The sequence below is a fragment of the Rhinopithecus bieti genome, unplaced genomic scaffold (assembly GCF_001698545.2).
Source record: "Rhinopithecus bieti isolate Rb0 unplaced genomic scaffold, ASM169854v2 scaffold_115, whole genome shotgun sequence".
Classification (NCBI taxonomy): domain Eukaryota; kingdom Metazoa; phylum Chordata; class Mammalia; order Primates; family Cercopithecidae; genus Rhinopithecus; species Rhinopithecus bieti.
Window position 1 is genome coordinate 2,358,919 of NW_016803181.1, and position 66,659 is coordinate 2,425,577.

At 39.3% G+C, this 66,659-nt stretch overlaps 1 protein-coding gene across 2 annotated transcripts; it reads right to left on the reverse strand.

Annotated features, from left to right (window-relative positions):
- Nucleotides 1-24,609: 24,609 nt before the first annotated feature.
- On the reverse strand, nt 24,610-59,499 carry TMCO5A (transmembrane and coiled-coil domains 5A). Of its 2 annotated transcripts, none has more exons than XM_017867840.1 (12): nt 59,407-59,499; nt 58,746-58,837; nt 57,637-57,786; nt 57,106-57,229; nt 56,681-56,731; nt 55,856-55,927; nt 53,037-53,093; nt 52,515-52,574; nt 51,988-52,052; nt 50,832-50,889; nt 46,217-46,257; nt 24,610-25,725 (listed from the first exon to the last, which is right to left on the reverse strand). In XM_017867840.1, the coding sequence occupies exons 3-12, from the start codon at nt 57,774-57,776 to the stop codon at nt 25,707-25,709; spliced, it is 687 nt and encodes a 228-aa protein (XP_017723329.1). In that variant the 5' UTR covers nt 57,777-57,786; nt 58,746-58,837; nt 59,407-59,499; the 3' UTR covers nt 24,610-25,706. The 2 variants fall into 2 exon arrangements, with proteins under 2 accessions (XP_017723329.1, XP_017723323.1); XM_017867834.1 differs by lacking the exon at nt 24,610-25,725 and adding an exon at nt 42,495-42,881.
- Between the last annotated feature and the right edge of the window lie 7,160 nt (nt 59,500-66,659).

A 66,659-nucleotide genomic window follows, 5' to 3' on the forward strand; every position in this document is an offset into this window, starting at 1 on the left:
ATATACTATGGAGTACTATTCAGCCATTAAAAGAATGAGATCTTGTCATTTTTAACAACATGGGTGAAACTCAAAGACATTAAGTGAAATAAGACAAACAGAGAAAGACAACAACATTTTCACTTATTTGGGGAGTTAAAAATTAAAACAATCGAACTTATGGGAATAAAACCTTTTACTTTTAAAGAGAAGCCCTAAATCTGGGCTTTAAATGACATTTTCAGAATTTAAAATATTTGCAACAACTGCACATCAAAACAAAAAACCCAGTGTGAGCTGAAGTGAGTGCGTCTGTAAATTTTTTTGAACACGTGAACATCATTTTATGTCTGATCTGTGATAAATAGAAAAATCCTTTCAAACTCATTGTTGCCATCTCCCAGGTCATTTTTCTCCCAGAACTTATGACTGTCAAACTGTTTGTTCTTTGTTGACATTTAGTTCTCCTACATGCCATCTCCTCACGTTCTACCTCCTTGTTATTCTGATAAATGAGCGAATCTAATGAACTCATTCATCCTAATGAGAAGTTTTTCCTTCAGTCGTTTCTTCCTTCTCAGTTAGAATGTATACTTTACAATAGAAGTTATAGAAATAATATTCTTAGCAGCTGGTCTAAAGTTGGAGGGTTTAAACATGTAAAAGCGTCAAAAGTACACGGCAGGCCAGAGGGGGATGTTTGGGTGTAACGGTAAGTGGTGCCTTGTGCTAGTTCCCAAACCACAGGCGTCATCAAGCTGCCATGTCCAGGGCCAGGTCTGAAGATATTTTGGACCCATATCACTGCTCCTGGCTATCATTGTTATTAGTATCAACTTCAGGTAAGGGCTTACTTGGAGCCATTGAAGAGCTTCAGTTGGTTCTCCCTTTCTAAAGTTGAGAGTCCTTTTTGGTTTTGACAGTTTTCAGACTTTTAAAAATTGTCTGTTTATACACCTGGTAATTGGTTCCATTTGGCATCTTAATGTTACCTAAACACTACTTAGCATGCTTAACAAGATTACCCTGAGCTTTTAAAACATTTAAGTGAAAGATTTAAATTCCATAAAAAGGAGAGGCAGCTGGTGAAACTTGGTCATTAGACAGGTGGAGAGCATAATTTTGAGTTGAGACGCCCAAAACAGACTTCCTAGTTTTCTTTGCCCATTAGCCTGGAAGGCGCCCACGTTGAATCCACTTTTTTCATTCAGTGACCCCAGTGAAATGTCTGGTGCTCCCATCTTCTTTCATTCCCAGCAGCACTTATTAGAACCCAATGAGGAGCCTTAGACTGCTGGTTGACTAGCGCTCCCCCACACACTCCCAAGTCACTCAGCTCCCTCTGAGGCATAGTAAGGGTCTGTGCCAAGATTGCACACATCCAAAAGCCCAGCATGAATCACTCTTACGCCCCAGGGTTGCTAAAATGATTGAATCAGTGAGTTGAAAAGAAGAGTGATTTTATTCCGTTTTATCTCCCTGGGAAGTGGGCTGAGGAAGGGGATTAGGATGAACCCATCTATTTTAGGTGCTTACTTACAGAATTAACGTCCCCCTAGAAAAGTGATGCCTTGGCTACAGTGTACAGCTTTGCCATTAATGAGAGGAAAGTGGAACTGTTTTCATTGTGCTTGCAAGACTGAGAAGGGCAATTTTTTTGAGGCTAGCACCATCGTGTGGATTAAGTGAATACAGGTCCTTTTTTCTTTTTTGGAGGGGATTACATAACAGGCCACTATAATATACCTCTGGAAACACAATTTTGTTATCTTCTCATCTATGTCTTATATATTTTCTGAGTCATCACAGAGCAGCCAGAGATAAAAATAATTTTTGCAGCAGTGCCATATACTGCTGGGATCCTAAGGATCATGTGCTTCTACAAAATGACTGACTGAACTGCAGGAACATGACAGTGGGAAATTCACAGAGCAGTTTTGGATCAGACAGAGCATAAATTAGAGAGCACATTTGGGATGAGCCACTGGGCTCTTCGGTGGAAGTTACCAATTTGGACTTTGTGAGAAATGCCAAGGCTTGTTACTGAGGCAACTGTCTAACCATTATTGTCCAGGAAACGAAAGCTAAATCGGAGGAAGAGAGGAGAAATCGAAATCTGATTGCAGGATGCAAAAGAATTTTACCAAACTGCACGGTTCATCTCCTGTGGAGTGAGAAAGTGAGGTGGAGTTTCTCTGATTATTTTGGAATCCGAATGAAAAGGGAAAAAGAACAATGTGGAGAAGCTCTGTTGACTTGTGGCTTTAAGTCTTAAGAGCATGATGGGGGAGTGGATGGCAAAGTTAGGAGAAAGATTTTTTTTTTTTTTAACTCTGTAGTGGCCTTTCCTTTGTAGCTGGCACCAAGGTCCCTAAAGAGGGACTGACTCTGCTTCTCCTCTTTTGTAGTGTTTTTTCTCATTTCCAGATTGGCTGGTATGTGGGCGTAGGGAGGGCACAAATAGGTGGAGGTAGGGAGAGCTGTTGCTTATAAAGATGTAGCACCATTTAACACCTAACAAATCACTCTTCCAGTATTATTCTTTCCTTTGCACAGTTCCCTAGCCCCAAGGGAAAAGGTTTTACCAGGACTTAAAACAAGAATCTGTAATTGTAGAAATTTGGGGTAGTCAAAACCAAATCAAGAAGTGCTGACGTTTGCCGTCTTTGATGAGCTACTAAAGTGATAGGAACATGTACAGAACAGCCCTCCCCACCCACCACTCACTCTTGTCTTCACCCATTCCCTTCCTTCCTTCCTTCCCAGAACTGGGCTGGCTTGTACAGCTGTAGATATTAATATATCCGGAGTTTCAGATTGAAAGACCTTCTTGTGATTGAATACGGGCTGATGACGATCTGGAGGGAGTTTTTAGGCACATGTGAAGCTTTCCTCTGTAGGCAGCCATTTATGGAACTGAAGTGTGACAGCAAGCTGTGTGGACCGGCTGACACGGTAAGTGCAGATGTAGGATCCCAGAGATTATCAAGCAGCTGGAATGAGAGGTTGAATCAAGAGCGCAACTAATTGCAATGACTATCAAGTCGTATATTTAGTATCCTTTTAGCATAATCTTTTAAAACTCTTTCCTTACATCCATATCTGAGGGTAGGGGCACCAGGTAAAAAGTCATGAGAACAGTGAGACTCCAACTCAGGGAATATTTGAGCCTTGTTTCCTGCTAGCCACTGGAAAATCTTGTCATGCTTCTCCTTCTCTAGCTCCTTACTCCCTTAGCCGGGTCTTGCATTGTCCTTTTTAACTGAATACTGCTTTAATTTGGAAGCCTGCAAATGGTGGCCTGTGATCCTCTTGGGCTCTTTTCTCTGGGGTCACTACTCTTTCACTGTAGACTTCTCCTTCTCTGTCACTGTATTACTTCCCTCACCTTCCAACTGGGCCACAGGGACACCAACAGTGGATCCTCTGCTCTGCAGAGGAAGACTCGATGGAGGAGAGGTTTAAATTCTTTTTTTGGGTTAGGGTTGGTTCCCCAGTTTTATAAAACTGGATTATGTTGAGGATTCTGGGAAGATGGTAAGGCAGGAAGCACCAGGAATCTGTCTTCCTACCCAGACAACAACTGCACTGGCAAAACCTATCTGATCTAACTTTTGGAACTTTAGAATCTATTTGAAGGCTTACAACTTCCAGGGGAAGGTTTGGATGACAAACTGTGGGTAAGTTCAGCTTTTAGCAGAGAAGCAGCTACCCATCTCCCACGCTCCACCCCAAGGGCAGGCAACACCTCCATACCCATTGTGGGAGCCAGGTAAGCCTCAAAGCCCTGTCCTTCATAAATTGGGGATCTATGATCTGATCCATGATTGCTATTTTCGATCTTGGAGATGCAGACACATACGTAGGCAGCCATTGTTACACCCTGCCCACTCCATTGCAAGGCTCTCCCCCAAAGATGAATCAACTTTCAGAGGATTTAAAGGGTCAGCACTCTTTTGATATTCTACCCTCAATGTGCTATCTCTTCATTGTAATCTGGGTTGGGGAGCCAGATATTTAAAATCTTAGACATTCAAAAGTAACCACATATACAGAGAAATTCAGAGAGTTACTGTCATGCCTAGGGACAGGTGCAGGCTCAAAAGACCTGAGAAAATGCTAACACCTCAGGCTCATCCCTCGCAGACGGTCTATAACAATCAAAAATAAAATAAAATAAAATAAAATAAACCGAAATTAGCAAACCCTGGGAAAGGAGGAGAAACTTCTTTTCAGAATTACTTCATTATAATCCAGATGTTCATTTTTCAACAAGAAACATCACCAAGCATATTAAAAAATGGGAAAATGTGGCTCCTATTTAAAAAAAAAAAAAAAAAAAAAAACCCCGAGAAAATCCAGATGGTGAACTTGCTAGACAAATACTTTAAAGCAACTCTGACAAAGATGCTCAAGGACTTAAAAGAAGATCTAGGAAAAGTAAACACAACAATGTATGAACAGAATGAAAATATTGATAAATAGAAAATGTAAAAAAAAAAACTAAAAAATTTTGGAGCTAAAAAGTATCATAACTGAAATGAAAATACTTTAATTTTTAAAAAACTTCTATTTTAGGTTCAGGGGCACATGTACAATTTGTTATATAGGTAAATTCGTGTCATTGGGGTTTGTTGTACAGATTATTTTTTCACCCAGGTAATAAACCTAGTACAAAATAGTTATTTTTTTCTGCTCCTCTCCCTTTTCCCATCCTCCACTCTCAGGTAGTCCCCAGTGTCTGATGTTCCCCTCTTTTGTGTCTATCTGTTCTCATAATTTAGCTCCCACTTATAAGTGAGAACATGCAGTATTTGGGTTTCTGTTCTTATGTTAGTTTGCCAAGGATAATGGCCTCTAACTCCATCCATGTTCCTCCGAAGAACATGACCTAGTTCTTTTTTATGGCTGCATAATATTCCACAGTGTTTATATACCACATCTTAAAAATCTAATCTCCCATTGATAGGCATTTAGATTGATTCCATGTCTTTGCTATTGTGAATAGTACTGCAGTGAACGTATACGTGCATGTGTCCTTATGATAGAATGATTTATATTTCTTTGGGTATATACCCAGTAATGGGATTTCTGGGTCAAATGGTAGTTCTGTTTTTAGTTCTTTGGGGAATCACCACTCTGCTTTCCACAATGGCTGAACGAATTTACACTCCCACCACTAGTGTATAAGTTTCTTTTCCTTTACAACCTCTGCAGCATCTGTTATTTTTTGACTTTTAATAATAACCATTCTGACTGGTGTGAGATGGTACCTTACTGTGGTTTTGATTTGCATTTCTCTAATGATCAGTGATAATGAACTTTTAAAAAATATACTTGTTGGCCCCAGGTATGTCTTCTTTAAAAAAAGTATCTGTTCATGTCCTTTGCCCACTTTTTAATGAGGTTTTTTTATTCTTGTAAATTTGTTTAAGTTCTTTATAGATGCTGGATATTAGACCTTTGTCAGATGCATAGTTTGCAAATAATTTCTCGCATTCTGTAGGCTGTCTGTTTATCGATAGTTTCTTTTGATGTGCAGAAACTCTTTGCTTAAATCCCATTTGTCAAGTTTTGGTTTTGCTGCAATTGCTTTTGGAGTCTTCATAATGAAATCTTTGCCAGTTCCTATGGCAAAAATACTATTGCCTAGGTTGTTTTCCAGGTTTTTTTTTTTTTTTTTTTTAATATTTGGGTTTTACATTTAAGTCTTTAATCCATCTTAAGTTGGTTTTTGTACATGGCGTAAGCAAGGGGTTCAGTTTCAATCTTCTGCATATGGCTAGCCCAAAGTTATCCCAGCACCATTTATTGAATAGGGAGTCTTTTCCCCATTGCTTGTTTTTTGTCAGGTTTGTCAAAGATTGGATGAAATAAAAAATGTATTGAAGGGATTCAAAAACAGATTTGAGCAAGCCTAGTATGTACATTTCTACAAGTATGTACATTTCTACATTCATTTAATTTCTATTTGTTGAATGTTCACTATGTGCAAGCCTCTCTTTAAAAATGTATTTGAGAGACTGAACTGCCCTTCAAAATCTCATAAACCCAAGTTTTTCAGATACTGTGTGTTCTGCCTTCTATTACTAGTTATCTGTGTAACCCAAGGTGAGTCACTTAACTTCTCTAGAACTCAATTGTCTCAGTTGTTTTTTCTAGTTCCAAAATTCTACAGATTTTCAAAGCATAAGGATGATAATGGCATATTACTTTCTTCACTGGACCATTTATTTCTTGAGTGGAAAGGTTCCAACCAAGATATTAACTCTACGGAGAATATGGTACAAGTTCATTTAAAAAAAGCTAATATGAAAAAAAGCTAATATGAATTAGTAAGAAATTGAGTTTCAGAATTTTTAAAAAATAAATACAATCTCAAGAACATAACTTGATTTTAGAAAAGATAATAGAGTGTTTTCAATTAACAGCTAGGAATGACCAAGGCAAAACTTCCATCTACTTGCATCAGAATGGAGATGCAGATGCAGACGATGAATTAAAGTGACTCAAGGAAGGTCACTATTCTGCCTTGAATTTGTTTTCATGGTTCTCCGAGAAGTGTCTAGAGGTGAGAAAGTCAATTTAACTGATTATTTTCTAAAAATAGAATAAACAGAAATTTTGTTTAAAAAATATTTTCTTAGCATAGTGAAGTACAACATTTTCTATAGTTATCCACAGTACTTTAAGAAATTTACAATGTGCTGCTAGAACTTTGAGTGAAACTTAGGAATTTTATGTGCTTCGGATGAAAGATGACAGCAAAAAATTATACAATTTTAGTTCATTTGCATTAAAATATTCTTACAACAGAGCATGGAATCCAATAATAAAACCCAGGGAAAATCATTCTAATTTGAGAAGAAAAATTAACACCTACCTACCCTACAACCTCACAATTAAAATCTGGTGGAATTCTATAACCTTCCAAATGGTTTGCCTCTTGTGTGGTGGGAAAGTTACTGACTCCTCTGAGAGAATGAAGAGGAAAGAAGACAACACTGTTGAAGAATCTTCTATAATCTAGTTGTCAGCAGAAGCCACCCCCTCTTTGATTCTAAGATTGCCTTTCTTCATCCCCCTTCTGTGTTCTGTTCTGTTGGGTTTTTTTTCCCCGAAAATTTCTACAAATAATTTCTCCTAGTATTTATTGAATACTTCATTCTGTAACTAATGGCTATTTAGTTTATCTCTGATCCAGCGTTGACCTAAAGTTCAGACATAACTCTTTCTTTCTTCCAAAATTCACTTGTAAGAGTATCTTAGTCGATTTCTCCTGCTATAACAAAATACCATAGACAGGGTAAGTTATGAACAACAGAAATGTCTCACAGTTCTGAAGGGTGGGGAGTCCAAGATCAATGTGCTGGCAGATTTGATGTCTGGTGAGAGCTGCTTTCTGCTTCCAAGAGGGTACCTTGTTGCTGTGTCCTCACAAGGTGGAAGAGCAGAAAGGCAAAAAAAAGAAAAAGAAAAAAAAAAAAGACAAGTGTTCTCTGCAGCCTCTTTTTTAAGGATATGAATCACCTCCCAAAGGCCCTGCCTTCTAATTCCGTTGTCTTGGTGTTAGGTTTCAATATATGAAATTTGAAAGTACACATGCATTCAAACCATAACAACGAGACAACAAGAAGCAACTTGCACAAGCAAATATCTACAACTATGTGTGACAGATTTTACTGGATATTGAAGTAATCATGTGCTCATGTTGCAGCGCTGTTTAGAAAATATTCTAACTTAAATACCAGCTTTTCTGGTCCTCTGAAAGTCCCTTCTCCATTTCCACCAACCTAGATTTCAGAGTCTCATGACATTGTTCAGCTTTCTCTCCTGCTGCTTCTCTGTCTCCCAGTTGTGATAAAAAAAAAAAAAAATCCTGATATTATTATGAAGAGCATTTTAGCTCTAGCTCTTACCACCTCCTCCCTCATTCACACTTTACACAGCTTAAGATTTATTAATGTGCTCTGCTAAAAAAAGCTTCATGTATTTCAAGTGTTATCCTTTCTTCTCTACCCTGCCCCCCTTACTTTCTCCAGAAGCAGGGAGAGGAATATGAAGTTTTATTTCCCCAGAGGCAACATTTAGAATACATAAGACTTAGAAGACTTAGATGAGCAACATGTATCCTCTCATGACCTCAGAAGACATAAGTGTAGTTGACAATCCCAGGACTTTGGGAGACCAAGGTGGGCAGATCACCTGAGGTCAGGAGTTCGAGACCAGCCTGACCAACATGGTGAAACCCTGTCTCTACTAAAAATACAAAAATTAGCTGGGTGTGGTGGCGCATGCCTGTAATCCCAGCTACTTGGGAGGCTGAGGCAGGAGAATCGCTTGTACCTGGGAAGCGGAAGTTGCAGTGAGCCAAGATCATGCCATTGCACTCCAGCCTGGCAACAAGAGCGAAACTCTGTCTCAAAAAAAAAAGAAAAGAAAAGAAAAAAAGGACTCACAAGACTGGATTCTTATTCTAGTTCTGTCACTAATTAATTGTGTTATCTTGGGAAAGTACCTCATGGTACCTGAGAAACATTCTCTGAATTTATTGCCAATTCCATGAGTCTGTGATCTGAGAGTCCCTCTGGTACCTAGTTCTTCTATAAATGTAGTCAACGTTGGGATTTCTCCCTTCACAGGTAGGTGAACTTTCGCCTACCCTGGGCTGTGCCCCAAGCATCTCCCTCGCTAGCCATCTGCTCAATGCCTGTTGTTAGAAGCAATAGAGGTTTTACAGACAGGCCAAGCTTTGGGGCCAGACACAGGCATATATCCTATTTTTTTCAACTCAGAACCTAGGTTGTGCTGTTTACTCTTAGAAGCTGTCTTATTTGTGAACTGAAACTGAGCATAATGATATCTACCTTAGAAGATTGTATAAAACAATGATGCACATGAAGCACTAAAGTGAAGTGCCTAGCACATGGTAAGTGCCCATAAATGGATCATTATCATGTCTATATAAGGGGGAGAGGTGAATGTCATGGCAAGCACATGACATGCTCTTTCTGGGTCTGCCGACACACTTGCATGTACATGGTAGAATGAACTCAGCTTACTGTACAGCTAGCTCCCAAACTTTAGTTTTACTCAGTAGAAAACATAAGTTAAGAGAGAGAGCTAAATGGTTCTAGGCAGCAGTTTTTTTCTAGGCTGTGATGAGGAAGGGAAAGGTAGATTGATTAAAGAGATGGGAAGAGAAAGGACTATGAATAGAAAAAATAAACATGTCCAAGGGGATGATTCAGTTTCTGCAGTATGATGACTGACAGGCATCCTTTGCCTTTGTCTCCATGAGTCATATATATATACACTCACATATATGTGAAATATAATATCTATTATATGTGTCTGTTATATAATATAACTCAATATATTTATATATTATATATTTATTTATTAGTTATATATCATATTATATATTATAGACATTTATATAAATTATAAATATATATTTTATATCATTAAATATGGTGTTAATAAATTATATCTGATATATAATATATCATCTACTATATATCTATATTATATATCAGATATGTAATTATTTTATATTATATAATAGTATATATAATATATAATACATAAAATATCTATTGTATCATGGGTGTCATATATATGTATATAATTGTAATATATAAGATATAGAATTGTAAGGACATAAGATTATTGTAACCTAATATATGTGACATTGTGGAGTGAGAGCTATCTCTGGCACTTGTCAAAGTGTGAAGTCCTGCTTCAATGTGGGCATAGGTATAAGGACAGATACTTCGTAAAGAAATTCACTCAGGATGCATACTCTGAAGATTTAAGGTGGATTAAAATTGTAGGCAGTGACTCAGCCCTTGGGATTGATACTCAAATACTTTATCATCCACATCTGTGTTTTCCACACCTATTCTCTTGATGCTCAAATCTGGCAAGAGCTTATGAGCCTGTGAAAAATGGGACAAGTTTGCTGTTATCTTGGACCTTGGTCCATCTGTTCCGCATCTAGCAGGAATATAATTTACTTACATGAATGACTAGCTGCTGAGAGATCCTGCGTGTGTCATGGAATAGTGGCCTCTACTGTTCATGAGGGAAACAGGCTACCGTGGTCAAATCGTAAGGGAATACACTGCTTCAAAGGCCAATACAGGCTGCTCAGGTGTCTGTAATGATTAGGACACTGTTGGGAAGGCCAGCTGCTGGCATCTATAGCCAGTCTCTGCTGTAAATATTTATCAGGAGAAGCAAGCTAGCCAGCCAACAGCTGTTTATCTCCCCTACAATAGTTTCTAGTCAGGCTGTGACCTCATGCTACATAAAAATGTTACCTTCCCAGATCTGCACTGTGAACACAGAAAAGCAGCTATTAGTTTTGCTTCTTATCAGAAATGTATTTTGTTTTTTATATTTTCAGAGACAGGGTGCTGCCATGCTTCCCTGGCTAGCCTTGACTCCTGGGCTCAAGTGATCCTCCCACCCCAGTCTCCTGAGTAGCTGAGACTACATGCGCTTGTGACTGTGCCCAGCTCGAAAGGTATTTTTAAAGCAATGATTTTAACCATTGGGTGTTGCCTTTAAGACCTGAGTTTCTGAGTATTATAAAATCAAAAACTTTAAATCATTTTAAGGAAGCACAGTTAATAGGTGCAGTAAAATAAAAGCACATAAAGTGGCAGCTGTTCATTGTCAAAAGTTTATACTGGCAAGGAATCTTTCTCTCCTCCTTTCTTCCTTTCTTATCTTTTAAAATAAAACCATTTAAAATACCAGTGAATCTCCTTCTACAGTAATACTGTTACATGGCAAAACTATTTTGCTGGCTTGCTCCGCCTTCTGGGACCAGTTTTTTTTTTTTTTTCCTGCTGGCTTTCTTTACCTTCTGAGCAGACATTTGTACATTGTATTCTCACCCTCAGCCACTATATTCTGGGGATGATTCCAAAGAATGCAGTCAACATTTACCTTTACTTTAAACAACAAAAGGGAAAATTTTGTAGATTTTAAGCTGCCAGTGGAGATTTGAATCCTCTACAATAACTTTTGAACTGTTTTCTCAGCACTATTCTGCTTAGCTACAGCAGAGAAAATAGAGTGATGAATAATGAAATATTCATGAAAGAAAAATTTAAAAAAAAGTTTTCTTAAAATAAATAGATTCTAAAACCACAATGTGTGAAAGTACTTTTTTATGATGCCAACTTTCAGATTCATGGGTTTAGAGGGTGTGGATTTGTTGCACTATCATGTGGTGGGGTGCTGGTAAATGCGAGCCTACCACATTTTGCCAAGAATGAAGTCCAGTTTGATGTAGCATTGGCCACCCAGTGGGAACAAACTGCCAGGTCCCACTGAATCTTAGAGTTCCACTGCCATTCAGTGTAGAAAGAAACTAGAATTTTTTTTTTTTTTTTTTTTTTTGCCAAGATGGCCGACTAGAAGCAGCTGGTGTGCGCCACTCTCACAGAGAAGAGAAAGAGTGGCGAATAAACATTAGCTCTTCAACTGGATCATCCAGGTGGACAAGTTGGGATTCATCGGGGAAGCAACACAACTTGTGGAGAAGGGAGAAGAGAGAGACCGGACAGCTACCCACACCCCACCCCCTCCGCCCCAGGATCGGCACGGAGCCAGGAGAGGCTCCCCACTGCCGGGAACGGGCCTCCAGACTGACATGAAGAGCTGCTTAGAGGCTGGGCAGAGCCACCACTCAGGCGCACATGGCTTCCTGAGGACCTTAGACCCCTGGGCACCCTGGCACCAGCTATTGCAGCTCTGGCAATGGGGGAAGCAAGACTCCTTCACACGTCTGTGGGGTAGAGGCTGAATCGACAGGGCTGAGGAGTGGACGGACTGCAGGCCTTACCTCCACTGTACCCCACCCTCCTAGGCCCACTGGCCTAGGACCCTAGTGCAGCCCCCAGTACCGCGTGAGCTCTCTGGCTTCTGCACTTCCCTGGGATGGAGCTCCCAGTGGTGGCAGGCAGGCCGCTTAGTTTTCCTGCTCTGCAGCTCCCAGCTCCCGCTGCCCTCAGGCTCAGGAGGCAGCAAAGCGATTAAAGACTAACACAGCCCCCAGCAGAGTGCAGCTGTCTTACGAAAAAGGGGCCAGACTGTTTTCCATGTGGGTCACTGCCCCCACTTACCCTCAGTGGGCAGGGCCTCCCAACATGGGACCCCAGCCACCTCACCCCTCCTGGGGTGCTGGTAGCAGCTCTGCACGGCTCTGCGATGGAGCTCCCAGTGGTGGCAGACAGGCCTGCCATTTTTGCTGCTCTGGAGCGCCTGTCCTTGCTGTCCTCAGGCTTGGGAGACAGTGAAAAGATGAAGGACTAATGCAGCCCTCCACCGAGCATAGCCCCCTTAAAGAAAAGTGGCCACTCTGTTTTCTTCATGGTTCTCTGTCCCTGCTACTCTTATTGGGCAGGGCCTCATAACCTGGGTCCCCACCCACCCCACCCCTACTTGGGTGCTCGGGCAGGTTCTAAACCCACAATGTGTGAAAGTACTTTTTTATGATGCCAATTTTCAGATTCATGGGCTTAGAGGGTGTGGATTTCTTGATCCATTGTGTGGCAGGGTGCTGGTAAATGGGAGCCTACCACATTCTGCCAAGAATGACGTCCACTTTCATGTAGCATTGGCAGCCCTGCACTGCCCTGGGACAGAACTCCCAGCGAGAGTGGGCAGACCTGCTCTTTTTGTTCTCTACAGCTCCTGCTCCTGCTGCCCTCAGGCTTCGGAGGGAGCAAAAAGACTCAAGACTAAGGACTAAGAAGGACCTCCAACACAGCACCGCTGCCTTATGGAAAAGCAACTGGACTGTGTTCCGGGCAGGTCCTGTTCCTCCTCACTGGGCGGGGCCTTTGACATAGTTAGGATCTGTGTCCCTGCCCAAATCTTATGTTAAATTATAATCCCCAGTATTGGAGGTGGGGCCTGGTGGGAGGAGATTGCATCATGGGGGTGGATTTCCCCGTTGGTACTCTGTCATGATAGTGAGTTCTCACTAGATCTGGTTTTTAAAAAGTGTGTGGCACTGTCCCCCCACCCACCTTGGTCTTGCTCCTGCCGTTAAGATGCCTGCTCCTGCTTTGCTTTCCACAGTGAGTCAAAGCTCCCTGAAGCATCCCCAGAAGCAGACGCTGCCATGCTTCCTGTACGGCCGGCAGAATCGTGACCCAGTTAAACCTCTTTTCTTTCTAAATTACCCAATCTCAGGTATTTCTTTATAGCAGTACAAGAATAGACTAATACAGCCTCTCAAACAGGTCACCCAGCACAACCACCTTGCCTCTGCCTGAACACGTCAGCCGGTGGTGGCTCTGCATTTCCCTGGAAAGGAAATCCCAGCGACAACCCTCAGACCCTCTCGCATTGCGGCTGCAGTGGTACCACCCTTACTAGGCAAGGGGTGGAGGAACAAAGGGCCTGGTCACATTGCTGGCACCTCCAGCATGTCACAGCCACCCTATGGAGAGGAGCTCAGTTTCTCTTTCCTGTGAGCCCCCACCCCCTAGTCTTCACCAGGCAGGGTCCTCGGCTGGGGACCACAGAGCAGCTGCCCCATCCCCGACTGAGTGCTCCCACTGGTAGTGGCTCTGTGTTTCCCTAGGATCCAGCTCAAAGTGGCAACTGACTATCTCTCTGCCATTGCCATTGCAGCAGTTTTGCCCGTGTTCCTCTTGGACTGGGGAAGGAACAAAGAGTCTGAGGGCTTTATTTGTGCCCCAGCATGCGACACTTACCATAAGGAAAGGAGCTCATTCTCTCTTCCCTGTGAGCCCTGACACCCTGCTCTTTATCAAGGAGGGCCCCTGGCTCAGGCCCACAGTATAGTTGTCCCAACCCCTGGCTTAACATTCTCGTTGGCAGTGGCTGTTCTCTGGGGTAGAACTCCCAGAGGCAACTGAGAGCACCTCTGCTACTGCTACTGCCACTGTAGGGGTACTGCCCTCGCTGACTTCAGACTGAGAAGGAACAAAGACCCTGAGTGCCTTATACCTCTAGCATGCTGCAGCTGCCATAAGGAGACGAGGCCAGTCTGTCTACCCCATGAGCTCCCTGCCCCGACTATTTGTTGCCAGACGGGGCCTCCAGTTTGAGCCCACACAACTGCCCCACTCCAGGCCAATCGCCCAGATTGGTAAGGGCCCTGCATTTCTCTGAAGGTAGAGCCGTAAGAGACAAGTGAAAGATCCTTTGCCATTGCCACTGCTGAGATCCCTGCCCCCAAGCCAGGCAGGCAACATAAAGGCTGAGCTTGCCCCAGGGCTGTGGTGTGCAACCCAGGAGTGCCAAACTGAGATCTGTAGTCAACACTTGAGGGGGAGAGGAGCCCACACTCTCAAAGCACTGAGATGGAGCATGGCTGCAAACACAAGGAAATACAGAGGAGCCACGTGGATGAGCAAGAACCTATCTACTGGCCATTACACTTAAGTGCTGTTTACCAACCCAAAACTTCAACACCAAAAATACTTTGCTAATATACACCCCATGAAACCAAGGACAAGAATTCAGCTACGAGAGACCCTGCACGAAGCCTCGGCCTGCTGAAAATGTCCAGAAATGAAGACAACAGACTATACTCAGATTACACCACAGTTAAAGGAACATTATCCCACACAAATAAGAACCAGCACAAGAACTCTGGCAGCTGAAAATTCCAGAGTATCTTCTTACCTCCAAACAACTGCACTCATTCCCCAACAATGGTTCTTCACCAGGTTGAAATGGCTGAAATGACAGAAATAGAATTCAGAATATGGATAGGAACAAAGATCATCAATATTCAGGAGAAAGTTGAAACCCAATCCAAGGAATCTAAGGAATACAATGAAATGATAGAGGAGATAAAAGGCAAAATGGCAATTTTAAGAAAGAACCAGGCTGGATGAAGTGGCTCATGCCTGTAAGCCCAGCACTTTGGGAGGCCAAGGTGGGCAGGTCACTTTAAGACAGGGGTCTGAGACCAGCCTGGTCAACATGGTGAAACCCTGTTTCTATTAAAAATGTGCAAGGTGGTAGGCACTGTAATCCTAGCTACTCGAGAGGCTGAGGCAGAAGAATCATTTGAACCTCGGAGGCGGAGGTTGTAATGTGCCGAGATTGTGCCATTGCCTGGGTGACAGAGTAAGACTCTGTCAAAAAAAAAAAAAAAAAAAAAAAAAAAAAAAAAAGAAAGAACCAAACTGATCTGATAGAGCTGAAAAACTCACTTCAAGAATTTCATAGTACAATTACAAGTATTAACAGCAGAATCAACCAAGCTGAGGAAAGAATCTCAGAGCTCCAAAACCAGTTCTCTGAAGTAACTCAATTAGACAAAAGTAAAGAAGAAACAAAAAAGAATTGACAAAACTTCTGAGATACGTGGGATTATGAAAAGAGACCAAATCTATGACTCATTGGCTAGCCTGAAAGAGAAGGAGAGAAAGCAAGCAACTTGGGAAACACAGTTACGGACATCATCCACAAAAATTTCCCTAACCTTGTTAGAGAGGCCAACATTCAAATTCAAGAAATGCAGAGAACCCCTGTGAGATACGGTACAAGATGACTATCCCCAAGACACACAGTAATCAGATTTCCAAGTCTGAAATGAAAAACAAAATGTTAAAGGCATCTAGAAAGAAGGAGCAGATCACTAAAAAGGGAATTGCACCAGACTAATGTGAAGGAAAAATAAGATTTTTTTTTTTAAACCAAGATGGAGTCTTGCTCTGTCACCCAGGCTGGAGTGCAGTGGTGCGATCTCAGCTCACCGCAACTTCCACCTCCCAGGTTCAAGCGATTCTCCTGCCTCAGCCTCCTGAGTAGCTGGGATTACAGGCGTGTGCCACCATGCCTGGCTAAGTTTTGTATTATTGATAGACACAGGATTTCACCATGTTGGCCAAGCTAGTCTCAAACTCCTGACCTCAGGTGATCCACCCACCTCGGTCTCCCAAAGTGCTGGGATTACAGGCGTAAGCCCCCACGCCTGACCAAGATCTTTTTCAGACAAGCAAATGCTAAGGGAATTCTTACCAGTAGACTGTCTTACAAGAGGTCCTTAAGGGAGTGCTAAATATGGAAAGGAAAGACTAATATTGGCCACCACAAAAACACACTTAAGTACATAGACCTTTAACACTATAAAGCAATCAAGCCATCAAATCTGAATAATAACCAGCTAACAACATGATGACAAAATCAAACCTCAACTGATCAATATTAACCTTGAATGTAAATTGGCTAAATGTTCCAATTAAAAGGCAAAGAATGGCAGGTGGAATAAAGAAAGCAAGACCCAACTCTATGCTGTCTTCAAGAGAATCATCTGACATGTAATGACACCCATAGACTTAAAGTAAAGGGATGGAGAAAAATCTACCAAGTAAATGGAAAACAGGAAAAAGCAGGGGTTGCTGTTCTAATTTCAGACAAAACAGACTTTAAACCAATGGTAATCAAAAAAGACACAGAAGGACATTATATAATGGCAAAGATTTTAATTCAACAAGAAGATCTGACTGTCCTAAATATATATGCATGCAACATAGGAACACCCAGATTTATAAAGAAATTTCTTAAAAACATACAAAGAGACTTAGATAACCAAACAGTAATAGTGGGAGACTTCAACACCCCACTGACAGTATTAGATAATTGAGGCAGAAAACTAATAAAGATATTTGGGACCTGAACTCAACATTTGACAAAATGGACCTAATATACACCTACAGAACTCTCTATCCAAAAACAACAGAATATACATTTTCCTCCTTTGCGTGGGCACATACACCAAAATTGACCACACAATTGGCTATAAAATAATCCTCAGCAAATTAAAAAAACCCAAATTATACCAAACACATTCTTGGATCACAGTACAATAAAAATAGAAATCAATACTAAGAAAACTGCTCAAAAGCACACAGTTACATGGAAATTAAACAACCTGCTCCTAAGTAACTTTTGCATAAACAATGAAACTAAGGTAGACATCAAGAAATACTTTGAAACTAATGAGAACAAAGATAAAACATACCAGAATATCTGGGACACAGCTATAGCTGTGTTAAGAGAAAAATTTACAGCATTAAATGCCCACATCAAATAGAAAGATCTTAAATTAGCAACTAACATATCACCTAGAGGAACTAGAGAAACAAGAGCAAACCAACCCCAGAGCTAGCAGAAGACAAGAAATAACCAAAATCAGAGGTAAGCTCAAGGAAATTGAGATGTGAAAAACCATACAAAAGATCAACACATCAGGAGTTGGTTTTTTGAAAGAATAAATAAGATGAGTAGATCACTAGCTAGACAAATAAAGAAAAAAAGAGAGAAGATCCAAATAAACACAATCAGAAATAACAAAGAGGGCATTACCACCAATCCACAGAAATAAAAAAAAATGCTCAGAGACTACTACTAATACCTTTAAGCACAAAAAGACTAGAAAACCTAGAATAAATGGATAAATTCTTGGAAACCTACACCTCCTAAGATTGAACCAGGAAGAAATGGAATCCCTGAACAAACCAATAATGAGTTCTGAAATTGAATCAGTAATCAAAAGTCTACCAATCATAAAAAGCCCAGGATCAGATGAAGTCACAACTAAATTCTATCACATGTATAAAGGAAAACTGGTACCATCCCTATTGAAACTATTTCAAAAAATTGAGGAGGAGGGACTCCTCCCTAACTCATTCTATGAGTCCAGTATCTTCCTGATACCAAAACCTGGCACAGACAGAACAAAAGGAAAGCCTCAGGACAATATTCTTGATAAATATAGATGCAAAATTCCTCAACGAAATACCAGCAAACAAAATCCAGCAAGACATCAAAAAATTAATCCACCACAATCCACTCACAAGTAGGATTTATCTCTGGGATGCAAGGTTTGTTCAACATACATGAATCAATAAATATGATTCATCACATAAACAGAACTAAAACCAAAACCACATGATCATCTCAATAGACACAGAAAAGGCCTTTGATAAAATGCAAAATCTTTTCATGTTAAAAACCCTTGATACACTAGGCAATGAAGGAACATACCTCAAAATAATCAGAGCCATGTGTAACAAACCCACGCCAACATCATACTGAATGGGCAAAAACTTGAAACATTTGAGAACTGGAACAAGACAAGGATGCCCACTTTCACCACTCACATTCAACATTGTACTGGATATCCTAGCCAGAGCAATCAGGCAAGAGAAAGAAACTAAAGACATCCAAATAGGAAAAGAGGAAGTCAAACTATCTCCGTTTGTAGACAACATAATTCTCTATCTGGAAAACCCCATAGTCTCAGCCAAGAAGCTCCTTCAGTTGATAAACAACTTCATCAAAGTTTCAGGATACAAATCAATGCACAGAAATCACTGGCATTTCTATACACCAACAATAGCCAAGTCGAGAGCCAAATGAGGAATGAATCACATTCACAAGTGCCAGGAAAGAAACAAAATACCTGGGAATATGGCTAACCAAGGAGGTGAAAAATTTCTACAATGAGAATTACAAAACCCTGCTCAAATAAATCAGAGATGACACAAAGATTCAATGCTTATGGATAGGAAGAATCAATATTGTTAAAATGGCCATACTGCCTGAAGCAATTTATAGATTCAATGCTATTCCTATAAACTATCAATGGCATTCTTCACATAATTGTAAAATACTATTTTAAAATTCATGTGGAAGCAAAACAAGTGCCAATAGCCAAAGCAATACTAAGCACAAAGAACAAAGCTGGAGACACCACATTACCTGACTTCAAACTATTCTACAAGGTTATGGTAACCAAAACAGCATGGTACAAAAAAAAAAAAAAAAAAAAAAAAAAAAAAACCCAAAAAAATTATGGAAAAAAGGAAAAAACCCCACATAGATTGATGGAACAGAATAGAGAGCCTAGAAATAAAACCACACATCTACAACAGTCTGATCTTTGACAAAGTCAACAAAGCAGGCAATGGGGAAAGGACACCCTATTCAATAAATGGAACTGGAATAATTGGTTAGCTCTATGAAGAAGATTAAAACTGAACTCCTTCCTTACACCATATACAAAAATCAATGCAAGCTAGGTTACAGACTTATATGTAAAACCTACAACTATAAAAACCCAGAAGACAACCTAAAAAATGTTACTGTAGACATACGTTCTGGCAAGGATTTCATGATGAAGCTGCCAAACACAATTGCAATAAAACCCAAAAATTGTCAAATGGAATCTGATTACACTGAAGAGCTTCTGCACAGCAAAAGAAATTATCAACAGAGTAAACAGCCTACAGAATGGGAGAAGATATATGCAAGCTATATATCCAATAAATGTTCAATATCCAGAATCTATAAGGAACTTAAACAAATTTACAAGAAAAAACCAAACAACCCCATTAAAACGTGCACAAAGAACATGAACAGACACTTTTCAAAAGAAGATGTACATGTGCTCAAGAAGCATATGAAAAAATGCTCAACATCACTAATCATCACAGAAATGCAAATCAAAACCACAATGAGATAACATCTCACAGCACTCAGAATGGCTATTATTAAAAGCTCAAAAAGTAACAAATGCTGACTAACTTGTAGAGAAAAGAAAATGCATATACATTGTCGGTGGGACGGTGATATGGTTTGGCTGTGTCCTCACCCAAATCTTATCTTGAATTCCCACGTGTTGTGGAAGGGACCTGGTGGGAGGTAATTGAATCATGGGGGCAGGTCTTTTCCATGCTGTCCTCATGATAGTGAGTAAGTCTCACGAGATGGTTTTAAAAATGGGAGTTTCCCTGAACAAGCTTTCTTCTCTTGTCTGCTGCGATGTGAGATGTGCCTTTTGGCTTCTGCCATAATTATGAGGCCTCCCCAGTTTATTGGAATAAACGTCTTTCTTTTGTAATTGTCCAGTCTCAGGTATGTCTTCATCAGCAGCGTGAAAACAGACTAATACAGTAAATTGGTACCAGTAGAGTGGGGCGCTGCTGAAAGATACTCAAAAATGTAGAAGCAACTTTGGAACTTGGTAACAGGCAGAGGTTGGAACAGTTTGGAGAGCTCAGAAAAAGACAGGAAAATGTGGGGAAGTTTGGAATTCCCTAGAGACTTGTTAAATGGCTTTGATCAAAATGCTGATAATGATATGAACAATGAAATCCAGGCTGAGGTGGTCTCAGATGGAGATGAGGAACTTGTTGGGAAGTGGAGCAAAAGTAACTCTTGTTACATTTTAGCAAAGATACTGGCAGCATTTTGCCCCTGCCCTAGAGATTTGTGGAACTTTGAACTTGAGAAAGAGGATTTAGGGTATCTGGTGGAAGAAATTTCTAGGCAGCAAAGCTTTAAAGATATGACTTGGGTGCTGTTAAAAACATTGTTTTAAAAAGGAAACAGCATAAAAGTTGGGAAATTTTGTAGCCTGACAATGTAANTGGGGAAGTTTGGAATTCCCTAGAGACTTGTTAAATGGCTTTGATCAAAATGCTGATAATGATATGAACAATGAAATCCAGGCTGAGGTGGTCTCAGATGGAGATGAGGAACTTGTTGGGAAGTGGAGCAAAAGTAACTCTTGTTACATTTTAGCAAAGATACTGGCAGCATTTTGCCCCTGCCCTAGAGATTTGTGGAACTTTGAACTTGAGAAAGAGGATTTAGGGTATCTGGTGGAAGAAATTTCTAGGCAGCAAAGCTTTAAAGATATGACTTGGGTGCTGTTAAAACATTGTTTTAAAAGGAAACAGCATAAAAGTTGGGAAATTTTGTAGCCTGACAATGTAATAGAAAAGCAAATCCCATTTTCTGAGGAGAAATTCAAGGCAGCTGCAGAAATTTACATAAGTAATGAGGAGCTGAATGTTAATCCCCAAGACAATGGGGAAAATGTCTCCAGGGCACGTCAGAGGTCTTCGTGGCAGCCCCTCCCATCACAACCTGGAGGCTTAGAAGGAAAAATGGTTTTGTGGGCTGGGCCCAGAGTCTCTTTGCTGTGTGCAGTCTAGCGACTTGGTGCCTTGTGTTCCATCCACTCTAGCTGTGACTAAAAGGGGCCAAGGTGCAGCTCAGGCTGTTGCTTCAGAGGGTGGAAGCCCCAAGCCTTGTCAGCTTCCACATGGTGTTGGGCCTACAGGTGCAGAGAAGTCAAGAATTGAGGTTTGAGAACGTCTGCCTGGATTTCAGAGGATATATGGAAATGCCTGGATGCCCAGGCAGAAGTTTGCTGCAGGAGAACCTCTGCTAGGGCAGTATGAAAGGGAAATGTGGGATCAGAGCCCCTCCTGGGGCACTGCCTAGTGGAGCTGTGAGAAGCAGGCAACTATCATCCAGACCCTAGAATGGTAGATCCACCAACAGCTTGCACAAGGTGCCTGGAAAAGTCACAGGCACTCAATGCCAGGCCATGACAGCACCCAGGAGGGGTGCTATATCCTGCAAAGCCACAGGGGCAGAGCTGCCTAAGACCATGGGAACCCACCTCTTGCATCAGCATGACCTGGATGTGAGACATGGAGACAAAGGAGATCATTTTGGAGCTTTAAAATTTGACTGCCCCACTGGATTTTGGACTTGCAGGGGGCCTGTAGCACCTTCGTTTTGGTTAATTTCTCCTTTTGAAATGTCCATATTTACCCAATACCTGTACCCCCGTTGTCTCTAGGAAGTAACCAAATTGCTTTTGATTTTACAGTCTCATAGGCAGAAGGGACTTGCCTTGTCTCCAATGAGACTTTGGACTGTGGACTTTTGAGTTAATGCAGAAATGAGTTAAGACTTTGAGAGAGCTGTAGGAAAGGCATGATTGGTTTTAAAATGTGAGGAAATAAGATTTGGGAGGGGCCAGAGGCAGAATGATATGGTTTGGCTGTGTCCCCACCCAAATCTCATCTTGAATGCCCATGTGTTGTGGGAGGGACCTGGTGGGAGAGAATTGAATTGTGGGGGCAGGTGTTTCCTGTGCTGTTCTTGTGATAGTGAATAAGTCTTATGAGCTGATGGTTTTAAAAATGGGAGTTTTCCTACACAAGCTCTCTTGTCTGCCACCATATGAGACATGCCTTTCACCTTCCATTATGATTGTGAGGCCTCCCTAGCCATGTGGAACTGTAAGTCCAATAAACCTCTTTCTTTTGTAAATTGCCCAGTCTCGGGTATATCTTTATCAGCAGTGTGAAAACAGAATAACACAGACTGTAAATTAGTTTAGTCATAGTGGAAAGCAGTGTGGCAATTTCTCAAAGAACTTAAAACAGAATTACCACTCAACCCAGCAGTCCCATGATTGGGTGTATACCCAAAGGAATATGAGCCATTTTACTATAAAGACACATACATGCATATACTCATCATAGCACTATTCACAATAGCAAAGACATGGAATCAACCTCCTAAATGCCCATCAATAGTAGACTGGATAAATAAAATGTGGTATATATACACTATGGAATACTATGCAACCATAAAAAAGAACAAGATTATGTCCTTTGCAGCAACATGAATGGAGTTTGAGGCCATTATCATAAGCAAACTAATTCAGGAACAGAAAACCAAATACTGTATGTTCTTGCTTATAAATGGGAGCAAACATTGACTACACATGAACACATGTGTACTTGAGGGTGGAAGGTAGAGGAGGGAGAGGACCTAAAAACCACCTATTGGATAGTAAGATTATTACCTAGGTGATGAGATAATCTGTACAGCAAACCCCTGTGACATGCAATTTACCTATATAACAAACTAGCACATGTACCCCTGAACCTAAAAGAAAAGTTTTATAAAAAGCTGTACACAAAATTCAGACTTTATTGGAAACCCTCAAGGCAGTGACATCGTGTTGGGTATTTCCATTGAGGGTGGTGGGGTCTTGAGTAAATATCTCAGCGTTACTTGTATTATCAGAATGTGGGTATTTGTGCACTACTCTAATAATTGCCAGTAGAAGAGGATTTGGTTTTCTCTGAAGGCTGGTGTTATAAAGAATTTACCAACTCCAGACAACTTGAAAGATTAAGTTGCTCATTTTTGGGGGTACGTCTATCTGGTACTTCCATTTAAGATATTCACCTAAGATGGAAAATGTTTTTAGTACTCCAGTAAAGAATGGCTTTGCTAACACATGGTCAGCTTATTTAATATGTGGCATTTCATGTTTCTTCTAAGTCTAGCATAATTCAGATTTAATGTCACCTCTTATTGGATGTAGACATGGAGACTTACTCCTTCTTCTATGTTTCTGTTATAGGGGTTATCATATACACATGTATTATATCTGTCTCTCCTTCCCACCTTCTCAAAACCAGATATTACGTCTTCTTCATCCATATATTCCCAACACTACACAGTACTAGGGATTTAGCAAATATTCTTTTTCTTCCTTTCCCTTTTCTCCTCAAATCATGAGCAATATGAACTCATTCTGATAATTATTTTGAAATGTAGAAGTAGGCCGGGTGCAGTGGCTCTTGCCTGTAATCCCAGCACTTTGGGAGGCCGAGGTGGGCAGATCATGAGGTCAGGAGTTCGAGACCAGCCTGGGCAACGTGGTGAAACCCCATCTCTACTAGAAATACAAAAATTAGCTGGGCGTGGTGGTGGGCGTCTGTAACTCCAGTTACTTGGGAGGCTGAGGCAGGAGAATCATTTGAACCTGGGAGGTTGAAGTTGCAGTGAGCTGAGAGCATGTCATTGTACTCCAGCCTGGGCAACAGGGTGAGACTCCATTAAAAAAAAAAAAAAGAAATGTAGAAGTATAGAGATGTTGCCTAAACAGGCCAGTTGATAACAGCTTAGAAAACTCAGGTTTGACCATAGAAATGAATGGTGTCTCTAACACTGGCTTTTAGTCAACTTTTTCTCTTCTCCAGATGCAGAAGCTTCAAAGGAGTGTGGAAAGTGTCTGGAAGGAAAGGTGTGCACCTTGGAGCTTTCCTTGGAGTATATCATTGAGCTCAATGTGTTTGGGTGGTGGGTCTTTGGAAGGTAAGACTTCTGACTTCTGAGGGGGCGGATCTCCAGAGAGTAGCCTCACTTCCTGAAGGGCATCCTGGAGAGGCAAGGGTGAGGAAGGCAGAAACCAGAGTTCATCTTGATCCTCTAGGAACTTGACCTTGAAGCAGAGGGCTGAGTAGGGCTGAGTATTTGAATGGAAGAAGAGGTGCACCTTGAGTGTGGCACTGAGATTCTAAGCATGGAACACTGTTATCTGCACTTAACACTGAAGAATGAAATCCACCTGCCTCAGCAAACCACATAGGGTGAACAAGATCTTGAATTACAAAGAAGATAACCATACATCCTGGTTTTCTAAAACAGTCCTGGCTAATGTCTCTTTGTCCTGGCATAATTATTAACAGCATTCCTTTCTATTATCAAAAGTGTCTCAATTTGTACAATAAATTACTTGATCACTTTATGTGGGATCAGTTTTCAATAGTGACATTATGTGTTCTCACAAAGCAATGGCAGTGGACCAAGGTATCCCAGGTTGACTCCTGGCTGGTGTGAATGCTAGAATGACCCCTCCCTGCCCTTGGACTTAAGAGCTGTAAAGACTCCTGACAATTTAGGTGGGAGAAATAACTTCAAGAAGGAGTTCAAATATATCCTGTTTTTTTTTTTTTAAATTTAATACATGGTATATTATTCAATTTTATGCAACTCTCTGAAAAGATATACTTCACTGCAGTGAATAGTACCTGTATGTGACCAGAATTTCTGTTTTCATCTAATACTAAGCTAATAGGGTAGAATTTTTCACCTTAAATTAAGAAAGTGGCAGCCTCTGGGAACCATTCTACTCTCTATGCTTCCCCCTTAGCATGTAACTGACCCTATAAAAGTAATCTCAGTTTGGATTTTCCATTTAATCCAGAAGTTAATTAAAAGGATCTTTTATAAAATTTGCATGTGGCTGGATATTACTGGTTGGTTACACATTTTCATAATTTCTGTAGTCATTGCACAGTGCCTAGAAAATATGACCTGCTTGATATCAGCTTTCTTAAAGTTAATGACATTTTTAGACCTAAAACCTTATCATTTAAAATAATTTTCTCTTGTACTGGAAAATAATGTAGAGTATATCCTATTAGTAAGGCATGTGAGTATTTCAGCAATTAATTGGAAAAATAAGAGGTGTGATATATATGCTACTTTGAGTTGGTGAAGCAATTTATACCAGTCATGTTCTAGTTGTTTTAGAATTGTTGCTTACTTTAGCCCTAGTGACCTGATTATTTACATGGTTCTTAAACTGAGCTCTTTGTAGTACTGAGCTCTTTGTAGTAGCTTTCGCCACCTTAACCTACAATCTTTAGAAGTTATAATTTTTGCTTATAGGAAGACACAGAGTTTAACAATGAAGTAGACCTCTGCTTTTGCATGTCTAGCATCCCTTTTCTCTTCCATAGGAACTGAGCCCGTTTTACTGGGAGAAATACATTCCACATAGTTTAGGTGATTCCCTTACTTTGTTCCTCTTCTTTTACCACTCTTAATCCTTAATAAGGGGCTGAACATATGACATAAGCTTGACCAATCAGAGTACTCCATCCCTCTGGCCACATTGACTGTGGGACAGGGTAGGCAATTGACCTCAGATAGGCCAGTTTATGACCTTTTCTGGACTTTACTGCTGAACCTATTGGAAAATACTTTTATTCTGCAAAGACTGCTAATCTGGTAGTACGAGATTTAGGTTGTTGGCAGCCATCTTGTCACTAAAAGGAGAAGACCCATCTGAAGAGAGAAGAAAAAGAAATGGTGTCTCAAAGACATTGTTTTGAGGTTTCTTGCTCTAGCCCTGTCTAAAGCCCCAAATCTATTCATGCACTTAAAAAAAATTTGTGGGTACATAGTAGGTGTGTATATTTATGGGGTATATGAGATGTTTTGATACAGGTATGCAATGAGTAGTAATCACATCATGTAAAATGATGTACCCATCTCCTCAAGCATTTATCCATTGTGTTTACAAACCAATTATACTCTTTTAGTTATTTAAAAATGTACAATTAAATTATTATTGATGATAGTCACCCTATTTTGCTATAAAATACTAGGTCTTACTTTAAAAAAAAAATCCACTAAGCATTCTCACCTCCCTGCCATCACCCTTCACAACCTCTGGTAACCGTTGTTCTACTCTCTATCTTCATGAGTTCAATTATTTTGATTTTTAGATTTTACAAATAAATGAGAACATGTGATGTGTGTCTTTCTATGCATGGCTTATTTCACTTGGCATGATGGCCTCCAGTTCCAATGCAAATGACAGAATCTCATTTTCTTTTTATGGCTGAATAGCACTCTATTGTATAGATGTACCATATTTTCTTTATTCATTCATCTGTTGATGGGCACTTAGGTTGATTCCAAATTTTGGCTATTGTGAACAGTGCTCCAATGAACATGAAAGTGTAGATGGCTCTTCAATGTACTGATTTCCTTTGAGTATATACCCAGCAGTGGGATTGCTGGATCATATGGTAGCTCTATTTTTAGTTTTTGAGGAACCTCCAAACTGTTCTCCATGGTGTTTGTACTAACTTACATTCCCACCAACAATGTATGAGCATTCCCTTTTCTCTCTATCTTTGCCAGCATTTGTTATTCTGTTTTTGGATATAAGCCATTTTAACTGGGGTGAGATGATATCTCATTGTAGTTTTGATTTGCATTTCTCTGATGATCAGTGATGTCAAGTACCTTTCACATGCCTGTTTGCCATTTGTATGTATTCTTTTAGAAATGTCTATTCAAATCTTTTGCCCATTTTAAATCAGATTATTAGATTTATTTCCTATAGAGTTGTTTGAGCTCCTTATGTATCCTGGTTATTAATCCCTTGTTAGAAGAGTAGTTTGCAAATATTTTCCCCCATTCTGTGATGTGTCTCTTAACTTTGTTGATTGTTTCATTTGCTATGCAGAAGCTTTTTAACTTGATGAGAACTCATTTGTCCATTTTTGTCTTGGTTGCCTGTGCTTGTAAGGTATTACTCAAGAAATTTTTGCTCAGATCAATGTACATTTGTACAGAGGGTTTCTCTGATGTTTTCTTGTGCTAGTTGCTAGTTTCATAGGTTGAGGACTTAGATTTAAGACTTTAATCTATTTTGATTTGACTTTTGTATATGGTGAGAGACAGGGATTTAGTTTCATTTCTCTGCATATGGATATCCAGTTTTCTCAGTATCATTTATTGAAGAGACTGTCTTTTCTCCCATGTTTGTTCTTGGCACCTCTGTAGGTGCCAAGGTGTGTAGATTTGTTTCTGGGTTCTCTATTATGTTCCACTGGTGTATGTGTCTGTTTTTATGCCAGTACCATGCTGCTTTGGTCACTATAGCTCTGTAGCATAATTTGAAGTCAAGTAATGTGATTCCTCCTGTTTTATTCTTTTTGCTTAGAATAGTTTTGGCTATTCTGGGTCATTAGTGGCTCCCTATAAATTTTAGAGTAGTTTTTTTTTTTTTAATTTATGTGAAGAGCCGGGCGCGGTGGCTCAAGCCTGTAATCCCAGCACTTTGGGAGGCCGAGACGGGCGGATCACGAGGTCAGGAGATCGAGACCATCCTGGCTAACACAGTGAAACCCCGTCTCTACTAAAAATACAAAAACTAGCCGGGCGAGGTGGCGGGCGCCTGTAGTCCCAGCTACTCGGGAGGCTGAGGCGGGAGAATGGCGCAAACCCGGGAGGCGGAGTTTGCAGTGAGCTGAGATCCGGCCACTGCACTCCAGTCCGGGCGACAGAGTGAGACTCCGCCTCAAAAAAAAAAAAAAAATTTATGTGAAGAATGTCATTGGTGTTTTGATAAAAATTGTACTAAATCTTTGGGTAGTATGGATATTTTAACAATATTAATTCTTCCAATCCATGAACTTGGAATAACTTTCCATTTTTTGGTGTCCTCTTCAATTTCCTTCGTCAGTGTTTTACATTTTTCATTATAAAGATCTTTCACTTCCTTGGTTAATTCCTAGACATTTAATTTTATTTGTGGCTATGATAAGTGGAATTATTTTTTATTTTTTTCAGATTGTTCACTGTTGGCATATAGAAATCCTCCTGATTTTCACAAAGTGGGGACAGGTCATCATAGTGGATGCGAGGCAGGACTAGATTGCAGCTCCAACTCAGACAGAGAGAGAAGCATGCAGAGGCTCGCATTTTGAATTGTAGCTCCAGATCAACTTCAAGAACAAACCAGCAATTCTGAGAGGACTCCCAGACCCTCTGAAGGAAGTGGACTGCTCCTGCAGGACCCAGAAGACACCCCAAATACTGTGTTGGTATTAGTGGCTGAGAGACCCATAGACAGTTCACATGACAGGACTCTGTGCAGACAACCCCCAGTACCAGCCTGGCACCTGGTAGACTTGCTGGGTGGCTAGACCCAGAAGAGAGGCAACAATCACTGCAGTTCAGGTCACAGGAATCCACATTCTTAGGAAAAGGGGAGAGTACTACATCAAGGGAACACCCCATGGGACAAAATAACCTGAACAACAGCCTTCAGCCCTAGACTTTCCCTCTAACAGGGCCTACCCAAATGAGAAGGAACCAGAAAACCAACTCTGGTAATACAACAAAACAAGGCTCTTTAACACCTCCCCAAAATCACACTACTTCACCAGCAGTGGATTCAAACCAAGAAAAAAAACCCTGATTTACCTGAAAAAGAATTCAGGAGGTTAGTGATTAAGTTAATCAGGGAGGCACCAGAGAAAGGCAAAGCCCAATGCAAGGGAATCCAAAAAGTGAAACAAGAAGTGAAGGGATAAATATTCAAGGAGGAGGTAGCTATTCTTATATCAGACAAAACAAACTTTAAAGCAATAGCAGTTAAAAAAGACAAAGAGGGACATTATACAATGGTAAAAGGCCTTGTCCAATAGGAAAATATCACAATCCTAAACATATATGCACCTAACATTTGAGCTCCATAATTTACAAGACAATTACTAATAGACCTAAGAAATGAGATAGACAGCAACTTGATAATGGTGGGGAACTTCCATACTCCACTGACAGCAGTAGATAGGTAATCAAGACAGAAAGTCAATAAAGAAACGATGGATTTAAATTGTATCTTGAAACAAATGGACTTAGCAAATACATATAGAACATTTTATCCAACAACTGCAGAATATACATTCTATTCAACAGCACATGGAACTTTCTCCAATATATACCATATGATACGCCATAAAATGAGCCTCAATAAATTTAAGAAAATTTAAATTACATCTAGCACTCTCTCAGACCGCAGTGGAATAAAACTGGAAATCAACACCAAAAGGAACCTTCAAAACGATGGAAATACATGGAAATTATATAACCTGCTCCTGAATGAGCAATGGGTCAAAAATGAAATGAAGATGGAAATTAAAAAATTCTTCTAACTGAAGGACAATAATGACACAACCTATCAAAACATCTGGGATACAGCAAAGGCAGTGCTAAGAGGAAAGTTTATAGCCCTTAACACCTACATCAAAAAGACTGAAAGAGCACAAGCTGACATTCTAAGGTCACACCTCAAGGAACTACGGAAACAAGAACGTACCACACCAAACCCAGCAGAAGAAAGGAATTAACAAAGATTAGAACAAAACTAAATATAATTGAAACAAACAACAACAACAAAAGAAATGCAAAAGATAAATGAAACAACAAGCTGGTTCTTTGAAAAGAGTGATAAAATTGATAGATCATTAGCAAGATAAACAAAGAAAAGAAGAGAGAAAATCCAAATAACCTCATTAAGAAATGAAACAGGAGATATCACAACTGACACCACAGAAATACAAAAGATTATTAAAGGTTATTATGAACACCTTTACACACATAAATGATAAAACCTAGAAAAGATGGATAAATTCCTGGAAAGATACAACCCTCCTACCTTAAATTGGGAAGAATTAGATACCCTGAACAGACCAATAACAAGCAGTGAGATAGAAATGGCAATTTAAAAATTACCACCAACAAAAAAAGTCCAGGACTGAATGGATTCACGGAAGAATTCTACAAGACATTCAAAGAAGAATTGGTACCAATCATTTTGACACTATTCCACAAGATAGAGAAAGAGGGAACCCCCACACCCCCCAATTCATTCTGTGAAGCCAGTATCACCCTGATACCAAAACCAAGAAAGGACACAACCAAAAAAGGAAACTACAGATTGATATCCTTGATGAACATAGATACTAAAATCCTTAACAAAATACTAGCTAACTGAATTCAACAACATTTCAAAAAGATAATCCATCATGATCAAGTGGGTTTCATACCAGGGATGCAGGGATGGTTTAACATACACAAGTCAACAAATGTCATATACCACATAAACAGAATTAAAACCAAAATCATGTGATCATCTCAATAGATGAAGAAAAAGCATTTGACAAAATCCAACATCCCTTTGTGGTTAAAACTCTCAGCAAAATTGGCATACAAGGGAGATACTTCAATGTAATAAAAGCCATCTATGACAAATCACCAGCCAACATGATACCGAATAAGGAAAAGTTGAAAGCATTCCCCCTGAGAATCGGAACAAGACAAGGATGCCCACTCTCACTACTCCTGTTCAACATAGTAGTGTAAGTCTTAGCCAGAGCAATCAGACGAGGAAAAAAAAGGGCATCCAAATCAGTAAAGAGGAAGTCAAACTGCAACTATTTGCTGATGATATGATCGTTTACCTTGAAAACCCTAAAGACTCCTCCAGAAGGCTCCTAGAACTGATAGAAGAATTCAGCAAAGTTTCCGGATACAGGATTAATGTACACAAATCAGTAGCTCTTCTATATACCAACAGTGACCAAGGGGAGAATCAAATCAAGAATTCAACCCCTTTTACAGCAGCTGCAAACATAAAATAAAATACTTAGGAATTTACCTAAACAAGAAGACGAAAGACCTCTACAAGGAAAACTAAAAAATATTGCTGAAAGAAATCATAGTTGACACAAACAAATGGAAACACATCCTATGCTCACTGATGGGTAGAATCAGTATTGTGAAAATGACATACTGCCAAAAGCAATCTACAAATTCAACACAATCCCCATCAAAATACAACCATCATTCTTTGCAGAATTAGAAAAAACAATTCTAAAATTGATGTAAAACAAAAAAAGAGCCCACATAGCTAAAGCAAGACTAAGCAAAAAGAACAAATCTGGAGGCATGACACTACCTGATTTCAAACTAATCTGTAAGGCCATAGTCACCAAAACAGCATGGTACTGGTGTAAAAATAGGCAAATAGACCAATGGAACAGAATAGAGAACTCAGAAATAAACCCAAATACTTATAGCCAACTGATCTTCAATAAAGCAAACAAAAACATGATGTGTGGAAAGGACACCCTTTTCAACAAATAGTGCTGGGATAACTGGATAGCCACATGTAGGAGAATGAAAGTGGATCCTCATCTCTTGCCTTATACAAAAATCAACTCAAGACGGATTAAGGACTTAAATCTAAGACCTGAAACTATAAAAATTCTAGAAGATGACGTTGGAAAATCCTTTTAGACATTGGCTTAGGCAAGGATTTCATGACCAAGAACCCAAAAACAAATGCAATAAAAACAAAGATAAATAGCTGGGACTTAATTAAACTAAAGAACTTTTGTCTGGCAAAAGGAATAGTCAGTAGAGGAAACAGACAGTCCACAGAGTGGCAGAAAATCTTCACAATCTATACATCTGACAAGGGACTATTTGGAATCTATATTCAGAATCTACAACAAACTCAAACAAGTCAGCAAGAAAAACCAAACAATCCCATCAAAAAGTAGGCTAAGGACATGAATAGACAATTCTCAAAAGAAGATATACAAACGACCAACAAACATATGAAAAAACGCTCAATATCACTATTGATCAAAGAAATGCAAATCAAAACCACAATGTGATACCACCTTCCTCTTGCAAGAATGGCCATAATAAAATAAATAAATAAACAGTAGATATTGACGTGGATGTGGTGAAGAGGGAACACTTCTACACTGCTGGTGGGAATGTAAACCAGTACAAATACTATGGAAACCAGTGTAGAGATTCTTTAAACAACTAAAAGAACTACCATTTGATCCAGCAATCCCACTACTGGATATCTACCAGGAGGAGAAGAAGTTATCATACAAAAAAGATATTTGCACACTCATGTTTATAGCAGCACAATTTGCAATTGCAAAATCATGGAACCAGCCCAAATGCCCATCAACCAACTAATGGATAAACAAATTGTGGTATATTTATATGATGGAATACTACTCAGTCATAAAAAGAAATGAAATAATGGCATTTGCAGCGACCTGGATGAGATTGGAAGCCATTATTCTAAGGGAAGTAACTCGGGAATGGAAAACCAAATATCATATGTTATTATTGGTATGTGGGAGCTAAACTATGAGGACGCAAAGGCATACGAATGATACAATGAACTTTGGGGACTTGTGGGGAAGAGTGGTAGGGGGTGAGGGACAAAATATTTTTAAAAAGACTACAAATATAGTACAGTGTATACTGCTGGGGTGATGGGTGCACCAGAATCTCACAAATCACCACTAAAGAACTTACTCATGTAACCAAATACCAACTGTACCCCAATAACTTACAAAAAAAAGTTACTGATTTTTGTATATTGATTTTGTATCCTGCAACTTTACTGAATTTGTTTATCAGTTCTAAATAGCCTTTTTTGGTGTATTCTTTATTTTTTTCCAAATATAATATCATCTGAAAACAAGCAGAATTTGACTTCTTTCTTTTCAATTTGGATGTTCTTTATTTCTCTATCTTTTCTGATTGCTCTAGCTAGGATTTCCAGTACTATATTGAATAACAGTCATGAAAGTGGACATGTTCCAGAAAATAGAGGAAAGGCCTTCAGTTTTTCCTCGTTCAGTATGATACTAGCTGTGAGTCTGTCATATATGGCTTTTATTATGTTGAGATATGTTCTTTCTGTCTCCAGTTCTTTGAGGGCTTTTATCATGAAATGTTGTTGAATTTTATCAATTGCTTTTTCAGCATCAATTGAAATGATCATATGGATTTTGTCCTTCATTCTGTACATATAATGAATCACATTGATTGATTTGTGTATGTTGAACTATCCCTGCATCCCAGGTCATGATATATGATCTTTTTAGTGTATTGTTGAATTTGGTTTGCTGGTATTTTGTGGAGGATTTTGCACCAATATTCATAGGATATTTTGGCCTGTAGTTTTCTTTTTTGATGTGTTTTTGTCTGGTTTTGGTGTCAGGGTAATATTGACCTTATAGAATGCATTTGGAAGTATTCAATCCTCTTCTGCATTTTGGAATAGTTTGAATAGAATTGATATTGTTCATCTTTATTTATTTTTTAATTATACTTTAAGTTCTGAGGTACGTGTGCAGAATGTGCAGTTTTGCTACATAGATAAACATGTGCCATGGTGGTTTGCTGCACCTATCAACCCATCATCTACATTAGGTATTCCTCCTAATTCTATCCCTCCCCTAACCTCCCACCCCCTGACAGGCCTCGTGTGTGATGTTCCCCTCCATGTTCATGTGTTCTCTTATTCAACTCCCACTTATGAGTGAGAACATGTGGTGTTTGGTTTTCAGTTCTTGTGTTAGTTTGCTGAGAATGATAGTTTCAAGCTTCATCTGTTGCACTGCAAAGTACATGAACTCATCCTTTTTTATGGCTGCATGGTATTCCATGGTGTATACGTGTCACATTTTCTTTATCTAGTCTATCATTGATGAGCATTTGGGTTGGTTCCAAGTCTTTGCTATTGTGAACAGTGCCACAATAAATGTACGTGTGTGTGTGTCTTTTTAGTAGAATGATTTATAATCCATTGGGGATATACCCGGTAATGGGATGGATGGGTCAAATGGTATTGCTAGTTCTAGATCCTTGAGGAAATGCCACACTATCTTCCACAATGGTTGAACTAATTTACACTCCCACCAACAGTGTAAAAGCATTCCTATTTCTCCACTTTCTCCCCAGCATCTGTTGTTTCCTGACATTTTAATGATTGCCATTCTAACTGGTGTGAGATGGCATCTCATTGTGGTTTTGATTTGCATTTGTCTAATGACCAGTGATGATGGGCTTTTTTTCATGTTTGTTGGCTGCATAAATGTCTTCTTTTGGAAAGTATCTGTCCATATCCTTTGCCCACTTTTTGGTGGGTTTTCTTTTTCTTGTGAATTTGTTTAAGTTCTTTGTAAATCCGGATATTAGCCCTTTGCCAGATTGATAGATTGCAAAAATTTTCTCCCATTCTGTAGGTTGCCTGTTCACTCTGATGATTGTTTCTTTTGCTGTGCAGAAGCTCTTTAGTTTAAGTATATCCCATTTGTCTATTTTGGCTTTTGTTGCCATTGCTTTTTGTGTCTTAGTCATGAAGTATTTGCTCATGCCTATGTCCTGAATGGTATTGCCTAGGTTTTCTTCTAGGGTTTTTATGGTTTTAGGTCTTTAATCTGTCTTGAGTTAATTTTTGTATAAGGTGTAAGGAAGGGATCCAGTTTCAGCTTTCTACATATGGCTAGCCAGTTTTCTCAACACCATTTATTAAATAGGGAATCCTTTCCCCATTGCTTGTTTTTGTCAGGTTTATCAAAGATCAGATGGTTGTATATGTGTGGCATTACTTCTGAGGCCTCTGTTCTGTTCCATTAGTCTATAAGTATGTTTTGGTACCAGTACCATGTTGTTTTGGTTACTGTAGCCTTGTAGTATAGTTTGAAGTCAGGTAGTGTGATGCCTCCAGCTTTGTTCTTTTTGCTTAGCAGGATTGTCTTTGCTATATGGGCTCTTTTTTAGTTCCATATGAAATTTAAAGTAGTTTTTTCCAATTCTTTGAAGACAGTCAATGGTAGCTTGATGGGGATAGCACTGAAGCTACAAATTACTTTAGGCAGTATGGCCATTTTCACTATATTGATTATTCCTATCTGTGAGCATGGAATATTTTTCCATTTGTTTGTATCCTCTCTTATTTCCTTGAGGAGTGGTTTGTAGTTCTGTAGTTCTCCTTGAAGAGGTCCTTCACTTCCCTTGTAAGTTGTATTCCTAGGTATATTATTCTCTTTGTAGCAATTGTGAATGGGAGTTCACTCATGATTTGGCTCTCTGTTTGTCTATTATTGGTGTATAGGAATGCTTGTGATTTTGGCACATTGATTTTGTATCCTGAGACTTTGCTGAAGTTGCTTATCAGCTTAAGGAGATTTGAGGCTGAGACGATGGGGTTTTCTAAATATACAATCATGTCATCTGCAAACAGGGACAATTTGACTTCCTCTTTTCCGAATTGAATACCTTTTATTTCTTTCTCTTGCCTGATTGCCCTGGCCAGAACTTCCAATACTATGTTGAATAGGAGTGAGAGAGAGCATCCTTGTCTTGTGCTGGTATTCATAGGGAATGCCTCCAGTTTTTTACAATTCAGTATGATACTGGCTGTGGGTTTGTCATAAATAGCACTCATTATTTTGAGAAATGTTCCATCAATACCTAGTTTATTGAGAGTTTTTAGCATGAAGAGCTGTTGAATTTTGTTGAAGGCCTTTTCTGCATCTATTAAGATAATCATGTGGTTTTTGTCATTGGTTCTGTTTATATGAAGGATTACGTTTATTGATTTGTATATGTTGAACCAGCCTCACATCCCAGGGATGAAGCCAACTTGATCGTGGTGGATGTGCTGCTGGATTCGGTTTGCCAGTGTTTTATTGAGGATTTTCAAATCGATGTTCATTAGGAATATTGGCCTGGAATTTTCTTTTTTTGTTGTGTCTCTGCCAGGTTTTGGTATCAGGATAATGCTGGCCTCATAAAATGAGTTAGGGAGGAGTCCCTCTTTTTCTGTTGTTTGGAATACTTTCAGAAGGAATGGTGCCAGCTCTTCTTTGTACCTGTGGTAGAATTCGGCTAGGAATTCAACTGGTCCTGGACTTTTTTCGGTTGACAGGCTATTAATTGCTGTCTCAATTTCAGAACTTGTTATTGGTCTATTCAGGATTCGACTTCATCCTGGTTTAGTCTTGGGAGGGTGTATGTATCCAAGAACTTATCCATTTCTTCTAGATTTTCTGGTTTATTTGCATAGAGGTTATTCTTTGATGTAGTTTGTATTTCTGTGGGATCAGTGGTGATATCCCCTTTATCATTTTTTATTGCATCTATTTGATTCTTCTCTCTTTTCTTCTTTATTAGTCTGGCTAGTGGTCTATCTATTTTGTTGATCTTTTCAAAAAACCAGCTCCTGGATTCACTGATTTTTTGAAGAGTTTTTCGTGTCTCTCTCCTTCAGTTCTGTTCTGAGTTATTTCTTGCCTTCTGCTTGCTTTTGAATTTGTTTACTCTTGCTTCTCTAGTTCTTTTAATTGTAGTGTTAGGGTGTTGATTTTAGATCTTTCCTGGTTCTCTTGTGGGCATTTAGTTCTATAAATTTCCCTCTACACAGTGCTTTAAATGTGTCCTCGAGATTCTGGTACATTGTGTCTTTGTTCTCATTGGTTTCAAATAACTTATTTATTTCTGCCTTTATTTCGTTATTTACCCAGTAGTCATTCAAGAGCAGGTTGTTTAGTTTCCATGTAGTTGTGTGGTTTTGAGTGACTTTCTTAATCCTGAGTTCCAATTTGATTGCACTGTGGTCTCAGAGACTCTTTGTTATGATTTCCATTATTTTGCATTTGCTGAGGAGTGTTTTACTTTCAAATATGTGGTCAATTTTGGAATAAGTGCAATGTGGTGCTGAGAAGAATGTATATTCTGTTGATTTGGGGTGGAGAGTTCTGTAGATGTCTATTAGATCTGCTTGGTCCAGAGCTGAGTTCAGGTCCTGGATATTCTTACTAATTTTCTGCCTTGTTGATCCATCTAATATTGACAGTGGGGTGTTAGTCTTCCACTATTATAGTGTGGGAGTCTAAGTGTTAAAGTCTTCCTTTTTTTTTTTTTTTTTTTGAGATGGAGTCTGGCTCTGTCACCCAGGCTGGAGTGCAGTGGGGTGATCTCGGCTCACTGCAAGCTCCGCCTCCCGTGTTCACGCCATTCTCCTGCCTCAGCCTCCCAAGTAGCTGGGACTACAGGCGCCCGTCACCACGCCTGGCTAATTTTTTGTATTTTTAGTAGAGACGGAGTTTCACCGTGTTAACCAGGATGGTCTCGATCTCCTGATGATTTGCCCGCCTCTGCCTCCCAGAGTGCTGGGATTACAGGCATGAGTCACCTCGCCTGGCTGTCTTCCACTATTATAGTGTGGGAGTCTAAGTCTCTTTGTAGGTTTCCGAGAACTTGCTTTATGAATCTGGGTGCTCCTGTATTGGGTGCACATATATTTAGGATATTTAGCTTTTCTTGTTGCCTGGATCCCTTTACCATTATGTAATGCCCTTCTTTGTCTCTTTTGATATTTGTTGGTTTAAAGTTCGTTTTATCAGAGACTAGGATTGCAACCCCTGTAGTTCATCTTGAAATGTTTGGTAGAATTCAGGAGTGAAACCATCAGGTCCTGGGTTTTTCTTTACGGGGAGACCATTTATTACAGCTTTGATCTCATTACTTGCTATTGGTCTTTTCAGGTTTGGATTTCTTCATGGTTCAATCTTGTTGTTTTTGTCTAGGAATTTGTCAATTTCTTCTAGATTGTCCAATTTATTGGCCTATAGTTGCTCATAGTGACCCCTGATAAATCCTTTGAATTTCTGCAGGACCAGTTGCAAGTCTACTTTTTTCACCTCTGATTTCATTTATTTGGATTGTCTCTCTTTTTTTCTTAGTCTGGCTGCAGGTTTTTCAATGTTGTTTAAATTTTCAATAAAGAAAATTTTTGTTTCATTGATCTTTTGTATTGTTTTCTTCATTTTGATTTCATTTATTTCTGCTCTGATCTTTATGTTTCTCTTCTACTAATTTTGCATTTGTTTTGCTCTTGCTTTTCTAGTTCTTCAAGATGCATCATTTTGTTGTTTATTTAAAGTTTTTCTTCTTTCTTGATATAGGCACTTATAGCTATAAGTTTTTTTAGTACTACTTTTGCTGTATCCTGTAGGTTTTGTTACATTGTGTTTCAATTATCATTTGTTTCAAGAAATTTTTAAATTTCCTTCTTAATGTCTTCATTGACCTACTAGTCATTCAGGAGCATATGGTTTAATTTCCATGTATTTCTATACTTTCCCAAATTCCTCATTATTGATTTCTAGCTTTATTCCATTGTGGTCAGAGAAGATGGTTGATATTATTTCAATTTTTGAGAATGCTGTTTTGTGACCTAAAATATGGTCTATTCTTGAGAGTGATCCATGTGCTAAGGAAAATAATGTGTATTCTGAAGCCGCTGGATGAAATGTTCTGTAAGTATCCATTAGGTTTATTTGGACTATAGTGCAGATTACATCCAATATTTGTTTGTTGATTTTCTGTCTAGGAGATCTGTCCAAAGCTGAAGGTACGGTGTTAAAGCCTCCAGGTATTATCGTATTAAGGTCTATCTCTCTCTTTAGTTTTAATAATATTTGCTATGTATATCTGGGTGCTCCAGTGTTGGGTGCATATATATTTAAAATTGTTGTATCCTCTTGCTGAATTAACCCCTTTATCATTTTGTAGTGACCTTATCTCTTATATTTTTACTCGTTAAATCTATTTTGTCTTATGTAAGAATAGTTATTCTTGCCTAAAGTGTGTTTCTTTTAGACAACAGATCTTTGGGTCCTGTTCATAAATTCATTCAGCCAGTCTATGTCCTTTGATTGGAGAGTTTAGTCCACTTACATTCAATGTTATTATTGATAAGTAAAGACATACTTCTGCCATTTTGTTATTTGTTTTCTTGTTGTTTTGTGGTCTTCTCTTTCTTCTTTCTTTTCTTCCTGTCTTCCTTCTAGTAAAGGTGATTCTGTCTGGTGATATAATTTAGTTTTTTTTTTTTTTTTTTTTTTTGCATTTTTTTGTGTATTCATTGTATGTTTTTTGAGATTACCATGAGGTTAGCAAATACTATCTTATAACCCATTATTTTAAGCTAATAACAACTTAACATTACTTGCATAAACAAACATGAATATTTCTTAACTTTGTACCCCCACTTTTTAACTTCTTGTTGTTTCTATTCATATCTTGTTATACTGTCTATGTTCTGAAAAGTTGTAGTTATTTTTGATTGGATCATTGTTTAGTTTTCCTACTTAAGAGTAGTTTATATACCACAGTTACTATGTTATAATATTGTGTTTTTCTGTGTACTTACTATTAGCAGTAGTTTTGTACCTTCAGATAATTTCCTATTGCTCATTAACGTCCTTTTCTTTCTGATTAATGTACTCCCATTAGCATTTCTTGTAGGATAGGTCTGGTGTTGATGAAGTCCCTCAGATTTTGTTTGTCTGGGAAAGTCTATTTCTCCTTCATGTTCGAAGGACATTTTCACCAGAATCCTATAGCAGGATAAATGTTTATTTCCTCTAGCACTTCGAATATATCATGCCACTTTTTCCTGGTCTGTAAGATTTTCATTGAAATGTCTGCTGCCAGACATATTAGAGCTCCATTGTATGTCATTTGTTTCTTTTCTCTTGTTGCATTTGTGATCCTTTCTTTATCCTTGACCTTTGGGAGTTTTGATTATTAAATGCCTTGACATAGTCTTCTTCGGGTTAAATCTGTTGGTGTTTTATATTTGGATATTGATATCTTTCTCTAAGTTTGGGAAGTTCTTTGTTATTATTCCTTTGAATAAACTTTCTATGCCTATCTCTTTACCTCCCCTTTGAGGCCAGTAACTCTTTGATTTTTTCTTTTGAGGTTACTTTCTAGATCCTGTAGGTGTGCTTTGTTGGTTTTCATTTTATTTTTTCCTTTTGTGTCTTCTGTGTATTTTCCATTAGCCTGTCTTTAACCTCACCAATTCTTTCTTCTGCTTGATCAATTCTGCTATCAAAAGACTCATGTATTCTTCAGTATGCTAAATGCATTTTAACTCCAGAATTTCTGCTTGATCTTGATTCTTTTAAATTATTTTAATCTCTGTGTTAAATTTATCTGATAGAATTCTGAGTTTCTTCTCTGTGTTATCTTGAATTTGAGTTTCCTCAAAACAGGTATTTTACTTTTCTGCCTGAAAGGTCACATATCTCTGTTTCTCCAGGATTGGTCCCTGGTGCCTTACTTAGTTTGGTGAGGTCATGTTTTCCTGAATGTTGTTGATGCTTGTAGGTGTTTGGTGTTGGGGCATTGAAGAGTTAGGCATTTATTGTAGTCTTCTCAGTCTGGGCTTGTTGGTATCCATTCTTCTTGGGAAGGCCTTCCAGATATTCAAAAGGACTTTGATGTTGTGATCTAAGCCATTACCTGCCGTAGGGGCCACCCTAAGCCCAGTAATACTGTGGTTCTTGCCAACTTGTAGAGGTACTGCCTTGATGGTTTTGAGCAAAATCTGGAAGAATTCTCTGGATTATCAGGCAGAGGTTCTTATTCTCTTTCCCTACTTTCCCCCAAATGAATGGTGTCTCTCTCTTTTCTGAGTCACCTGGAGCTCTGGGTAGTGTAACACAAGTACCTCTGTGGCTAAAACCACTAGAATTGTGCTGGGTTAGACCTGAAGCCAGCACAGCACTAGGTCTTACCCAAAGTCTGCTGTAATCACTCCCTGGCTATGTCCTATGTTCACTCAAGGCCCTGGGGCTCTACAATCAGCAGGTGGCAAAGCAACCAGGCCTGTGTCCTTCCCTTCATGGTGGTGAGTTCCCCCTGGCCCTGTGCATGTCCAGAGGTGCTGTTAGGGGCCAGGGTCTAGAGTCAAGAACTTTAGAAGTCTACCTGATATTCTGTTGTACTGTAGATGAGCTGGGTTTCAAACCAAAAGTCTTAGTTCTTCCCACCCTTCCCTCCCCTTTCCAAAAGCAGAGATGTCTCGCACCATGGCCACTGCCACCATAGGCCTATGGGGAGTACTGCCAGACTACCACTAATGTTTCTTTAAAGAAAGCCCAAAGGCTCTTCAGTCAGCGTGTAGTGAATGCTGCCTGGCCTGGGACTCACCCTTCAGGGCAGTGAGATGCCCTCTGGCCTAGGGCAGTTCCAGAAATGTATTCCAAGAGCCAAGTCCTGAAACTGGTGACCCAAGGGCTCACTCTGTACTCTACCCTGCTGTGTCCAAGCTGGAAGACAACGTCCCCTTTGCTTTTTTCCTCTGCTTTTCTCAGGTAGAAGGAATCTTGACCCATAGCCACAATAGCTGGGACTATGCTGAGTCTCACCTGAAGCCAGAAATTCTCAGGGTCTCACCTAAAGCCCCCCATATAGTACCTAAGTATTGCTGCTGGTTATTCAGGGCCCAAAGGCTTTTCAGTTAGCAGATGATGAGTCCTTCCAGGACTGAGTCCTCTTCAAAGTAGCAGGGTCCTTTCTGGCCCAGTGTGTGTCTAGAAATATCATCTGGGAGCTAGGGCCTGGAAAGGCGGCTTCATGACTCTGACTGGTACCCTATCTTGCAGTGGCTGAACTGCTATTCAAGATGCAAGACAAAGTCCTCCCAAGTTGAGTCCTCCTTGAGCAGACGGAAACGGTCTCTTTTGGAGTCATGAGCTGTGCTGCCTGGGATTAGGGGAGGGGTAATTCCAGCACTCCCTTAGCCACTCTGTGACCACCCCCGCTCCCCACCAAGTCCACTGTGTCTGGGCCTAGTGCAGCACTAGGACTCACCTAGAAATTTCAACTTTATTTAAGCCTCCAAAGTACTTTAGCTTGGCAGTGGCGAGGCTTTCAGAAACTTAAATTCCGACAGCTGGGATCAGCAATTCTTCACTAGCTAGGGCTGGTTTAAATTATCCCTCTGTGGCAGGTGTCACATGAGTTTGGTCTGGTTTTGTTTTCTGTTATAATAGGGAAGCACTGAGTTCAATGTCTCACAGATGCTGCAATCTTTCTCTCCCCAGCACACAGAAATGCTCTCCACACCACACCCCTGCTGCTGGAGGATGGGGAAGGGGTGGTGTTGGCAATTCCAGACTGTTTTTCCTATCTCTTCAGTGCCTCTTTCAGCAATATGAAGTTAAAACTACAGACTGTGAGTGCTCACCTGATTTTTGGTTCTTATAAAGGTGCTTTCTTTATGTAGATAGTTGTTAAATTGTTGTCCTTGAAAGACGGATAATTGATGGAGTCTTCTGATTTCTTGCCTGGCTTATTTATTCATAGGCTTTTTATTTTATGTTTAAATATGTAAATATAAATATTTATGGATTTGCTATAAATTACGTCAAGCTAAGGTCACTTACAACCTATGAGTTCTAATATAAGTAGTAAGTAATCTTCTGTATTTCAGGAATCCAGTGTGTCAGATTTTTGAGATTCACTAGAATAATTTATCAATTAACTTTTCTTAGCATCTATGTAATTCCCCAAGGTCAGATTTGTTTACTATCAGGTACTAATTCAGCCGATCCATAGAGCCACATAAATCTATTACAGAGCTTTTTACTGGGCAAGGTTAATCCTGGAAAGATGATGTGGTGACGAAAGGTAGTCAAGTAGGCAAACGATGAGGAAAAAACTGAAGCAAATCTCTTTCCTCCACAAGTTTCATGCCTCCCTTCTACACGCTCGGATCCCACTTCCCTTCTGTTGCTCAAGGATATTTCTTGAGGAATCAGTGGGGTAACATGTCCTCTGTCTCAAGTGTGAGAGATGGAAAGAAGAAGCATCTGAGCTTCCACAAGGTGCTCCTGCTCAGCATCTTGGGCAGTACATTGACGAGGAGATCTGGATTTATGAATCTTACATGAAAAAACAGGTAGCTCAGCAGTCTGATGAAAAATAGGGTGATGAAAAAGAGACAGCAAAAAATCCTAAAAAGAGAATGCCATGAAACTGTTAACCAGAAGGTTAGAAAACTTGGAACAAAAAATAAATCATACCTGAATGCATATCTGTCTCCTAATTGATATTCTAATGTCTCTCATGGATTATCACCCCCTTTCCTGACAACCCTTTATAATGGCAGCTCCCCTCTCCCATGTTCTGGCCTATTGGTTATTCTCTGTCCTTTACCATGTTTTATTTTCTTGGTAGCATTTATCACTAAAATAATTTTGTTCTCTTATTTTTTGTTTTGTTTATTTTTGGTTTTGTTTTGGCAAGTTGTTTTTCAAAACAGTTTCATTGGTTTATAACCCTCTAACAAGGTATAGGTTTTGTGGACCCATGTCCTCGCCAACACTTATCAGATGTAAACACTTTTGCTGATCAAATGGGTGTAAAATAATCTCTCACTGTGGCCTCAATATGCATTTCCCTGAGGAACAGTGATGCTGAACATCTGTTGATAGGTTTATTGGTTTCACGTGTTTCTTCTTGCCCATTTATCTATAAGGTAGTTTGAGCTTTTCTTATTGATTTGTAAGAGTTTGTTTTATGTTGTTGGTATGAATCCTTTTCCATTGTGTGTAGTGTTATGTAGCCTCCCAACTTTATAACTTTCGCTTGCTCTAAGATGTTAAAGAAAAAAATTCTCAATTTTAATAGGGTATAGTTTGTCAATCTTTTCTTTAATTAGAATCAGTGCTTTCTGTGTCCTTTTCACAAAAATTCCCTATCCCAAGACCTGAAAGATACCCATATTTTCTATTAAAAGTCTATGTTTGTTTATAAATATGTCTACAGATTCTTTGTTACTCCTCCTTTCAAGAGAATTCCCCTCGATTGGAGTGTGGACTGGACTTAATAACTTACTTCTAAAGAAGGGAATATGGTGGAAGTCACAGTATGTAGTGTAGCTTCCTAGATTACATCATAAAGGTATTGCAGTTTTCTCCACATACTGTGGAGGAAGCCAGCAGTCATGTTGTGAGGACACTCAAGCGGCCTTATGGGAGGGTCTGTGCAGTGAGGAACTGAGACTTGGTGTCAACAACCAGAAAAAGCTTGCCAGATACGCAAGTTAGTTACCTTGGGAATATAACTTCTAGCTCCAGCCAAACCTTCTAATGACTGCAATTTTGGTCAACATCCTAACTGCAACTTCTTGACAGATATTAGCTAGAACCACTTGGCTAGTACCACCTGGCCCACAGAAACTGCTAATAATTGTTTGTTCTTTGAAATCACTAAGTTTTGGGGGTAATTTATTATGTAGCATAGAAAATAATACAGGATTTTGAAGATTTTTTTTTTAAAGCATTTACATCTTTAACACATCTGGGCTTGCCTTTTGTACATACTGCATTTAGTGATCCAATCTCATATAGATAACCATTTTTTTTCCTGCTGTTCTTATTAAACAGTTCGTTCTTCCTTTTCCTTTGACATGCGGTCACTGTCACATACCAAAGTTTGCTATATGCACAATTTCTGAACTCTTTGTTCCATTCCACTAGGCAGTTTTCCTATTCCTTTCCCAATACCACACCATAATGATTACTATAACGTCATAGTAAGTCCTGATATCTGGAAGGGCGTGTTCCCCACTCCCTGCTCTTTAAAACTGTCCAGGTTATTCTTGACCCTTTATTCTCCATATAGAGTATATTTTAGAATTGTTTTATTCAATTCCATGAAAAACCCTTTGGAGAGTTTGATTGAAATTTGGTTGAATTTATCAATCATTTGGAGGCAATTCTTACTGTTTTGATATGAGTTTCTATCCACGATTATGTTGTCTTCTTTCATTCATGTTATCCGTAACATTTTGTAATGATTTTTTATAAACCTCCCTATGGTGGTCTTGATTTGTTTTTTTCTTTCAACTGATGAGTTATTTAGCCCTTATGGCTTTGTTATGATTTGCATGAGCAAACCTTCACCATTTCTTTCCTGTATTATCCTTACCCAGCTGTTTTGGGGGTGCCTCTGCCCCTGGACAAATTCACTATTCACCTTTAAAGGTCAAAAACAGCCCCTTCCCTTCCACTTTTCTCAAGTTTGCTGCTATGGTTGATCTTGGTAACAGGAGCCAGCACTCATTATAGCACAACACCTTGTTCAAAATTAGAATCAGAAGCCCTTGACAAATCTTCCCACCACTCTCCGTGAAATTTGAGCCAATACACATGAGAAGGTTCTGGGATTGCATTCTCAGGGAAAATCCTAGGAATAGCCTAGCTTTCTTGTCTCTTGAGTTAGTGTCCAGTGTACCAGTGCCCCACAAGATGTTGAAGCAGAATAAGAAAAAAGACATTTATAGTTTGACATGATTAGCTAGACTTTCAGGATCTCTTTTCTAAGATTTCCTTCAGGATGCCAAGTCTGTTTAGGCAGACAGTCCTTATTCTAGAAGTCCGCACAGTCAATTCAGTGGTGGGCCCTTGTGTTGGAGTATAAGAGAACAAAGTAGGAGTTCTAGAGAAAATTCTTCTAGTTGTTTCAGGAATATTGTATCTAGGAATATTGAAGGATGTAATATTTCATTTATCTGGTATGAAGGGGTATTCTACTTAAGCAAATTTTCTAGACAATTGGAACTGACCTTTAAGCATCAAAAATTTTACGTTAAACATTTTGATGGAACTCTCTCTAAATCATATCTCATACCATTTTGAATATCTATTTCTTTATGCCTTCTTAAACAGACTATATTGAATATAATTTGACCTTTTCTTGCAAATGTAGGAGCTTCATGAATACCAATTTTACTTTGCTATCACAGTGTTTCCCTTAGGATGAATATCTACTCAGGTGTTTGAATCTTAAATTCTTTTCAATTTAACGAGTATTTTCAAGCAACCGTTATGTGTTAGATGCTCTTTCTCATAATGCTTGTCTCTCTTCTATCTCTTATTTGTCAGTGGTATACTAGCATGTGACAGGCTTCATTCTACTCTACCAATGCTACTAGGAAACCAGATACATGAAGCAAATCCAAATTGTTAAAGGGAAAAGGCAGTAAATAAGAGATTTGCCACATCTCTTTTACATAATCAAATTTCTATTTCTTAATACCACAAGGCTGTTGATTTTTAATAACGGAAAGTGGAGATTATTAATTACCTTTAAACAAGTAAGTCATAACATTAGAATTGAGAAATACAGTCAAAGACATTAGTTTGCTGACTTGTGTGTGTGTGTGTGTGTGTGCACGCACGCACGCATGTACAAGGTTCTCCTTGTCTAGACTTTTCTCTCTGTCAGGATGGCTAAATAGGGCTCCCAAATTTATAGGAAGTTTACTTGAAGATATTTTACTTACTTTCTACTGAAAAATGTTGCTGTCTTTTGGGTAGGAGTACCCTGGAAGAAGAAGAAAAGATATTGATAAATGAGCAATTTCTGGAGGCTATTATCATTGTCCAATAATATTTAGTGAGCCATTAGTTATATGTTATTTAGATAACTTTAACAAATTCTTTTTATATGCGTAAGCACATATAATTTTCATGCCAAAAATTTTAAATATATTTATTATTATTGTTATTTGTCCTACCTTTTTACATATTTATATGACTAAACTAAGGCACAGAAAGTCAAAGTATGCTGCCCAAGGTCACATAGTTAGTTAGTGGCAGGATCGGACCTGGAAGCTACATTCTCTGACCCCACATTCTTGGCTCTCTCAACTGTACCATTCTATCTTCTGCTTAACCAGTGACCCTTAGAGAAGCTTATAGGCTAAGAAAACTACATAAACATATCTTAAGAGATAAGTCTTAAAAGCTATAAAAATCTAAAGATGAGTGATCAAGTTTGGCTTCATCCCTGGGATGCAAGGTTGGTTCAACATACACAAATAGATAAATATAATCAATCACATAAACAGAACTAAAAACAAAAACCACATGATTATCTCAAGATGCAGAACAGGCCTCTGATAAAATTCAACATCCCTTAATGTTAAAAACTCTCAGTAACCTAGGTATTAAAAGAACATACGTCAAAATAATAAGAGCCATATATGACAAATCCACAGCCAATATCATACTAAATACAGAAGCTGGAAGCATTCCCCTTGAAAAATGGCATAAGACAAGGATGCCCTCTCTCACCACTCCTATTCAACATAGCATTGGAAGTTCTGGCCAGGGCAGTCAGTAAAGAGAAAGAAATAAAGGGTATTCAGATAGGAAAAGAGGAAGTCAGACTATCTTTGTTTGCAGGTGGCATGATCCTGTACCTAGAAAACCCCATCATCTCAGCCCAAAAGCCTCTTCAGCAACTTCAGCAAAGTCTCCGGCTACAGACTCAATGTGCAGAAGTCACAGCATTCCTATACACCAACAACAGTCAAGCAGAGAGCCAAATGATGAAAGAACTCCCATTCACAATTGCTACACAAAATAAAATACCTAGGAATATAGCTAACAAGGGAAATGAAAGACTCCTTCAAGGAGAACTACAAACTACTCTGAAAGAAATCAGAGAGGACATTCCATGTTCCTGGATAGAAAGAATCAATATCATGAAAATGGCCATACTGTCCAAAGTAATTTCTAGATTCAATGCTATTCACATTAACCTACCATTGACATTTTTCACAGAATTAGAAAAAAATGATTTTAAAATTCAGGTGGAACCAAAACAGAGCCCTAATAACCAAGACAATCCTTAGCAAAAAGAACAAAGCTAGAGGCATCACACTACCTGACTTCAAACTATACTACAAGGCTACAGTAACCAAAACAGCATGGTACTAGTACAAAAACAGACACATAGACCAATGAAATAGAATAGAAAACTCAGAAATAAGACTGCTTGCCTACAGCCATCTGATCTTTAACAAACCTGACAAAAACAAACAATGGAGAAAGGACTCCCTATTCAATAAATGGTGCTGGGAAAACTGGCTACCATATGCAGAAAATTGAAACTGGACTGCTTCCTTACATAATATACAAAAATTAACTCAAGATGGATTATAGACTTAAATGTAAAACCCAAAACTGTTAAAACCCTAGAAGAAAATATAGGCAATACCGTGGACATAGGCATGGGCAAAGATTTCATGACGAAAATGCCAAAAGCAATTGCAACAAAAGCAAAAATTGACAAATGGGATCTAGTTAAACTAAAGAGCTTCTGCACAGGAAAATAAACTATCATAAGAGTGAGCAGACAACCTACAGAATAGGAGATAATTTTTGAAAACTCTATGTCTGACAAAGATCTAACACCCAGAGTCTACAAGGAACTTAAACAAATTTACAAGAAAAAACCAACCTCATTAAAAAGTGGGCAAAGAACATGAACAGACACTTCTCAAAAGAAAACATACATATAGCCAACAAACATACGAAAAAAAGTTCAACATTACTGATCATTAGAGAAATGCAAATCAAAGCAACAATGAAATACCATCTCATACCGATCAGAATTGCTGTTACTTAAAAGTCAAACAACAACAGATACTGGTGAGGTCGCAGAGAAAAAGGCATGCTTTTACACTGTTGATGGGTGTATAAATTTGTTCAACCATTGTGGAAGAAGTGTGGCAATTCCTCAGAAACCTAGAGGCAGAAATACCATTTGATACAGCAATGTCAATACTGGGTATATACCCAAAGGAATATAAATCATTCTATCATAGAGATACATGCACACAAATATCATTGCAGCACTGTTCACAATAGCAAAGACATGGAATCAACCTAAGTGCCATCAATGATAGACTGAATAAAGAATATGTGATGCATATACATATTGCAGGGACATGGGTGGTATTGGAAGCCATTTTCCTCAGCCAACTAACCCAAGAACAGAAACCCAAACACTGCATGTTCTCACTTATAAGTGGGAGATGAATGATGAGAACACATGGACACATGCAGGGGAACAACACACACTGGAGCTTGTCAGTGGGGGTGAGGTAGTGGGAGGGAGAGCATCAGGAAGAATAGCTAATAGCTGCTGGACTTAATACCTGGGTGATGGGATGATCTGTGCAGCAAACCATCATGGAACACATTTACCTATGTAACAAACCTGCACATCCTGCACATGTACCCCTGAACTTTAAAAGTTGAAGAAAAAAAATCTAAAGATGAGGCTATGTCCTGTATTTCTGTGGCATTCTTGTTTCAAAATATTTTCTGTTATTTCATTGTCCTTTAACCTTCCTTGTGAGNAACTAACCCAAGAACAGAAACCCAAACACTGCATGTTCTCACTTATAAGTGGGAGATGAATGATGAGAACACATGGACACATGCAGGGGAACAACACACACTGGAGCTTGTCAGTGGGGTGAGGTAGTGGGAGGGAGAGCATCAGGAAGAATAGCTAATAGCTGCTGGACTTAATACCTGGGTGATGGGATGATCTGTGCAGCAAACCATCATGGAACACATTTACCTATGTAACAAACCTGCACATCCTGCACATGTACCCCTGAACTTTAAAAGTTGAAGAAAAAAAATCTAAAGATGAGGCTATGTCCTGTATTTCTGTGGCATTCTTGTTTCAAAATATTTTCTGTTATTTCATTGTCCTTTAACCTTCCTTGTGAGATAAAAAGAGGAATTATGATCACATTTTAGAGCAAGCCAGGCATGGTGGTGGGTGCCTGTAGTCCTAGCTACTTGGGAGGCGAAGGTGGGAGGAACCATTGAGCCCAGGAGTTGAAGACCAGCCTGAACAACATAGTGAGAATTCATCTTTGTACTAAAAAAAATTAGAGCTGTGGAAATGAGGCTCACAGAATTGGAATTACAAAGAAACTTTCAGGATTACAAATTTTGTTCTATAGTTTGAGTAAGATTACATGTCATGCCAAACAGTCAGTTCTCAGGCATCCTCTCTCTAAAGTTGCTCAGACAACATTAGGTCACTGAACCATCATGGGACCCTGATGAGCTTGATGTAGACAACTTTATTTTTTTCCTCTCACACATAGTTAGAAGGAATATTTTGATGAGCTGTGGGGAGAGATGGTAGGACACATTGGAGATGTCAAAACCTTGGTTCTACAGAAGTAGGTCGAGTTAATTTCAAGGATTTTGTTTACTAAGCAGAATATGCAAGCTTCAGGGCCAGAATGACTTGTTCAGTACTCTAAGAAACACAGACATGGCCTAACATATATCCAAACATTTGGATGACCCAAGCACAATGACCAATATTTGATATTTGCTTTTAAGGAAGTGATTAGTTCTCTTTTCTGAGAATTTATCTTGACTATATGTAATTTCTGATGATTGTTAACCTGGACTCTAAAGTCAATATAAATTACAAAATTAAAACCCAACCCAAGTTTAACCTTTTATCCTTGCTGCCACAAGACATCAAGCAGGCCAAGAGGATTGGTTCTCTGTATGAAATTGTTCTGTTTCTTTCAGACCTTTACATGTGTGCTGGTGGGTTCACAATGTTAAATATGAACAGACACTGAAACTCTGTCATAAAGAAGCAATAGCTTTCTATGTTTTAACTCTCAGGCCAACTCTGACTAGATGATGACAGATGGTGGGTGCTCTGTGTTGTGAGAGATTAGGGACCATGTCGAGATCATGAGGAAAGAGTAATGTGATTGCAGGAGATGGAAGAGGTGGTGTATGTGCCCTATACTGGCCTCTTTCTATAGAGCATACCCTCAATTAAAGTTGCTTCTTGCCTCCATTCTGAGTTCTCTTAGGTCTTCGGCTAGTTTTTTAAGAGCCTGTTATTTGTATGGCTGAATGAGAAGAAAGTAGATTGTTCCTTAGAGTCTAGTTTGTTTGTTTAGGGTTGGAATGCTCTGTAATTATAGCTGGTACTGCTCTTGGAAAATGCACATGGCAAGACTGGGTATACATTTGGTGCCTTAGAGTTTGCTGGAGATGTCTTTGAAAGGCAATGACAACTGTGAGGAGCTGAAGAGAGAGTGGAGTGTTTACCTCATTATTTTGCCTGGTATGCTCTTTTTCCACAGAGTTCATGCTCACAAGTTTTGATCTATGAAGATAAGAGCCAGGACAGAAATTGAACAAAGTGCACTAAAATATTCATACTACACCATGGTTATTTTAAAAAAGCTTTATATTCTAAATCTGTACTGTCCAATATTGTAACTACTGGCTTCCTATAGCTATTTAAATTAATTAAAGTTAAAATTCATTTCCTCAGTTGAGTATATCTTTTATATACTGAATTGCCATATGTAGTTAGTTTTACCTACTAACTAGCACAGAAAATTCTGCTGGGCAACCTGTTCTAGAATCTTGGCTTAACAGTCAAGCCATAAACCAATGTTCAGCAGGGATCTTGAGTGACTTGAAGGTGTCCTTTAGGAGCAAGGACTGACAAGTCCTAGGACCCTGGCCCCTAGACCACAGTTTGTATTTGGCCTATATAGAAGCTATATGCAGTTTTGATCTCTTGTTCTTGATCTACGGATTTAAAAATATTTCATAAATAGAAATACTTCTTGACTGCATTAAGATTTAACTTACAAAGGGGGTCAAGAAATGAAGATGAGGTTTTGGTAATTTCTCACCATTTAGACTCTTGACAAACTCAGTGTATTTTGAGAAGTGCTTTCCCTTTATAATTTCTAATTTTAAATGTTCGTAGTTCAATACAGTGTACAGTTCTGATTTATGTAATGTGGTAGCTGTAGTGTGAGTCTAGAGATTAGTTTCATGCCTATGCAATATGGTTGGGTGTCCATATATTTGGGGGAAGTGAGGATGATATTAATTAAAAGGCCTTTCTGTGATATATAAGGAATAGCCTGCTTATCAAGGTGACTGACCACCAACTCTTTTTAAAGTACATGTTTCTAAATATCAACCCACATAATAATGTGATAATGTGATAAACTTAGGAAGGGAGATGTGTTTCTGAGGTCTTTTTAGAAGGATGGGAGAATGACTGGAAGTTTTAAGTTGGTGTGATCTACTGGGGTCAACCAGATCACTAACAGAGGGCAAAGATATGTGACATCGGAACTCATTCAATTCCACATAGAAATTGGTCTGAGAACTGTTTGCTCTGACTCAGGCTGAGACGGAGTTTCTACCAAAACCAGGATGTTCCTTTGCCAAAGCTCACACTTCTCTCTCAAGGAACCGAGCCTCTAGTTCTTCTTCTATTTTCTTCAATGTTTCCTGGTACTTCTTCAAAGAGAAACAAAGGAAGCCCCAGTTACTACTTAGGAGGTTTTTAATTTTTCTAAGCATAATGAGCACTTGTTATTTTACATGATACCATGAATGCTTGGTATTTCCACTGCCACTTTCTCTGCTTTCATTAACCTCACCCCACCACTACTCTTGATCTCTCACTATGCCTTACCACCGGATAGGTTTCTGGGCATCATTGACATTATAAATAGCAGAAGTGTGAATTATTAACTTAACAGGACAGAGAGTGGGAGAGCAGGGCAGGAATTCCCAGGGAGACAAAGACAAATAGAGTGATATTGGTAGTGAGGTGGGGTGCTGATGACCTTAAAGTCTCCCAGTAGTGCCACCTTGAAGTGTTGAAATTGCTCTGGATAGTGTTCTTTGAAAATCCTGGTTCTATTTCATCCTGTACCTTAATAAACCCTTTGCTAGCCCTTTACCAAGAAACTCTACCTTTATGTAGAGGGCTTGATCTTCACAGAGTTGGGTCACAAATGCATACTCCTTCATTACCTGGGAAATCAAAATTTGGTTATAAATATATTTCAGTAAATTGCTATAAGAACACAAGCAGACTTGCTTCCTCCTGTGTCCCAGCTCCTAAATGTGGTTTTCTAATTATTCTAAATATGTTTTCTTTTTTGCTGTACAGATAAATGGATTTCCCTTTTCAAGGGTAAATGAGCTAAATGGGAGTTATTGGTCAAAGGTGGAATTTGGGGGCAGTTGGGAGAGGAATAGATAGATACTAATATTTGCAAGATACAAACTGTTGAGTGTATTCTGTAAAAAAACGTTGAAGAGAAGGTTACCTCAGGGATTGTGTTTATCTTCCTTTTTTTACCCCTCCCTAGCCCCATCATGGTCTTAGATCTGGAACCTTTATGTAAATCAATCATTTGAGAAATAGATTATCTGACCAAAGATCACATTTCCCTTTTCGGGGAGAAGTCACACTGAAGTTCCTGCTGTTACCTTGAGCAGCTCCTTCTCTTGGCGTGCATAGGAAGCTTCCAGCTGTTGTAACTTAACCTAAAGAAAGCAAAAGAGACTGCTAACTCGGCAAGGTGAAAGGTGTACAGGAATGGAATGCTGTCACCAAGGTGGTCTCACGCGCCATGAGGAGCCTCAGGGCCACGAATTCACACGTTTCCTGATGGAGGAGTTAAACCACCCAGCACCCTTTGCAGCTGCTTGGTAAACTTGCTCTTTTATACTCTTTATCTTTTAGTCTTCATCTGATGCTACCTTCACCCCTAAACTTCAGTTCTGAGCTTCCTACTCTTACTTAGCCATTTCTCTTAAAAACAATACCAGTTTTGAAAAACTTCACTCTTCCTTTTCCTTTAATATAGTCGGTCAGACTCTAAGGTGTTTGTTCACTCCTTTCTCCCTCCCTGTATGCCTTGCTCCCCCTTTTATTTCCTTCAATACTTGGAAAAAGACCATTCTACATCAGCTGCTATGCTGGAGTGAAGCATGTGTGTGTCGGGGGGCAGGGGGTAGTACTTAGGATACAGCAGTAGACAGGATGGACCAGCTCTCCACCCTTGCAGAGCTGGCATTCTAGTAGGAAGACAACAAATACATCTACATGATAATGGTATGTGCTATGAAGGAAACAAAAACATTAATGTTTAAAGATAGTGATGGTAGTGGTGGTGTGAGAGGTAGGTGGTTGGCAAAGGCCTCTCTGATGTGATGATACCTGAGCTAAAGCCTAAATGATAAATGCTAGCTAAATGGAGATCTGGAATAAATACGTTCTCTGTGAAGGGTATGGCGAGGGCCAACACTATGAGGTTATCACATATTTAGCTTGTATGAAACAGTTGTGTGACCAGAGCATAAGGAAAATTGGTAGGTAGGAGGCAAGGTGGGATAAGGTAGACAGGGGCTAGATTGTGTAGGGCCTTGTGGCTTCTAAAAGGATTTCGGTTCTTTGTTCTAATTGCAGTGAGAAGGCAGGAGAGGCTTGGAGCCTAAAGACACAATCTGATTAATGTTTTTAGAGAATAGCCTTTTCTGTGTCTGAAAAAAAAGATCGTTTGGGCGTGAGAGTAGAAGCAGGGAGACTGGTTGAGAGGTGACTCCTTTTGTCCAGGTAAGGGGTTATGGTGGCTTGCAAAAGGATAGTAGTAACAGAAGTGGTAGAGAGGAATGGATACATTTGGGAGATAATTTGGTGGAAGAGCAGACATGTCCATTCTTCCTTCCCTTTTTGGCTCTGCTGTTCCCACTTTCACCTCGCTGCCATTATTTCACATCCAGATTCTTCTGAGAGTTGCTTCACTCTTCAGTTAGTTACATCCAGGACCGGTTATCCAAATGTGCTAAGGGATATATAGTTTCAAGCCAATGGTGTGAGTCACAAAGGGTTGAATTAGACACTCCATTAAAGCTGCTGCACTGATGACTAGCATGTCAGAGGAACAGAAGCAAAAGAGATTCTGTACATTTCACAGAATTAGAGAGATCACCTGATAATTCAATAAAATACGTGGGCAAAGAGTGGTTCAAAGGATTAAACAATACTCTAGAACTCTTTAGGGCTAGCCAGCAAAATAATGGCCATTATTCTGACTAACACTAGACTCTATTCTCTGTTACCTGACATAGTGAGCACAGCCAGACTTAAAGTGTCACCACTCAATTCTGACTGGGCTTATTTTCTGGGAAAAATAAGTGATTTTGTAAGAAAATCAGTGTCCTGACCACTGGAATCATATGGCAAGTGCAGTCAGGGGTCTTTATAGCTCTTCCTAATTTGGGCTCCAATTTCTTCCAGATTTCTCTTTCCAGATAACTTACCTGAATGAGCACAGCCAAGCAAGCTTATTTGGTGGCTTTGGACTTCCTATTTTTGTGGTCATCAAAACTAAATTGGCCAGGAGAAGATAGGGGAGTAATTCTCCATATTTTCATTTTCTATTTATATTTTCTATGTATCCAAATCTTCAGAGGCTTCATACACACAACCAAGTGTAGGCTTTAGAGGGTAAAGAGAAGTTAGATAAGGCAAGGACAAAGATGTAATTCTAGAGAAGGTGTCAAAAAATTTTATCTGTTCTCTGAAGAAAAAGTCTCCACAACACAACATGTCCATGTTAGCAAAATGGCACTTGTACCCCCTGAATATATACAAAAAATTTTTCTCTTTCTCTTATCAAATAGGTTGTGGTTGGTCTCAGGTTCTTAGCTCTGAAACACAATTAGAGACATGCCAAGCAGAGTATGATGTGCTTAGCAGGTAGTGGTTACATTAAATACTTGAGTGACTAATTGAATCCTTTTCTAGATTGGAAACCATGACAGGGTACATAAATTGCCGAGCACTCAGTAGACTTACAAATCCTAGTTCTGCCTCTCTGAATTCATACATGCACCTCAGCAAGACTTTTAAATAATTATGTAAAACTTAAAGGAGAGAATATTTTATATACACAATTTCATTTAATCTTGAAACTGAGGCTAAGAGGGAGTAATTAAATTATCCAACTTCATACACCAATTTATGTGCTGTGGCTTTAAACTGGGGACTTTAACTGCCCCACATGTTACATATGCATTTGTGCCCTCCTCTTCCTAACAGAAGAGAGAACAATAAATAAGACTTAAGAGTGACATTCCTTACTAAGGGCAGAGAAGAATTCAGCACTCAGTGGCTCAAGCTTAAGCTTGATATGGGGGAAAACTACCAAGAATTTGTCACAACATTGACAATGATTTCCAACTTAACAGCTTGTTTCCTGGTTACATAGCCCAACCACATTTAGGATTGCTTTTTCATTTACCTTTGTCTCTTCTAGGGCTCCATCTGGACTGCTTTGTTCACAATTGGTTATCTTTTGTGATTTCCTTGTAAGCTATAGTTTCAAATAAAAAAATGTACTAAATTAAAAGGTGTAGAAGGCAAAGACTTTCTCTGGTGTGTGGAGATTAGTAACTATGGCCTTTATAAAACTTTCCAGGACATAGTCCTTTGGTAGATACTTGGTGACCTGTGGAAAACATCTTTGTTCTACCTCCATCTTCTTCTCACTAGTCTTGGCCACTGATGAGTGGCCTCTCAAGGCAGGAGTACTTTCCTTAACCCCTAATTCATGCTGGGTTATTCAGGGATACAGCCCTCTATAGTAGAGGGCTACTCTCTACTCATGGGTCAGAGTAGGGTAGTCATTGGAAGCCCACTGTATTCTGAGGAGGTATTGAGGTATTGGAAATGGCTAGGTAAGAAAAAGGAAATCCTTGGGGATTAAGTTAATTATTGTTGTTTAAAAGGTCTCTTTTGAAAGTAAAATTAACCTCTCACCACAAAGGTTCCAGTCAATGACTTCAACAGAGTATCTGTTGGAATCCATTTTCTGGCGAGAGAATGAAGAACCCATGAGATTACTAAATATTCCATCCATTCCTTTCCCCTCATACTTACAGAGAAAATCCATAACATTTAGGTCATGAACCTTGGCCTCAGGAGAGTGGATTAGAAAGTAGTATGCACTCCCCATACAGGCCTCTCTGACTTATGGGTTCCTCTATGATCACTTCCCCCCAGCCTTGCCTCTTTGATGAGTGGGGCTGTTGTGGGGGCACTGGAGAACACAAGAACCCCACCTCACCTTTTGTTGAAGTTCTGTTATACTGTGAACCAATGTCTTATTCTTCCTTTCCTGTGAGAGAGAAATAACAGTGTAAGTCTGCCTCTGTATTCCATCTATTCTTATTCAGTTGATTGCTGTCCATTTCACCCCAGCTATATTTTCCTGCAGCAACTTGACCTTATTTGCATAATGTCATGTGTATATTGAAATCAAACGACAGGTAAAATACAGGGATATAGATGCCCATCTGCAGGGCTTCCCAATTATTAAACATTGCCCAAGAAGCCAAACACATCCCCTTCCATGCATGACAAATTCTGTCATGACTTTTGAGGTGGCTACTCTTCATGTATAAAAAGGAGAGACAAGCTTATCTGATAATTGATGAAGGATGGAACGAGGAATGCAACCTATTAAACGGCTCTTCCCAACTTCTTGCTTACAAGTCTGGCTGTTTCTTCCTCCAGCTCCTGCAAGGCTCTTTCCCTTTCCATCGTGGTGCGGTTCTCCTTCTCCCACTCTTCATCTTCCACCAGGTCCCCTGTCTGAATGATCTCACTTTCCAGCCTGGACAACACAAGCACATGCCATGAAGACCCATGCTTGGCAGTTTCAGAACTGATAAAACACAGATATCCGATATAAGGGAACTTTAGGGACAGTGTACATGAATCTCAAGCTGAAAACTCTTCCTTACTGAATCCACAGGATCATGATCACTTCAGTATTATAAGAAGGAAGACCTGCCTGATTCCTAAGCCAAACACCCCAATGTTCTCTCAACTCCATCTTGTAGGAATCTATTTGAAACTTGCTGTGCATCAGTATTCAAGAGAAATGTCAAAGAATGAAGAAGTAACTTCCTACCACACAAGATAGAGATCTCTAGAACAAGCAGGAAAATTCGGTTTTGGTTTTGATCCTCCACCCCTTCTTTGGATTGGGACTTTCCCTCATGAAACCTTAATACTCACCTCTGAATCTTATCTTCTCTCTCTTGGATTTTGAGAAGAAGTTTCTGATTTGCTTCATCCATTCTCTGCATATCCCTTTCAAGGTCCGTGTTCAAACTGATAATGTTTCTTTTTGACTGAGCCAATCTTAAGATTTCCATTTTCTCCGACCTATAGACTCAGCCCCCAAAATGAACAAGGGCCAGTTATCTCAAGATCAATAATCATTGGGCCAAAAAGGATATTTAGAAGACATCTAGTTTATTAACCTTGCTCTCTCTGGGAGCATACCATTTTCATTCTTGAAAAATTACATTTCTTGATCATGCTCTACAACTGTTTCAATAATTCTCAGCTCAGTTAGCAAGGGTCTTTCCCAGGCTTTCTCCTCCAAAGTGCTCAATCTAATAGTGCACCTCCACTCTGGTTTCATGAGAAGCTTTGCTTCCTTAAATAACCCCTAGCATTGAAGAGAAATGCTTCTCTTGGAAATCTTTTCTTAAACTAGTCACAAAACCTGCTCATACAATACACATCTGTTGAACACTTTTATCTAAGCACCTGGCACATCACTTCTGGTTGGGCCTGGCATTCTGCAGAGCCACAAGGGGTTTCCACCAGCATGACAGGGCTTCAGTCTTTCCCTTCCTCCTCCCACCTCAACAACTCTCCCTCACTTGTCTGCTACGAAGTTTGAAATTTTTACCATGAGAGTCATTCCATTGAGCACACACACACATAGGCTCTAGGCATAGCTTTCAAAAATGAAACATCTTTTCTGAAGTAAATTTAAATGAAATAATGGTAACTCTAGAGTATTTTAGAAAGGGTACGTGGGAGGCTCTTGATATATTTTCTTTTCTTCTAATGTAAATTAATTCATTGGTTTTGTTTGAATTGATTAACCACAACTAGTGTAGTGAGGCACCAGGGCTTTTGTTTTAGATAGGAATGAAGGATAATATTGGAAAGTTAAGTCCTACCTTGGAAGGGCTTGCTTGGATGGGGGATTCACAGTAATCACTTCAGGAGGGTATGGCATGCTTGGGGTCGGGTGCGGAGGTGGGTGCATAACAGGAGTAGAAGGGGAGAAGAAGGCTGGAAGATGAGGGAAGGGGTCAATAGCAAACCTGTTTTACACCTTGGTCTCTGGATATGGCTTTGCATAATCATGACTACTTAATCCAGTTGATTTTTCTTGTGTCCTTCCATTGTAGATTCCCTAAAATGCCAACAGAGATGTATCTAATGAATTGGAAAAATGGGTTCATTTATCAAGAACAGAGTAACTGGGGAGGATTCCTAAAAAGTAGAAACCAAATTAAGTTAACTTGTTTTCTCCCTCTAATCCTCACATTTTAACCATGACAAAACTCAGCCCTTTGATTCTTCTGCCCGTGATCTGATTATACCCTAGTAAAGATACAGTCAGGATACAGAGATAATGCTGGAATATACATCCTATTACTAGACATAGTCAGAGATGGTTTATCAACATAAAACCCTGTGGAAGTTTATACAAGACAATATAAAGAAATAGAGGTAATCAATATTTAAATCTCTTTTTGCTCTAGGCCAGTTGCTTTCCATAAAGCACCATGGGCATGGATGTAGGTTTACAACTGCCCTGAAAAATAATCTTTGCTCTCTATCTTGGCGTATGCCAGAATTTCCAGATAATAAGATCTTTAGTATTAAAGAGGGCTCAGAAAACCAAGTACATGTAAATCATTTGTTTCTCTCTTCCCCTTAGTTTCTTTTTTTCCCCTTTATTTCTTCTACAAACTCTACCTCTCCCTTTTGGTGTATCTTGTCTCCCTGATCCTTCCCTAGTCAATTAGCTTCTGAGGAGTCTAATCTTTCTCCACTGGAACTATCCAGTAGAATCTCAGAACATTCTGAGAGGTCATGACTCTTCTTTTGACATAGGATGGGTGGGGCAACATGTCATAGTGGGGTGGGTGGCAATGGTTTCTCATCATTTGTGTAGAGTCTAGAGCCTAGATAAGTGTATGGATTTCATGGCCAAGTCTGCCCTAAGTAGCAGTAGGTTCAACAGATTTGATTTCTGGGTAATTTGAAGGGTCAGCCTCTATCTTTTATTTCTCTGGCAGATAAAGCTCTCTTCCTGCCCCAGTGTGACTAAAATGGAAAGTCTAGGTCCTTTGGCCAGCAGTCTAATTTCATCATATAGCCAACTAACTACTAACTACTCATTCATTCAACAAACAGTGAAACACTGAATAAGCACGATGTGTGTCTTCTAGACTCTGTTCTAAGCACTGGAGAGAAAGAGTGAACAAAGCAGCCAAAAGCCTTTGACCTCATGAAGTTTATATTCTAAGATGTGTATGTGTGTGTGTGTGTGTGTGTGTGTGTGTGTGTGTGCATGTGTGTGTGGGGGACTGGTAACACAATCAATAAAATAAATAAAACTAGTTTTACTTGACATGATAAAAGAGGAGACTGCTGAAACCATACCCCAAAGAGTTGAAGAAACCAGTGACTAACAGAAATTCTTGAGCTTGCAGAATAGCAGATAAGAAAATAAACAACTTGCAGAAATGCTGAAACTCCCTCTATTTGAGAGATTTTAAAACAAAAAACCTGGCTGAAATTGGTTGGAACCAATAAGGCCAACTGGAGTCTGTGCAGAACAAGCTTACTAATGTCACAGCTTGAGTTTCCACTGCATGTTTCATACTAATTTCCTCTAAATTTGCACATGGGACCCATAAGGAGGCATGAAGAGATAATTGTGCATGCCCGAGGACTTTTCAGACCTCCCCTTTTCTTCTACCAGTCATTTGCTAATTCCAGAATCCATTTCCTAAACCTTTTCTAATAAAGGAACTGCCTGAAAGCCAGCGCAAGTAGATAGATTTTAGTTGGATTCCTGTCTCCTTGTTGGTAGACTTACAGTAAAAAGCTTTTTATTTTTTTTAACCTCAAAAACCTTACGTCATAGTACTGGCTTCCAGCACATTGGGCAGTGAGCCTGTTTTGCTTGGGAACACTGCCGTGAGGAAACAGAAACAGGTGAAGGAGGTAAGAGTGAATGCAGTGTGTATATGCGTTTTGTGTATGGTGGGGAGGTTGTTGCAAGTATAACTAGGGTGGTGCAGAAAAAGCAACTGAGCATTCTCAGACCTGGAAGTGGTCTGCAGATGTGGTAAGAGGTTGGGTGGACAAGAGAAACCCTCCAGTTGTGCTGAGGTGGACACAGAGTCCAGCAGATCTAGGAGCATGAAGGGGAGGCATGAAAACCCAAACCTTTTCCTGTGATGCTTCCTGGGTACATAGCTTTTCCTTGTACCTGCCACCATCTTAGGAAAGAGCAGCACTCTGGAGAGGGAGAATCTCCTTAAAAGACTGAGAAATTACCTGAAAGAGATTTTTAAATTGGAAAATTTTATGATATCTCAAACTGACTTTAGTGAGTCTTTCCTGCCAACTTTAGGAACAGGAGCTGGAGGGGAAGGTATGATCAGTTGCAGAATCTAAAGCATATATTTCTGCATACCTGAAGGTATGTTCCTTTGATAAGATTCTGTACCATTTGTAACTTTTTGTGTATGCGAGTCACGGAAACTTGTGAAGTTTTGGATCTCTACTTAGTAAGGACCACATTGAGTTGATTTGTGAGCCAGAGTGACTTCTTAACATACTGTAGTTTCCAATAAACTATTTGTAAAATTAATGGCCTCTGATGACCCCCATTACCATCTCCCTTCTTCCTGAAAGAAGGCATTTCATTGCTTTATGAAGCTGTACACAGAAGAGTAATTAAGTAACAATTCAGGCCAATGGCCTCTCCCAGGAATTAATGGTAGGGAGAGTTCATTAACCCCAGCTGGTTATAGCTTCTGCAGGAAATGCCCTGGACCAAGGTTATCGCAGCTGTTAATGGATTGGACAGGGACTTTAACTGGGATAAAAATAAAGCTCTATCTCCTTCCTGGGGAGCTTTTCTCCTTGAGGGGCTACTGAAGGCAAGCTGGTATGAGCAGCAGAACCCCAAGCTTGAGGCCTTGTGTGGGACGAGGACAACAGATTGCTATCATTGGGAATTGTTAAATCATGGAAAAAACAGGGCCTTGGGGGCAAATTAAGGTGTTTGATATAAGCCTTCCTGCTATTCAGGAGATGGTTTGATCAGCACAGAGTGCAGCTTTAGAGCAGCTGCTTTTACCTTGTTAGCTTTTCAGTGCCATGCCTTGCCCCGTTCTGCTGGGAGACCCCATCCCTATAAAAGCATTCAAAGATTTTATTTGTATAAGCATTATAATTTTCAGTATAAGCAAAATATAAAACAGCTTATATTTTGACCCTTTATAAATCAGTATTCAAAATAAAAAATATAAGAAAAGTAAGGACAAGAAGGAATAACTCTCTTGCTGGGATTAAAAGTCAATATTAGAAGATCTCCCCCATGTATGACTATACCCGGAACATTTTCTGACTCATTCTTCTGGAAGCCTGCAAAAGTGCAACAGGAAAAGGGAATTTTCTTGATTATCACATGGTGATGCTACCATGGAGCAGTGATTTATGTACGCTTCATATTAGTAACAGTTTTTTTGTTTGTTTTTAGTGAGGTCATTTCATCAGAGGTAACCAATGCTTGGTAGCTGCTTTCATCATCCTTTGCTCTATTTTAAATTTGCTTCCCTAACTTTTATCTTGAAAATTTGCAATTAGTTAGTGATAATTAAATGGAGGATTCCTAAAAAAGAATAACTGGAATAACTTACATCCAAAGTCTTATAAACAATTTACACTGACTTCCAACGTAACTGCATACTCTTTTCTCAAGTCTTCCAGCTCTGTGTTCTTTCTGCCATATATGGAAAACACAAACATTTAATTTTTTAATTAGTCTTATTTGATAATTGTAGAGAATATTCCATACATTGAGACTTTGGAGCATCTTTGGTTTAACCGAAGTAATATTGTGCTGAGATAGTCATGCTATAAATGACATCATTAACTTAGCTTTGGCTACATACCTATCATTCTTTCTTTGTTTGACAAATTTTTTATTGAGCATCTATTATGTACTGACCTAGATCATGGGATAACCCATGGATGACTACTTAGTTTCATAAGGCAGACAGACATGTACATAGTATGGCCCTCCCTACAATGTAATAAATGTCATACTGAAGAAAGGTAGAAAGTAGGTAGAAAGTGCTTTGGAATACAGAGAAGAAACATCTAGCTTTAAGTGATTTGGGGAAGCGTCCATGGGAAGGTAACTTTGGGTTAAGTTAATCCTAAAGGAAGGGAATAACTTTACCAGGTAATGCAAAAGGGCTTGGTAAGAGGAGGAAAACAATAGTTTCAAAGGCACAGTATGCTCAGTGTACAACAAAGACGTCACTGTAGTTTCTGTCTAGAGCAGTGCATACCAACATGTGTTACATGAACAACTGGTGGTGTAACATGACACAGAGAGCAACTTTTTAATTTTAAAAGGTTAATTTCAAGAGTAATAGTCAAATATTTAGTAAAATTGAAAGTGGCACATTAAAACTTGACTAAAAGACACTGCTTAGCATGAGGATAATTTTAAGTAGAAACATTACTTGGTTTATAGAAAACTATTAAGTTGATAGCAATTCTGGGGGAACGTGAATGTAACAAACACTGTGAAGGTGGTGTGTGAGTGACTGAAGTCTGGGAAACAGAGCTCTAAGAGTGTATGTGACATGGAATGGTGGGGAAGAAACAGCTATGTTGGCTGAGGAGCACCATGTGCGTGTGCTGCAGACTTTGGGTTTCACCTTGAAACCTCCTGAAGAGGCATTTGAAACTTCTAAGCAAAGAGTGATAAAATCATTATCTTTGAGAAAGATAACTCAGGGGCAGTGAAGGATGGATGTAAGGAAGGAGTCCCCTCCTTATCCCCGTGCTTGTCTATGCTATGCACTCAGATGAGATGTCTGAGGGGAGATGTATTACATATATTTCCATTTATAACAGAGGCTCAAGTTGTTTTCTTTCCTCCAACCAAAAAGAGTACATTTGGAAATTTATTTTGTTTGTCATCTTTTCTTTTTTTCTTTGTTTTAATTGACACTTAATAATTCTATACATGTATACAAGTTTTACCATGGATTTTTTTCCTATTAAAATAATATATTGGAAGTTTTCCCTTTTATATTATTTATACTCTGGTTAGTTTTAAAGGCAATACTGAGTGTTTTCTACATGCACAAGGTCTGTCAAACTGGCAGTGAGAGTTTTTATCTCTGACTCCCTAACTTTGACCTGATTAGATAATCATTGGCTGAACAAGAGCTCATCCATAGATGGTTTGGTCTCCTATTGTTCCTTACATTTATTTGTTTTTTCCACTGGGACTAATTCTTCCTCCAAATGGAAACTTGGAAATCCCACGACATTTTCTGGTTGCTTCCAGTCACACAGCAATGTTCCAGTTCAGTAATCAAGACATCTGATATCATGCAGTAATCAAAACTCTGAACTTGGTATAGAGTTGAGTATTCAACCCTCTGGCAGCTGAGGTCTACTGTAGGCAGAAAAGCTGGAACTGAGGAAAGGGGCTTTGTTTACTTATCTCTTTCCACATGGAGCATGTCTGCTCTTCCCTCCCACCAAGCTGGCTATGATGGTGAACATACACCTAGTACATAGGAGAGGGAAGGGGACTTAAAAAGTTCTTACTTGCTCTTATAGATGTTTTGGAGGTTGCCCGACCAGTATCGTGGTGTAACTGGGATCTGTAGCCCTGACCTGGACAGTAGCATGTCTAATCTGGCTCTTCACTTGCTTCTCTACTAACTGCAAGACTTTTGTCATTTTTGTCAGGATCTCTTTGCTGGTCTCTTGTCCTTTTAGGTGACCATGATTGGCCACATAATTTTCAAGACTCAGTGCAAAACAAAATTGCAGGGCCCCTTGCTCAGAAATGATTAAGAATTTCAAGCCAGGGAAAACAGAACATTAAATTAAGCAGATTCCTCTTGAATGTAGGTCCCTGTATAGCTGCACAAGTCCCATGTCCATGAAGTTGGCCCCGCAGGTGGGCTTCGTAAATAAGACCTTGACAGTCCTTTGCAGGAAAGGCACACTCACATATTCTTTGTCTCTCAACAGGCTCTGGAACGCAGGCCAATTCCCAGTTGTTCACTCTGATGTCAAAGCTGTTAGCTAATCTGTATTAAGCCCTTGGACTCTTCAGAGGAGAGTCAGATAGCAGTACCCAGTGTTCACTGGGATTTAGAAGAAATATAGTAAGATGTCCTAGTGGGCTTTCTAAAACCTTTTCTCTTGTATTAGTTTTCTATGTCACTATGACAAATTACCACAAATCTTGTGACTTAGCACAATGCAAATCTACTATTGTACAGTTTTGGAGGTCAGAAGTCTGAGATGACTGTCACTGGGTGATATGGTTAGGCTTTTTGTCCCCACCAGAATTTCATCTTGAATTGTAATCCCCATAATGCCCACGTGTCAAGGGAGAGAATGAGTGGAGGTAATTGAGTCATAGGGGCTATCTCCCCCATGCTGTTCTTGTGATAGTGAGGGAGTTCTCATGAGATCTGATGGTTTTACAAGGGGTTCTTGCCTCTTCACTCAGCACTTCTTCCTCCCGCCTGTGAAGAAGGCGCCTTGCTTCCCCTTTGCCTTCTGCCATGATTGTAAGTTCCTGAAGCCTCCCCAGCCATGCTGGACTGTGAGTCAATTAAACCTCTATCCTTTATAATTTACCCAGTCTCAGGCAGGTTTTAATAGCAGTGTGAAAACAGACTCATACACTGGGGTAAAATCAAGGTGTTGGCAGAGCTGCCTTCCTTCTGGAGGCTCTAGGAAAGAATCTATTTTCTTGCCAGTTATAGCTTCTAAAGCCCACCAGCATTCCTAGTGTGTGGCCCTGTCATTCATCTTTGCAGCCAGGAGTATGGGATCTTCAAATCTCTCTGGGACTCTCTCACCTTTACATCCATTGGCATATTGCTTCTCTCACTCTGACCCCCTGCCTCCTTCTTATAAAAACCTTTGTGATTATATCCAGTCCATCTGGATAACCTAGGATAATCTCTGTGTTTAAAGATGCTTCATCACCTCTGCAGAGACTCTTTTTTACTATGTAAGGTATATTTATAGCTTGTGAAGATTAGCATGTAAACATGTTTAGAAGCTCTTTACTTAGCCCACCTCACTTACCTTGCATAGGGAGAGCAGATCTCCCATCCTTCCTTTTGGTCCTCCTGTCTCTCTAGGTTTGGAGGGTTAGCCCTTGCACCCTTCCCTTTAGGGCTATACAGTCACAGCACAGCCCTCTGAAGAGATTACTCTTCTAATCTTGGCTCAACTTTGTTTATTACTGTTTTAAAAGAATGCTTTTTGATTGATAAATCATAATCATATACATTTATGAGGTATAATGTGATGTTTTGATATATCTATATAATGTGATATGATTAAGCCAAACTGATTAGCTTATCCATCACCTCACTTACCTGTCATTTTTTATAGTGAGACATCTGAAATGGACTCTCCTAGTTATTTTGAAATATATATTACTATTGACTATAGTCACCCTGCTGTGCAATAAATCTCAAAATATATTTCTCCTATCTGAAACTTTGTACCCTTTAATCAACAACTTCCTATTCCCTCTTTTCCCACCCCCAGCCTTTGGTAACCATCATTCTACTCTCCAATTCTGTGAGTTCAAGTGTATTAAATTTCACATATAAGGGAGATCGTGTGGTATTTGTCTTTCTGTCCTGACTTGTTTCACTTAGCAAAATGTCCTACAGATTCATCTATGTTGTTGAAAATTACATGATTTCCTTCCTTTTTAAGGCTGAATAATGTCTCATTGTGTGTGTGTGTGAATATCTATCTATCTGTCTATCTATCTATCTGTCTATCTGTCTATCTATCTATCTATCTATCTGTCTGTCTGTCTGTCTGTCTGTCTATCTATCTGTCTATCTATCTATCTATCTATCTGTCTGTCTATCTATCTATCTATCTATCTATCTGTCTGTCTGTCTGTCTGTCTG

What these genes read in the sequence shown, in the direction of transcription:
- TMCO5A (XM_017867834.1), bottom strand. Translation starts at nt 57,776, where the DNA reads ATGGAAATCTTAAGATTGGCTCAGTCAAAAAGAAACATTATCAGTTTG. An exon ending in TAACAGAACTTCAACAAAAG is followed by an intron (nt 55,928 to 56,680) that starts GTGAGGTGGGGT and finishes TTGAAACTATAG; the next exon opens with CTTACAAGGAAATCACAAAA. An exon ending in GAGCCCTAGAAGAGACAAAG is followed by an intron (nt 53,094 to 55,855) that starts GTAAATGAAAAA and finishes TGCTTTCTTTAG; the next exon opens with GTTAAGTTACAACAGCTGGA.